The sequence below is a fragment of the Pipistrellus kuhlii genome, unplaced genomic scaffold, assembly GCF_014108245.1.
Source record: "Pipistrellus kuhlii isolate mPipKuh1 unplaced genomic scaffold, mPipKuh1.p scaffold_m20_p_30, whole genome shotgun sequence".
NCBI classification, from domain to species: domain Eukaryota; kingdom Metazoa; phylum Chordata; class Mammalia; order Chiroptera; family Vespertilionidae; genus Pipistrellus; species Pipistrellus kuhlii.
The window spans coordinates 3,758,865-3,830,953 of record NW_023425530.1 but is presented as its reverse complement, the minus strand read 5'-3'; the positions used below and the strand labels follow the sequence as shown (position 1 = coordinate 3,830,953).

General features: G+C 39.9%; 3 protein-coding genes, 1 long non-coding RNA gene and 1 other non-coding gene across 7 annotated transcripts; 2 read left to right on the top strand and 3 right to left on the bottom strand.

Moving 5' to 3' along the window:
* Positions 1-8,016: 8,016 nt before the first annotated feature.
* LOC118731476 lies at positions 8,017-8,144 on the bottom strand. The gene has a single exon (XR_004991886.1). It is a non-coding gene; the product is annotated as a small Cajal body-specific RNA 24 (non-coding RNA).
* A 561-nt stretch (positions 8,145-8,705) lies between these two features.
* ZNF317 (zinc finger protein 317) lies at positions 8,706-24,117 on the bottom strand. 3 transcript variants are annotated; one of them, XM_045589180.1, is made up of 8 exons: positions 23,907-24,117; positions 15,313-15,389; positions 14,319-14,439; positions 13,661-13,800; positions 13,060-13,186; positions 12,557-12,652; positions 12,251-12,333; positions 8,706-11,763 (listed from the first exon to the last, which is right to left on the bottom strand). In XM_045589180.1, exons 3-8 carry the CDS (start codon positions 14,347-14,349, stop codon positions 10,444-10,446), a joined length of 1,797 nt encoding a protein of 598 aa, XP_045445136.1. In that variant the 5' UTR covers positions 14,350-14,439; positions 15,313-15,389; positions 23,907-24,117; the 3' UTR covers positions 8,706-10,443. The 3 variants fall into 3 exon arrangements, with proteins under 3 accessions (XP_045445136.1, XP_036315533.1, XP_036315534.1); XM_036459640.2 differs by lacking the exon at positions 15,313-15,389; XM_036459641.2 differs by lacking the exons at positions 14,319-14,439; positions 15,313-15,389.
* A 17,890-nt stretch (positions 24,118-42,007) lies between these two features.
* Positions 42,008-55,437, bottom strand: LOC118731407. The gene is made up of 3 exons (XR_004991868.2): positions 55,408-55,437; positions 46,355-46,356; positions 42,008-42,197 (listed from the first exon to the last, which is right to left on the bottom strand). It is a non-coding gene; the product is annotated as an uncharacterized LOC118731407 (long non-coding RNA).
* LOC118731406 (olfactory receptor 7G3) lies at positions 51,649-52,891 on the top strand. Its single transcript, XM_036460006.2, has one exon. The coding sequence runs from the start codon at positions 51,649-51,651 to the stop codon at positions 52,585-52,587; it is 939 nt and encodes a 312-aa protein (XP_036315899.1). The 3' UTR covers positions 52,588-52,891.
* An 11,747-nt stretch (positions 55,438-67,184) lies between the features above and the next one.
* Positions 67,185-68,123, top strand: LOC118731448 (olfactory receptor 24). The gene has a single exon (XM_036460097.1). The coding sequence runs from the start codon at positions 67,185-67,187 to the stop codon at positions 68,121-68,123; it is 939 nt and encodes a 312-aa protein (XP_036315990.1).
* The last annotated feature ends 3,966 nt before the right edge of the window (positions 68,124-72,089 follow it).

Below are 72,089 nucleotides of genomic sequence, written 5' to 3'. Positions count from 1 at the left end.
AAAGAACAAACTATGATACAACCCCAAATGTCTGCTCAATTTCAGCCCCCAAATCCTCCTCTCTGCCTAGTCGCTTAGCAATAACCAGGGCTTAAAGGGGGTAGCCACTTTTTTGTTTCCTGCGCTTGTATTGATTGGCAATGTCCCCTTTCCCCTCCCTTTGGGAAAGTAAAATAAACTTCCCCTCTGCATCTCTTCTTTGAGTTGTGAATTCTTTCACAGCCTGCATCACCGACCAAAACCCTAACGTTCATTATGTGCCCATTTTAACTATATAAAGCTATCCTCTCTCCATTAGACATTTGCCATACAAACACTGGCCTTGTGGTGCCTGCAAAAAAATAGCTGTCATTTATTCACTTTCCTGTGCCTACGCCCCTGCTGGATAACTCCGAATACCTGCCCACTCTGGGGTTATCCATGTGATTGCTCTAAGCATCAGGGTACAAGGCAAGCAGGACACAAGCAGGGACTTGACAAACACGTAAACAGTGGAGCCTGAGCTGTCCTGAACCTTCCAGCAGCATGCATACAGGCCCCACCTCAATGGCTGGAGGCTCAACCTCAGAGAAGAGCAAGTAACTCCCCAGCCAAACTGGCAGCCGAGCACAGGCACATGATTAAGCCCAGCCACGCACAAACCAAATTGTCAGCCAACACCACTGTTAACTAAAGACAGTGTAGTTGCATTAAAGCACTGTGCTTTGGGCAGTTCACTATGCAGCAAATATAAACAGGCCCCTTTATTCCATTCTACTGTGGGGTACAGGCCACCTTTCTCAACTGAAAATCTCATCAAATGTCAATGGATTTCCATCAACTTTAACATTTAAATTGAGTGGTATGTAGTGTTAATGTATGTTTCTCTCTCTCTCTCTCTCTCTCTCTCTCTCTCTCTCTGTGTGTGTGTGTGTGTGTGTGTTATAATCTATCTCACTTTACCCCTTACCTTTATCTCCTAATTCTAAGATTGTCCTTTTCCATGTCAGAGAACGTGATGTGTTTTTGATGTGCCTCATACTCGGGATTGACATACTCATTCAATACGATACATAAGCCATCCACACTTGGCTTTCCCTGACCACTCCACACACAGCACCCTCCTATGGAGACTTCCTGGATGGACTATCTTATTTATTGTTCATGTCTGTCTCACCTTGACCATTATTCCTTACAGGACAATAGTATGTCTTATTGTCTTTCTTCCCAAAGCCTAATTACATGTTAGACACTTAACTGATAAGTTCTCTAGAGAAGGAAAAATCCTGAGAGAATTGGTGTTACCCAAACATTACACAAGGCAGAGCTGCTTACTGCTGAGAGGCCCCAAGAATTAAAAGCCATAATGAGGCAACACTAGGTAAGAGTATAATTAGAAGTCCCCTCCAGAGAGACTGAGCAAAATTATGACATCTGTCCCAAGAACTAGCAGGCAGTGCAATGAGATTCAAGAGCTCTGGGACACTTAGGTGGAGATGGGAACTGAGTTTCCTCCCATACTAATTAATGTGAGAGAGACTGGGCACAGAGGGAGTGATTACATTAAATTCCAAGGCTCCTAATTAAAGAAGTAGCCCTATTTTACTCAATGCTGAGATTAGTGCTCTATTCCCTAGGCCTGACATCTAGGGTATACACATTTACTTTTTCCTAGGCAAGAGCTGGGCAATGATTACTGTTTCTTCACTAATGAGAATGGAAAACTTTTGAACCAAGGCTTATGCAACATTCAGCACCTTCATTCAAGGATGAGAAAGTGTCCCCACCACTCACCCAAAGACCTGCACACACAAGCATCCCAAGGGAAAAGGAAGGTTGCAGATTTCAGAAAGGCAGGTGTAGATACTAATGCTTTAATGTATTCATGTGACCTGTGACCCTGTGCCCCCACATCAGGCACCATCAGCCCAACCGATTTATCAGTTGATACAGACATGAAAGGGAGAGCAGTCAATTAGGGAAGCAGGGTCTGAGCAGAGTAAGCACTCTGACAAAGGGTCCGTTTCTAGCTAATAAGCTGACTCTTCCCACCTGTCTTTTACAGATGAATTGTGGTGTGTGGAAGACTGTAATTAATCTATGTAAAAAAAAAAAAAAAAAAAAATTCAAATCTGACATCTTTTGTGAAGTGGGGAAGGTAGTTTTTAAAAATTATGAAAAATATTATGTCAAAACAATTGTCAAGGGTCTGAGTCTGGAACTTGTCTTTAGGAAGCAGATTTATTTATTCAGATTCCCAAGGAATAATTGGGTGGGCTGGAAAAAAGCTTTTATTCTGAATTCAGAAAAGTAGCAGTGGGCTAGTTAAATACATAACAGAGCTTATGTTGCTTGCACTAAATGGTGATATTTGTCTAAGCTCCTGTATAATGGGAATACAGTTGAAAAAGTTGCTAGTCTTAGCCCCTATTTAAATGAGTCTGTAGAATAACCCAAAGAAAATAGGGGAGACAAAAATAAGGACACTAGAGAAAGCTTTAGTCTCTGGCACAGTAACTACAGCAACCAATAAAAAGACTAACATCTAGCAAGAAAAAACACACTCAAGGCCTGTCTGTCTACTTGCTGTTCCTTTTAACTAACACATCATGTCAAGCTTTCAACAAGGCATGTTAAAAGCAAGAAAAAAATAAGTCTAAAATGAGAAGGCAAGCAAGCATCAGAACCAGACTTGAGTATGGCAGAGATTTTGGAATTTTAAGATGGGGAATTTAAAATAACTACAGTCAATATGCAAAGGTTTCTAATAGAAAAAGTGAACATGCAAAAACAAATGAATAATGTAAGCAAAGAGAAACTCTAACAAAGAATCAAAAGGAAATGTTAGAAATAAAAAATGTCCAAATGAAAATATAAGGAGAGTATACCTGAGAACAGTGGGGAAATTATAAAAGGTGTAACATGTGTCATGGGAATACTAGGAGAATGAGAGAAAGGACCAGAATATTTGAATTAAGAATGAATGAGAAGTTTCCAAAATTAATTACAAACACCAAACCAGGAAGCTAAGAGATCAACAAGCGGAATCAATGCCAAAGAAAATTTACATTGAGGCATATTATATTTAAACCAGTGGCCCGAAGCATGAATGAAGATTCATACAAAAATGGGCCTTCATTCCACTGGTTGCAGGCCCCACCTTCACTCTGGCCCAAAGCTGCCTTTCTGCCTTCCCATGCTGCCCAGAGGCCCAGAGTGGTGCAGAATGCCCATGTCATCACCATGGTGCTGACGCAACCCCCCCACCACTCAGTGCCTGTGATGCAAATTAAGTCACCATCTTTGTTGGGTTAATTTGCATGCTCACTCCTAATTGGCTGGTGGGCATCACAAAAGTATGGCCACTTAGCATGTTACTCTTTTATTAGGTAGACTGCAATAAATCAACATATAAATACACCTAAAATTTATTAACAGAAACAAAAAAGTTCCTCTATCTGGAAATTTAAAAACCTCTTATTAACTCCTAAGCAAAAGTAGAAATACAAACTGAAATTACAGCATTTTAAAGAAATATTTCCAAGACATATGTCCTGAGCATGGGACCATGACTCAGGTGCCCTGCATCATGCAAACATTTGGGACCAGCATCCCTACATGCTGTCCCCTGGCATGATCCATCTCCAAGCCTCTAACATGGCCAGATCCCAGTGAGAGCCACTGCCCCCACAGCAGCTTATGCCAGGTCAGATGCCACCTACCCAGCCTCTTAGAAAAAAACCCACTAAATCACATCTTGCTCCTCACCAACCTGCCAAAGACCAACAAGTTCATGCTGTCCATGTTTTTCAACAGATCTCTATCTTCAAGGTCTGGCTGGTCCAGGGCAGCAGGACATGGCCTTCATGGAGTCTGACAACGGGGTACACGCAGGGGTCCTTTGAGACTTCCTACAGGGGTTCAAGATCACCCAGAACTACCCCGCAAAGATATCCTTTGTCAAGAAGTAGTGACTTTTTTCCATGCCCATCCATACCTCATCGGGGCTCCCCTCTCCCCCTTCATTTAGCCCCCTGGAGGTAAGTTCCCCTCAGGACCCTTCTTAGAGCTGTACGTGTGAGTGGCCACACAGCAGTATACCTCATCTGTCGCCAGACATTGCAACCCGGTGCTGTTAGGCTGGAATTAAGGTATTTTGGGTTTGTTTTTGTTTTTTTATTTGGAAAAACAAAAAAGAAATTAACAGCCGAGACCGGTTTGGCTCAGTGGATAGAGCGTTGGCCTGCGGACTGAAGGGTCCTAGGTTCGATTCCGGTCAAGGGCATGTACCTTGGTTGCGGGCACATCCCCAGTGGGGGGTGTGCAGGAGGCAGCTGATTGGTCTCTCTCTCTCATCGATGTTTCTGACTCTCTATCCCTCTCTCTTCCTCTCTGTAAAAAATCAATAAAATACATTAAAAAAAAAAAAGAAAAAGAAAAAGAAATTAACAGGAAAACAGAAAAGCAATCAATCTAACGAGTCAAAATTCCGTTTTTTTAAAGTAAATAAACCACTCATTTGATTCAGAAAAAAAAAAAAAGGCAAATATACAAAAACAACAACAACAAACAGGTGATGACACAGAGAGTCAGAAAACATTTTTAAAATCGTAAGATGATTTTGCTGACTTCTACACTAGATGAATTAGGCAATTTCCTAGGAAAATACAGATTACTAACATTGACATCATCAAGTTAGAAAGCTTAAAACAGAACAATGTCCATAAAGTTCCTAAGAAAATATCCCACTAGAAAAGCACATGACCAGGATGATTTCACAGTGAGTTCTACCAAATCTTAAAACACCACAGACTACTAATGCTGTATAATCTATTCCAGAGCATTGGAAAAAAAGAAATATTACTATATCTTCTTATGAAGCAAGTATAATACAAATACCTAAACCAGATAAAGACAAAGAAAACTATGGACCAATTATCATTCATGAAAATCAACAAATTCTAAACGAAATACTAACATACTAACAAATCACATTAAGAAAATAATATACCATGACCAAGTGAAAGTCATTCAGAATGTAAGGCTTTTTGAATGCTGAGAAATTTATTAATATCATATACTAGTATTAATAAATCACAAAAACTGACAAAATTCACCACCCATTCATGGTAAACTTCCAAGAATATAATGTACCTTTTAAATATGATAAAATAAATAACTCTAAAACATTATCTTAATCAGTGGAAAATCAAAAGGGACTTTACCCCTAGAACAAGGTAAAAATGCCTACTACTTCTGCTACTACTTATCACTGCAGTAGAGGTATTAACTAATGCAATGAGGCAAACAAAAACAATCAGAGACATAAGAATTGGCAAATAAAAATAAAGCTATCATAATTTACAGATGACACAGTATTATGCCTGGAAAACTCAAAAAAAAGCAGTAAAACTTAAAAAGTAAAAGAATTCAGTCAAATAGCAAGTTACAAAATTAAGATACAAAATCAGTAGCTTTCATATACAGAAACTATGAAATCATAATGGTATAGAGAAATCTCATTTAAATAAAGAATTAAATATTAAGGGAAACAACAAAAAATTTGTTATAAGGAAAACTGTACAAGGAAAATTTTTAAACATCCTGACAAACACTGAAATAGATTTTTTAAAAACATTCCTGACAAACATGAATGGACTTAAATGAAAAGACATCCCCTGATCTTGGTTAAGATGACTTAACAATATAGAGATATTAGTTTTCTCCAAGTGAACTTATAAATTCAAGACAATGCCAATAAAAGTACCAACAGGCTAATTTTATGGAGTCGGACAATAGGAAAGTGCATATAAAAAAGGGCAAGAATACCTAGGGAAACACTGGAAAAGAAAAACTGTGAGGGGGAAACCAGTTCACATAGACATTAAAACGTATTACAAAGCTTCTTATAATTTAAACCCTGTGGCAAAAATATAAAGTTCAGAATTAGGGTAAAAACACATAAAACTCAGAATATGACAAAGGTGGTATCTCAAACCCTTTGGGTAAAGATAAAGTTTTTAAAAAATAAATTATCTGGGTCAATGTGGAAAAGATAAAAATACCCAAAAATCAATTGTAGGTGAACTGTAGATATAAATGTACATATTGAAACAATAGGACTTGTAGAAAAAAATGTAGAATATCTTCTTGCCTTCGAGTTAGGCAAATACTCAGGAATATCAGAGCACTGTCCATAAAGATTAGATGACATTAACATTAATTCATTTCATTAAAAAAATACATAGAAGAGACAAGCCACAAAGTTGGAGAAAATATTTGTAAAATATATCCAACCATAGGGTTCATAATAAGAAAAAGGCAGGTAATTCAATAAAATATCGATAGCTTCTTAGAAAGCAAATTTGTACAACTACTTTGGAAAATTGGCATCATCTATGAAAAGTGAACATATGCACCCCATATGACCAGCAATTTCAGTACAGGGTATACACCCAAGAGAAATACATACACTTGTGCACTGTCAGAAATATTAAAATATGCTCATAGCAGCATTATTCATAGCAGTCCCAAGCTGAAAAGTCAAATGTCTGCCCATCAACACAAACTGCTTAAACAAAATGTGGTATATTCAAAACAATGGAACACAATAAAATGTACTAGCTTGAGATACTCAAAACAATATGCATCAATTTCACAAAAACATTAGGGAAAATTAAGATAGATACAAAAGAACATATACTGTATGGTTCCACTTGTATAGGGGTAAGAAACAAAAACCCCAAGCCATATTGTGAGTCAGGATATTGGTCACCTATGGAGAGTAGGGAAGGGTTTGTCATTTGAAAGAGGCAAGAAGGGGTATCAGGAATGCTGGTAGTACTTTTTCTGGCCTGATCATATGGATGTGTTCGTGTGATAATTTAGCTGTTGTATATGTATGAATTAAGTATTTTTCTGCATTTTAGTAAAACCTGTTTTAAAATGTTACCACACATATACAAAGTATCATTATACACTTTAAAAATGACTTTGGTATCACTCTAATAAACAGAACATGCACAGACCTTATAGTTCAGCAATTTCACACTCCTGGAATAACTCACCAATACTCCAGAAGACATGTGACAAAATGTCTTAAAGCAGCATTGCTCATAACTGAGAAAAGTAAAAACGTCCAGTAACTAACTCTAACTACATCAGCAGAAGAGGTAAATAACTTGTGGTATACTAATAGAAAGAATCACAATCTGAAAATGAAATTAGGGCTACTGTCATTAATGTCACTCTCAAACCACCACTACCGCTACTAATGTGACCACCATTATATGTGACTTGAATTCTGCAATGGCCTGACAGTTTGTACCTTGTCCCTCTATTTAGCCTATCAACCCAGAAGCCACTGTGATCCTTTAAAATTATAATTTGGACACTTTGACACTGTTCAAAGCCCTCCAAATTGAGAATGACGGCCAAGTCCTTCCAGTTAACCCTACAGGATGTCCCCATGATCAGGACCCTGATCTAGCTCTGACCTCATCATCTTTAGCAACTCACAAGTGTGATCCACTCCGGTCACACTGGACTCTTTGTCCCAAGCACAAAATTTCTCATGGTCTCTGAACTGCTGTTAAAGGTGCTCCTCCCCACATTACAATACAGCCCACACTTATAGCTCATTTACATCTCTGTGCAAATGTCACCTTGCACAAAGGCTTTCCTTACACACCCCACAGCTCCACTGAATCCCACATTCTCATCATTACATGCTTAATTTTTCCTCCATGCACTGACCACCATCAGAGAGATATTTACTCATTTACCAGGTGCCTCGACCCCAAGTAAAATGTAAGCAACTGAAGGCAAATATCTTGATTCACTACAGACCTAGGGCATAGAACAAGGCCTGACATAGTAATATAGACTGGAATCCAGCACCAGAGTTTAAATACAAGCATTACTGCCTGCTAACAGGTTGGCCTCAAACAAATCACCTAAACTTCCTTGCCTCAAATTCTCCACGTGCAAAAGGAATTGATGGCACCTGCTTCTCAGCACTTTTTTGGGTTTTTTTAGTATTGTCAGTAGTGGATCAATCCACCCTTTTTACTTGCAAAGTGTGAACAGAAAGCTACTATATTTCTCTAGACATGTACAAAGAGTTTTCTTCACCTTAAGAAGAAACTGAATAAAGTAGATGTCCACTTAGCACTTCTGTGAAAACAAATACAGTTCTTTAATACAAGAAGAAAGGAAAATAGATGTTTAAATAGATCAAAGATATGAAATGCAATTTTAAAACTTGGCTTCAAGAAGTTAAAAGTTCATATCCAACAGTTAAAAGTATAAGCAGACGCTGAAACCGGTTTGGCTCAGTGGTAGAGCGTCGGTCTGTGGACTGAGGGGTCCCGGGTTCGATTCCGATCAAGGGCATGTACATTGGTTGCGGCACATCCCCGCAGGGGATGTGCAGGAGGCAGCTGGTCGATGTTTCTCTCTCATTGACGTTTCTGGCTCTTTATCTCTCTCCCTTCCACTCTGTAAAAAATCAATAAAGTATATTAAAAAAAAAAAAAAAGTATAAGCAGATTATACCCACATGTGTAGCAGTTATAAAAACTCACTTGTGTGCCACACACAGTCTCTGTCACAGGTGAATGGGTTAAACAGCATCAAGCTGGATGACACAGAACCCTCCCTCTGCAAATAAAAAAACTAATAGGAAAAAAAAGAAAAAGAAAAAAAGAAAGAATATCCAAAGCAGCTTAAACCAATAATCAGTTTTATTTTTTCATGTAATAGGTCTGGAAGTAAACTCAGGGCTAGTATAGACCCTAAAGAAGCCCCTTTGTGAATTTTCTGCAGGATCCCTCTTAGCCTGTGCATCCTCATGGTCACAAGATGGATCTTTTAACACTAGGAACTGGATCTCCTTACTAGGCGAGAAGTGGGGGGAAGAACAAAAGTAAAATACAAGTGGAGAAGAATCCAGGTAAGAATGGCCCTTTTTCCAGGAGTCTTTTCAAAGCCCGTAGAGTAACATCTGCTTATCTGATAATAGAAAGGTTGTAGATCATGGACTGGACGAATTGTAAGGAAACTTGTAAGAGATTTTAAAAATTGTACACCTTACTAATCTGACAAAAATGAAGTTTTCTTGACATGGAAGATATTAGGGGAGCAACTAAAAGTTATTTGCCACTGTTGGCTGGAATATCCCAAAGGACTCAACTGATAAAGACATCATTGTCTGATCTCAATGCATTTGATTTAAATAAATAATCAGACATTAAAAATATCAATGGTTCACAGTACATAAGATTCGACAGTCTATTGGTCAAGTAAATCAATCAAAAGGAAGTTAACACATTCTTAAGAATGAAATTATAATTAAAATACTACATAGAAACATATTATGATGTGTGTAAGGGTAATTTAGAGCACAACCTTAAAAATTAAATATTTATGAGCTAGTGTCTATTTTCACAATGAAATACATCAAATGCAATTTCACACTCACTAGAAAATTCCTTTGGGATGTGAATGAATTCTCATAAGCAAAGTGAGGGAGCTATGGCTGAAATTATTTCCACACGGGATTGCCTGCAATGTGGGTTCTTGCATTTCTTGAATTAATTACATTGGTTATATTTTTGAAGCTTTAAATATAAACTCGTCTACCATGAGTACTAGAGTACTCAAGTTTCATAAAAATCGAGGAGCTCTTCTAGGACTAGGTTTCTCAACCTTGGCAATATTAACCTTTTGGGGCATATAAATCTTTGTTCTGGGGGCTCCTCTGCATTGTAATCTATTTAGCAATATCCTTGATGTCTTCCAACTATATGAAGGTAATGCTTTCCCCAGTTTTAACAACCAAAAATGTCTCCAGAGATTGCCGAATGCCTCCTGGGGAGCATATCCACTTCCTGGTAATTACCACGGCTCTGCAACAGGAATTGGCTTTTTTTTTTTTTCTATAAAAAGACAAATAATGAGTATTCTAAACTTTGTGGGCCACACAGGCCCTGTCACATATTTTTCTTCCTTAAAAATGTAATCTATTCTTAGCTTGAGAACCATATATAAATAGACAACTGGCTGTAGTTTCCTGACCCATTACTGACTTTTCCATGTTTCCCTAGAGTGCTTCCTTTTCTTGTAAGCTCAGAAGGTGCCAGGTGGTACAACAGTAATTTCAACATTAAGTATCAGGCTAGGGTTTCTCTTCCTAAGCTGTCACATTTGTTAAGACCTAAATGTACACTGATGGCTTTTCCACAACATAGAGACATATTTTTTCCCCAGCATTAATTCTCAGAGATGAGAAAAAAAAACTCGTCATTTCAGTCATTGCACAAACTGGCTTTCTTCCAGTTACATGTATTCCCTTTTGCTCAGTAAGATGAGTTAATAAAGGCTTTCCTGCCTTCCTGAAACTTCCAAGGTTTCCTTCCAAGGTTTCCTTCCAGTCTGAGCTCTCAGTTTCTTAAAGAAGGTGTGTCATTGGAGCCTCTTCCACACTGATGACACTCTGAGTTTTTCTCCCTGGTGAGTTTTAACATGACTCCGAAGAGATGAATGATCACTGAAGGTTTTCCCACAAGCCAAGCATTCATAGGGCTTCTCCCCAGTGTGTATTCTCCTGTGAACATTAAGGTTTGAGCCTATGCTGAAGGCTTTCCCACAGTGATCACACTCATACGGCTTCTCTCCTGTGTGACTTCTCATGTGTGTCTTAAGAGTTGACTGGTTTCTGAAGGCTTTCCCACACTGTCTACATTCAACATGTTTCTTTACAAGATGAATGCTCATGTGCCTTCTCCGGGATAAATAATCACCAAAGACTTTCCCACAGGCAGCACATTCATAGCGTCTCTCTTGGGTGTGTATTTTCCTGTGTGCTGTTAGGTTTGAGCTGGCGCTGAAGGCTTTCCCACATAGATCACACCCGTATGGTTTCTCTCCAGTGTGAGAATTCATGTGTGTCTTAAGGATGGACTGGTTTCTGAATGTCTTCCCACACTGTCTACATTCAACAGGTTTCTTTACAATATGAATTCGCATGTGTTTTCTCCGTGATAAGAGATCACCAAAGGATTTCCCGCACTCTTTACATTCATATGTTTTCTCTACCATGTGGTTCTTCTTGTGCAAATTAAAGTTAGATTTCCATCGAAAGGCTTTTCCACACTGTGTGCATTCATAGGGTTTCTCTCCGGTGTGATTCCTGACATGTTCTTTGAGATGGGATGGATGCTGGAAAGCTTTCCCACAGTCTTGACATTCATAGGGTCTCTCTCCAGTGTGTGTTCTTTTGTGTGCAATGAGGTGGCAGCTCCTGCCATATGACTTCCCACATTCATCACACTTGTAAGGTCTCTCCCCAGTGTGAACTCTCATGTGTATCTTTAGGGAGGAGAGAGTTCGGAATGCATTTCCACACTGACTGCAATCAAAGGGCTTCTCTGTGAGGTGAGTTCTTGCATGACTCCTAAGGGCTGAGGGATCATTGAATGCCTTCCCACAGTCATTGCATTCATAGGGTTTCTCCCCAGTATGTATTCTCCTGTGCCGTGTAAGAGAAGCACTTGTGGTGAAGACTTTTTGACACTGATGACATTCATGCATTTTTTTCCCATGGTAAATGCTCCCACGTTGTGTTAGATGTGGCCTGTTATTGAAAACTACCCCACAGTCTCGTCGGTGGTAGGGCCTCTTACCAGTGTGTCTTCCCATTTGCTGAGTAAGATGAGCACCCATACTGAAAACTTCAAACAGGTGAGCATATTCAGTGGATCTCTCTCCAAGATGAGTTCTTTCCTGTTGATTTAAAGATGAGTGCTAAGGCATTTCCAATATTCATTTCATTCCTAAGAATTATCCCCACATAAACTGACATAAATTAAAGCTCATCATTATGACTATAGATGTCATCATTATGATTATAGATTTAAAAGTACTACTCCTGCCCCTATGGGTTCTATCAAGTAGAATAGGTGAATGTTTGTATGCCCTAAGGTACCATGTGTGTAGCAATATCAAAGCTTTTTACAAAATAGACTTTAACTATTTAAATCTGAATTGAACTCTAACACTCAATTATCTAAGACATAGCTAAAAAAATATTTACTCATCAGAACTCTTAAGTGGAAAGTTTTGGGTTAGTATTTGGTAATAATAGTGTCTGTAACACTGCTTCCTCTTGGGGAATGCCACCGGCCTAGTTCTTGAGCTCCTTTTCTAACTTAAGCTGCCCCACTCATCTCCTAATATTGAAGATCCAGAATTATCCCCCCAAAATTCTTACCATTGTCACACCACTAGGTGTTTCAGTCCCAAAAATATTTTCCATAAGAATAGACCACTTGGTTTTAGAAGGAATCTCCCAACCTGAAACAAATTGGAAAAAGATAAATTTGCTGATAAAATGTGGACATGTGAAATTTGAAGGTGAAAGGATAGTGAAACCAAAGAATCTGTCAAAGAATAGAGGAGCAGCGAAAAGAATGAGCATATTATATATCCCTGGGTGACATTTCTGAATGGATCTCCCTCCACCCCAATCACTGAGAATAGCCACTACTCAGAAGCACTTATGATTACAGGTCCTTACCGGGACATGTACCTTGGGGAAGTCCCCTCTCCTCTGTTCTCAGCTCCTCTTCTTGCTCCAAGTGGAAGATGAGGCTGGGTTTCCCCACCTGACACCCTACTCACAGGGAAAGATACATGTTGAAGAAGGATTGTGCTGAGGACACGTGTTCTGAAGTCAGAGTTCTGAAGATGGACAAGACTGACTTAGGAGCAGTAAAATGATGGTAACAAGATTTCTAAGGGACACAGTTAAAGGCTGTCATAAAAACGAAAACCAAAAATACCCATATGTTTTGCCCTTTAAGAGATTTCTTAATTCAGAAGCCTATGTCCAAGTTCAAACACATTTGACAACCTCCAAAGTCAATACAATAAACAGATTTCAATATCCATGGGAGACACCAAGAGGGTACGCACCAGGTAACAATTGTGTTCCAAATCCCCACACTGCTCCTAGGTTACAGCCAACTACTTAAAACAAAATTATTTGATTAATAAATGAAGAAATGATGCCAGTCTTACCCACTGAGGCAAGGTTGCTATAGTTCTCCAGCATCACATCTTTGTATAGTTTTCTCTGAGAAGAATCCAACAAGGGCCACTCCTTCTCAGTAAAGTCCACTGCGACATCCTGGAAAGTCACTGAGTCCTGAAACACCACATTTGGGGTCAGTGAGAAAACAGCTTGAGTTCAAAGATGGTAGAGACTGAAGACTGAACAATGAAAGACTCAAATCATAGGATTTCCAGTTTGGAGTTCTGGTGTCTCAAAATTTATTCCAGAAGCCAGTCAATAGCTGTTCTGTGTTCCTTATGAAGTGATCTTATCCTGTCTCACTGCTTCAAATGCATCTCTGACATAGGATCAAAATCTCTCTCCACTTTTAGCCTGGCCTGAGCACTTAAACTATATCATCAGAGAAACATTTGGTATGTAAGTCATTTTCCCTAACAACTTTGATACCGTGACAGCCTTAAAACATTATTTGGCTCTTTCTATTGATCACTAATCAGGCATCAACTAACCAGAATAAAAATCTAAAAGAATTTCATTATGTAATAATATTGGGGGTGTCCTAGGAAGTGCCTCTCCCCGTTCAGGGGCCCAGAGATATTCGTGTACCTGGGAAACAACATTAGTTGACATATGAGACTCCAGGCCATTACAGGCAAACAGATCCACATTCTGGTGACAGGAATGGTCTTTTGAAGGAAGAGGAATTTCTGACTCCTGGATATGGGCAGGTTCCTGAATGGATACAGCTGGAGAAGGCACAATCCATGAGAATAAAAGCTTGCTTAACACTCACACACTACTAAACTATAAATGTGTAGGCCACATTCCCAATCAAAATTCACACACACCACCACATTCAGTAAGAATCCAGAGCAGTCCTGCTCTACTCAATGACAGGAAAAAGGGAGGTGGGCCAATATACCTGTAACAAAAACAGTATGTTTTCTCAATTTATGAGAGAAGAAATTAAATCTCTAAGAGACAGAACTTTGTTCAGATTTATCAAAATAATAAATGAGGTAGTTCAGGGTTACTACCCATACTGTTTTTCTTTTCACACCAATTATACGCACTCCCTCTCTCACCCAAACTCACGAAGATCCTGCCTAAATCAGACAGTCACCTCATGGGCTCTCCCAAGACTTTGCTCCCACTACTTTCCAGGTGATTCGTCCTCTCCTGGCAACCCTCCCTCTGTCCTTGGGAAGTGGCAGAGGCCACTTAAGCTTGAATTCTGAGAGCATTCTTCACCCCTAGAACTTACCACATGTGGGAGAGAGATCAAGAGCTGCCATCCTGTGAGAATGATAATAAATTTGCCTGAACAACAGGGCACTAGTATCAGAAAGCTATTCTCTTGTTCTTATGGGACTCTGAGCAGGCATCTGTAGTAAATGAGAAAAAGATTACTAGAAGTTCACAGGACAATCTGACTTCTGATTTCCAGTATTTCTCCATTTGAGCAGCAAATTCTGTCTTATCCTAAGCCTTTCCCTTGCTTAGACAAAACCTCCAGGCAATGCGGTGGACAACCCTGACCCCCAAGTATGTGTCAGCAAGTACAACTCTGTTAAACTCCCTCGCTCATTGAATATTTGTGCCCCAGACTTCTGTTCTTCAACTTTGATACATGCCATGGTTTAGGATCATTCAAGTACCCATGAGTTGGTCTATCTAGGACTACATGCTCCAATCTCCAATGCTATTTGGCCCCCTCACTACACATCTACATAACTGTAGGCCAACGCACAGGTCTTGTCATCTTTAGTTGCCAACTTTATCTCACGGTGATTCAGAAATTTGCACTTCTGCACAACAATCTTCTTGCATGAACTCTTTCACTTTATAGAGGATTCCAAACCACTCATGCTTCTACAATCTTGCTCCCTCACAGCAAATTCCTATTCTCACTGCTCCACCTATCAAGCCAAGATTCATCACAATCCATCACTTCTACAATCTGTCTAATTCTTCGTCCTGTTATAACCCTGAATGACCAAAAGACCAGCCCTGGATGATTCCACCCATCTATCTCCTCTAGTTGGGAAGATTAGTCCACACACAGCTGGTCACCTCCAAAACTAAGTCGTTAACTCTAAAGGAGCATCTACATTAAAGGAAAGCACACCAGGCAATCCAACCTTCCATATCCCCATAACCAGGTAAAAATCTCAACAGTTTTTCTGAAAAAAAAAAAAAAAAAAAAAAAAAAGAAAAGAAAAGAAAAAAAGAAAAAAAGAAAAAAAGAACTGTCTTACCATTATCATCTTTCAGCAAATAATCTTATGTTCCTTTCATAGTAATCACAACCAGGAAAAATGGATCTCAGCAAGGTCTAGAAAATGAAACAAAACAACAATTCCATATATAATAGCAGAAAGCAAAATTATCTAGTAATAAATCAAAAGCTGTGTATGGCCTTTACAATAAAAAACTGAAATACTGATGAAAGAAGTTAAAGACCTAAATAAGTGGGAAAGAATATCACTTTCATGGACTACAAGAGCCATTATTAGAGTATTCATACTATCCTAATTCATCTGCAGACAGAACACAGTTACTAGCAAAACCCCCTACAGGCTTTTTTCTAGAAATTGACAAGCCAAATCTAAAATGTGTATTAAAATGCAAAGGACCTAGAAGAGCCAGAACAATATTAAGAAAAACAAACTTGAGGAGAATCCAAGATGGCTGCTCGGGTAGGCAACTAGCAGCAGCCGCACACAGCAATTTCAACAAAATACAATTAAAATATAAAATGGACATTACCCAGAACTACAGGAAAGTCGACTGACTGGAAATTCTACAACAAGAAGCAAGGAGAAAACCAGAAGGAAGCGCAGAGGAGCTGTAAAAGCCCAAGGTACGGAGACACGCGGCGCGCACGGAGAGGACAGAGCCGGAGAGGAGGGAGGCCGAGTGCCTGGCTGGCGGTCCCAAGCAGGAAGGAGAGAAAAGCTCCAACTGTGCTGGGCCCAGCTCCAACTGCTCTGAATCCCAATTCTAGGCCAGACCCCAGGGACCCAGGCTCATCCATAGGGAGCCGGGCTGTAAGGCGGGACTCCGGGGAAGCGGCGAAAGGAGGTCCCGGAGGCACGCACACTGCGCGCAGAGAAGGGCCGGCCGGCTGTGCCCCGGGATTGCCCTGACGGGAAGGAGACAGGGGCTCCAGACTGCTCTGAACGCCACCTCCAATCCCACTACCAACTGAACTGAACCCCAATACCGGACTCATTGGGGGAGAGCATAGACAGTTTGGCAGCAGGCGAAAATCGAGGGCACCTTTCTCTCAGAGGCGCTCCCAACAAGTACTGAAGGACCCTGAGTCTCAGGAGTCACATAGGGCGGGGCTGACGGAAGCCAAGGCTGTAAACCCCGCCCCATCAGGAAAGCTGTCTGCGAAAATGCCTAAACCAAATAGATCACAAACGAAAGAAATGGAGGACAAAAAGCGACTGGATATAGAGTTCAAAACCACACTTATAAGGTTGTTCAAGAATCTCCTAGAAAAGGCTGATAAAATAAACAAGACCTATGAGGATATGAAAAGGGATCAACTAGAAATAATAAGAGATCAACAAGAAATAAAGAATACATTGTCTGAAATAAAAAATATTTTATGGAGTCCTAAAAACAGAATGGAAGATCGCAAGAATCAAGTCAAAGATTTGGAACATAAAGAGCCAGAAGACACTCCTCCGCAGACGCAAGAAGGCCAGAGAATCCAGAAAGTTGAAGATAATGTAAGAAACCTCTGGGACAACTTCAAGCGAACCAACATCAGAATTATGGGGGTCCCAGAAGATGAGAGAGAGCAAGATATCGAAAACATACTGAAAGAAATAGTGACAGAAAACTTTCCCCACCTGGTGAAAGAATTAGACTTACAAGTCCAGGAAGCGCACAGAACTCCAAACAAAAGGAATCCAAAGAGGACCACACCAAGACAAATCATAATTAAGATTCCAAGAACAAAAGACAAAGAGAGAATATTAAAAGAAGCAAGAGCAAAGAAGGTAGTTACCTATAAAGGAGCACCTATTTGATTGTCAGCTGATTTCTCAACAGAAACCATGCAGGCCAGACAGGAATGGCAAGAAATATTCAAGGTGATGAATAGCAAGAACCTACAGCCAAAAATAATCTACCCAGCAAAGCTATCACTCAGAATCAAAGGCCAAATAAAGAGCTTCACTAATAAAAAAAAGCTAAAGGAGTTCATCACCACCAAACCAGAATTATATGAATTGCTGAAGGGGGTTCTTTCAGAAGAGAAAGTAAATAAAGATAAAAATTATGAACAACCAATACGTAACTATCAACAAGTGAATCTAAAAACCAAGGAAACTAAAAAAAAAAAAAAATCTGAGGAACAATATTAACTGTTGAATATAATAGAATCAGAGGTATGAAAGGGGAGTGAACTGTTTATTCTTGGGGAAAAGGGGAGAGGGGGATGTGGGAAGAGACTGAACATAAACTGTGCACCTATGGATGAGGACAATGGGGGGTGGGGAAAGGGCAGAGGGTGGGGTGAGAAGGGGGGGGAAAGGAACATTTGTAATAATATGAACAATAAAAATTTATTTAAAAAAAAAAGAAAAAAAAGAAAAACAAACTTGAATGGTTCATACTATGAACTTCACCACAGTAATGAAGAGTTATTGAGATAAGTATAGATAAATAGGTCTATGGGACAGAATAGTTAGAAATAGAAATACAAATGCAGAGTCAATTTTCGATAAAGAACAAAGCAATTTGATAAGAGCAGTTTTTAAAAATATATATATATATATGTTTTTATTGATTTCAGAGTAAGGAAGGGAGAGGGAGAGAGAGAAACATCAGTGAAAAGAGAGAGAATCATGGATCAGTTGACTCCTGCACACCCGCTATGGGGATTGAACCAGCAACCCAGCATGTGCCTTGACCAACCAGGAATTGAACCAAGTCCTCCGGGGTTAATAAGTCAATACTCAACCACTGAGCCACACCAGTTGGGTAGGAAAGCTGCTGTTGTTGTTTTTTTAATATATTTTTATTGGTTTTTTTACACAGAGGAAGAGAGAGGGATAGAGAGTTAGAAACATCGATGAGAGAGAAACATCCATCAGCTGCTTCTTGCACACCCCCTACTGGAGATGTGCCCACAACCAAGGTACAGGCCCTTGACCGGAATCGAACCTGGGATCTTGAGTCCGCAGGCCGACAGTCTATCCACTGAGCCAAACCAGTTTTGGCGAAAGCGGTTGTTTTAAAATAATCATTTTAAAATTATACTTGACACTAGAGGGCCAGTGCACAAAATTTGTTCGGAGGGGAGGGAGGGGTGTTTCTCATGTCCCTCAGCCCAGCCTGCGCTCTCTCCAATCTGGGACCCCTCAAGGGATGTCTGACTTACCCAGGATTGGGCCTAAATGGGTAAATGGGCAGTCAGACATCCCTCTCACAATCCAACCGCTCGCCTGTCTGCCTGCCTGATTGCTCTTAACTGCTTTTGCCTGACAGCCTGATCATCTCCTAACCCCTCCCCTGACAGCCTGATCGACCCTAACTGCTCCGCTGCCTGTCTGATTTCCCCTAACTGCCCTCTCCTGCTGGCTGGGATGCCCCCAACTGCCCTGCCCTGCCCTGCTGGCCATCTTGTGGTAGTCATCTTGTGGCTGCCATCTTATGTCCACATGGGGACGGCCATCTTTGACCAAATTAGCGCAGCCATGGTGTGTGTTGGAGTGATGGTCAATTTGCACAATACCTCTTTATTATATAAATATTATATTATTATATAGTATTCAATAATATAATATTTAATAACATTATATTGTTATATGGTACTTAATAACATAATACTTAATACAGTAATATCATATTAGTTTCAGGGCACAACATTGTGATTAAACATTTATGTAACTTATGAAGTAATCGCCATTGTAAGTCTAGTACCCATCTAACACCATACATTGTTATTACAACACTAGAGACTCAGTGCGTGACATTCATGCACTGGCAGGGGGGCACACTCAGCCCAGCCTGCAACCTTTACCAGTCCAGGAGTCCTCAGGGGATGTCCAACTGACAGCTTAGGCTGGCAGCGGGCCTAAGCTGCAGTTGGACATACTTAGCACTGCCATAGAGGCAGAAAAGGCTCCTGCCACCACCACTGTGCTCGCCAGCCATCAACCTGGCTTGTGGTTGAGTGGTGCTTCCCCTATGGGAGCACACTGACCACCAGGGGACAGCCCCTGTGTTGAGCATCTGCCCCATAGTGATTGGTGCATGTCATAGCAACCGGTCATTCCACTGTTTGGTAGATTTCCATATTACCTACTAGTATATAGGATTATTGACTTACCAGAGCAAAATGGGACAGCTATCTTTTTAATAAATGGTGTTGAAAGACTCAATGGAAAAAAGAAACTTTTGACTTATCATATCACTACATACACAAAAATTTGAATTAAAAAAAATCTGTTTAAGAATAATTAAGCACCAGAAAATAAAATCCAGAGCCTATTTTAATAACCCTTGAGTTACTAACAATATTTTAGTCTAGACACAAAATAGAACTAGATTTAAAGAAAGCAATAAGCTAAACTATACCGAATTTAAAAAATTTTAATCATCAAATAACATTATTTTAAAAATGAATAAGCTGGCATAAAAACAGACACATAGATCAATGAAACAAAATTGAGAGCCCTGAAATAAATCCACATATACATGCCCAACTACTTTTAAGACAAAGTAGCCAAGAATATACCATGGGAAAGGAGAGTCAGAAAATGCTGCTGGGAAAACTGGGCAGCCAAGTGCTAAAGAATGGAACTGGACCATTATGTTACACTGTACACAAAAATCAACTCAAAACAGACTAAACACTCGAATGTAAGACCGGAAACCGTAAAAGTCCCAGAAGAAAACAGGCAGTAAGCTCCTTGGCAAAAGTCTTGGCCTGCAGATGGAAGGGTCCAGGGTTTGATTCCAGTCAAGGGTAATGACCAGGTTGTGGGCTCAATCTCCAGTAGGAGGCATACAGGAGACAGCCAATCAATGATTCACTCTAACTGATGTTTCTTTATCTCTCTCTAATTCTTATATAATGATGGTGGATATGTGCAATGGTTCAAACATTTTGGAAAACAATTTGCCAGTTTCTTAAATAGTAGACTTATTTGACCAAGTAATTCCACATCTAGATATTTACCCAAGAAACATTCTGATTCATAAAAGCCAAAAAGTATTAATATCTATCAACAAGAGAAAACAAAACTGTGACATGTACAATGAAATACTCCTCAGCAATAAAAAGAAACTACCAAGATACACAACATATGTTGACAAACAGAAGATAGATACAAGAAATTTTCTTTTTTTTTTCTTTTTAAATATATTTTTATTGATTTTGTACAGAGAGGAAGAGAGAGAGATAGAAAGCTAGAAACATCGATGAGAGAGAGTCATCAATCAGCTGCCTCTTGCACACCTCCTACCGAGGATATGCCTGCAACTAAGGTACATGCCCTTGACCGGAATAGAACCCGGGACCTCTCAGTCCCCAAGCCGACGCTCTATCCATTGAGCCAAACCGGTTTCGGCAGATACAGGAAATTTTCTGATCCCAATCACATGATGTTCGTGAATAGGCAAAACTTATTTAAGTCAATGAAAAAACTTGTTTAAGTCCATAGTAAAAAAGTGGTTGCCTTGATGGAGAACATGAGATGGTATTGAATAGACTGAGGAAAAACTATATGCATTTTTTTTTTTAGTTAGTGGATACACAATGTACACAACTGTCAAAAAAAAATTAATCAAACTGATTACCTAAGATCTGTGCATTTTCCTGAATTCTATACTTAAAAGTTAAAAGAAATTTTTCTTACTCTTTGGTCTCTAGTTATACAAAAATTCCTCCCACAACTAATCTGTTATCTTCTACTCTCCCTTCTAAGGTCAATGTCTTCAGAGTAAATATATATGTATAATAAATTCAAAATGTTCAAAGAAAAAAGTAGAATAAAAAAATACTCAAATCAAAGGAAGCAAGAAAAAATAAATGGAAAAAGATAAGGCAAATTCAACAACCAAATATATTAACACATAAAATGTTAATGGACTAAATGCTTCAGCCCAGAGGGTGCAGCTCAGTGATTCCCATGAACAGAGAGGTGATGGTTTGATTTCTGCTCAAGGCACTTGTCCAGGTTGCAGGCTCCTTCCCCAATAGGGGGCGTGCAGGAGGCAGCCGATCAATTATTTTCCTTTATCATTGATGTTTCTATTATATCTCCCTCTCCCTGGCCTGGATAGGGTGAAATCAATAAAAAATATATTAAAAAGCTAAAAAAGAAATATATTAAAAAACTTCAACTAAAGCAGATATTCTCAAAATGGATTAAAAATAATTCAGTTATATGCTGTTTCTAAGAGATATCTAACACATAGGGATATAACAAGAATGAAAATTTAAAAATATGTAAGGCACACACTTTTTTTAAGCTGGTTTAAAAATATTAACACAAGACAAAATGGATTAAGGCAATAAAGCTCACAGAGAAAACCAAGATATTACAGTGAAAAGTATAACTGAAGAAAATGCTGTGTATACTGCATATGTTATGACACAGCCTCAAAAGTATGAAAAAAATTAAAAAGCACCACCAGAACTCTCACTAATACAGTTCAGGTAGATAATTCAATAACTATACATAGTCTGATTAAGATGAAACAGTATTTCCTAACTATAAAATCCAACCACACAAGCACAATGTAAATGGCATCAGTCTGACCAGTGCAATGAAGTTAAGCAAACTATGATTAAAGACGACGACAACAACAAAGTCATAGAAATGAAAGTTTCAAAATTAAAAGAGATGCCGAAACCGGTTTGGCTCAGTGGATAGAGCTTCGGCCTGGGGACTGAATGGTCCAGGGTTCAATTCTGATCAAGGGCATGTACCTGGGTTGTGGGCACATCCCCTAGTAGGGGGTGTGCAAAAGGCAGCTGATCAATGATTCTCTCTCATAGATGTTTCTAACTATATCTCTCTCTTCCTCTCTATAAGATATATATATTTAAAAAAAAGAAAAGAAAATTAAAAGAGAAAATTCTAAGTGATTCACAGGTCAAGGAAGTCATAATATTTAGAACTGAAATCTAAAATCTAATACTACATTACTGCACTTCTATGGGATGTTACAGATAACCAATGTAAGAAATTAGAAACATCCCAAATAAAGTAAAAAGAAGAAAACTATAAAGAATAGAAAGTTATGAAATTTAAAAAAAAAAAATACATATTACAAAGTGCTTCAATCAAGTCAAAAGTTCTTTGAGAAAACAAAATTAACCAAATTCTAAAATATAATAAATATGTGTGTGAAAAACATTACAGATGTAGCAAGCATTTAAAAATATGGGCACATTATTAACAACTTTGACTATGCAATTTAAACCTTACATGAAAAGAAATTTTATTTACCATAATAAAATAGAGAATTTAGATGCCCTAGGACCCTTAAAGGAACTGAAACAACAGCTTCTGTTTGTTTTTTGACCAGTCATTAGCGCCCAAAGAAAACTTCAGACCTAAATGGTTTTTCTTGGTACAGGGTTCGATTCCAGTCAAGGGCATGTACCGTGTTTGCGGGCACATCCCCAGTAGGGAATGTGCAAGAGGCAGCTAATTGATGATTCTCTCTCATCGATGTTTCTAACTCTAACTCTCTATCTCTCTCTGTAAAAAATCAATAAAATATATTTTTTTAAAAAGAAAAAAGAAACAACCAATGAATGCATAAAAACAAGTCGATGTTTCTCTCAAAATCAATAAAAACTTTCTGAAAAAAATAAAATTTAAGCCACAAGGTACCTAAAAAACAATGGGTATGTGTACAAGCTCAACCTACAAGATATTTAGAAATCTCTAAATTAGAATGTATAGTGGCATCAGTATGGGGAAAAGGATGTGTATGAAAATACTTTAGCGTGTGAGTACATTAAAAAAAATTACTAAAATTAGGAAATGTATTTGGGGGGAAATGCCTATAAACAGTAGAATCCATAAAGAAAATCTTGGAGAAGAGGATGCAATTCAGGAGCACACAGGTTTCTGAGGTTTCATAATATTTTCTTGGCCTGATTTGTGGATTTGCTTTATTGCTGTCCTTTTAACTGTGTGTGTACCAGTATGCGTTTTCATACATTTTTTTTAGCACATATGTCCTATAGAAAGACAAATAAAAGGAACCAAATGACATGGTAAAAAAATCAATGCAAAGTGTTAGTAATCACAATAACTATTAATGGAATAACTCTCAAGTTAAGTAGCAATGCCCAAACGAATTTTTAAATCTAGTTATAGGCTATTTACAAACGCGACCACTAAAGTTAATAAAATAAAAATAGACAAGGACACCAAAAGTTCGAGTATAAAAAGCTTTAGAGACAAACGCTGCCAGAAACAATGTGCCTGTGTTGATATTAAGACAACACTAACCACAAAGAAAACTGACCACAAAAGCAAAAGAAAGGTAATTCATCCTCAAGGTCCCGAGTTCCCATAATATCCTGAACTCACTGGGCCAGACTTTTCGGTCTCCACCCCAAGGTGTGTCAGTTATTTGGTTTCTGTTTGTTTTTTGATCAGTCATCAGCGCCCAAATATGTCCCTAAATATGGTTCTAAATTTCAGTCCTCGCGCCTCCACACGGACTAAAACACCCTCCTGGCCCGGCTACCTGGCTTCCCAGGCCCAGGCCCACGTTATCCCCCATAACTCCTTGCCCTGTAGTCCTCTGGGTGCTCAGAGACGCCGAGAGTAAAGGGTTAAATGAGGAAAGCCGGGCTTACCCTACTGAGGGTAAAATCGGGGGGAGCAGAGGTCACGGAAGCTGCCGCCGAAGGGCCGAGAAATGCAAACGGATGGTCCAGTCGGCCGCAGGGAGGCGGAAGGTCACCACGGACTGGAGAAAATCGCAGAGGAGCTCTTTACAAGCCTATGTGTCCAGCGGCTAACGCCTCCCGAGAATAATGGCTTCCGTTTCACTTCCGCCTTTTTAAGTCACGCGTGACTCATTGGCTAATTAACCCGGAAGCACAGAGCCTTCTGGGAAATGTAGTTCTGCGCTTAGGCGGGCATGCTGGTTAGTATGCCCAGGTGGATGGATACTGATGGTTGAGCACCTGTTCCCAACTGTTAACTGTTTGAGAGCCTTGGGACTCACTTTTCAAGCTTCTGATCATTGTTCTCTCTATACTCGCAACCAGTCTCGCCGCTTTAGATACAATATATACACTTAAGACTCAAATGTCCACCTGCAGCCCTACACCTCTAACCTGAATTCCAAACGGAATGAGACATTCTCCACTGGGATATTTTATAAACACTTTAAACTGTCACAAATCAGGGGACCCTTTCCCCCTCCCCACGTGGGAGTCTATGCTGTGAGATTCTTTCCTCCTCCCCATGAGGGAGTCTGTACTTGTTCTTCAATAAATCTCCACCTTTGCAAAAAAAAAAAAAAAAAAAAAAAAAAAAAAAAAAAGGCACAAATCAAACTCCAGTCTCCACCTTCTCAAACTCGAATAACAGGAATCTTATCTTTCCACTTGTAAACCTTAGCAACACCTTAGATCCCTTTGTTTGTCCCATTGATTCTATTGGGAATGGTTAGTTTTACCTTGACTGGTAGCCCAGAACCTGATCACTTTGCCATAAATGTTTTCCATGCCCCTGTGTCAACTCAAGGGAGATCATAGCGGGACTCAGAAAAGTAGCATTTCATGGTCCTCTTTTCTAATACCTGAGCCAGAAATTTAGGAGGCACAGCTTCCAGGTAAAGATGTTTATCTAGGTGGTGTGAGCATTTATGGAGCACAAAGAGAAATCCACCTCCTAATAAAAGTTCTAATCCCAACTCTACCAAGAAAGAGATTGACATCTCCAGTAAATTGCCTACTACCTGTTTCTCCTTTTTTATAAAAGGGCCCCACACCCTAAAGTTGTTGCAAAACTCAAATGAGAAATGCAAATAACTGATTACTTCTCATCAGGGATAAGAAGTTGGCAGCATAAGCCCAACTTGAGAAGTGAGCAAAAACTCTGGGGCAGGAGTGTCAGAGACAGCAGGAGTACTGCTCAGCACTGCTGGTCTGACGGCTTTGAGTCCATGTATATTCTTCTAAATTCTCCCATTCCACTATGCCAGATTCTTTCTTGAATCCTGCCTACTGTTGGGAACTTAGTCCAAGTTCCTCCATTACCAAGTATCAGAGACACAGATCAATTCTTGGTGGCGGGGCAGAAAGAGAAGCCATGAGAGGTTGTGGGTAAATAAGAATGAAGCCACATAGCCACCAGACAAGAACAGTCCTCACGGCAAAGTCCATAAAGGCAGGCAGCTGGACACTGGCTGATAAATATATATCTTTCCCATAAAGCAGCATCAGTCTTTGTACCCAGTTGTTATCTGAGCAGCCTTATGCTGCTTCTAGACTTACACGGTAGTGGCACCTGAGCTCTCTAGCTCAGCAGCTTCTCCTGTCTCCTCTGCCCACCTCACTGGCTGGTTAACATGGTAGCTATAGCTGAGCTCTCTGTGAGCTCTTAGCTTTACATAGTAGCAGTACCAGCTCTTGGCTCCAACTGAGCTATCTAGATAGGCATAGAAAATGTAGCTATATAGCACACATAGGAGCTACGTTCTCTATGCCTATCACCTCTGCTTCTCTGAGCTCTCTCTAGCTCTGCTCTGCCCAGCTGTTCTCTCTAGCAGATGTCTTCACACACTCCAGGCTACTAGCTGGTCAGTAACCTCCTTTTACACTATTTAGACAAAGTAGGCTTCATGCCAATAGTTACAACAATCATATTGGCTACTGAAGGGCACAGTGTACCATGTGTCCTTGCACCCGCTCGTGGTATCATGGCCTGATTAGGATTTCCATGCTCAGAGTCCTTGGACAACCCAATTAGGCTCATGCTCATTCTGGTATATCGATAACAAAGCCTCTGTATTCCCATTGGCCTTGACTATCCGGGGTCCTGGAGTGATTCCCACAAGGTGCTTCAGTGTTAGGTTGGGAAAACTCCAGGAGAGGTAAGATACCGAAAACATACTGGAAGAAATAGTGACAGAAAACTTCCCCCACCTGATGAAAGAATTAGACTTACAAGTCCAGGAAGCACACAGAACCCCAAACAAAAAGAATCCAAAGAGGACCACACCTAGACACATCATAATTAAAATTCCAAGAGCAAAAGACAAAGAGAGAATATTAAAAGCAGCAAAGCAAGGAGTTACCTATAAAAGAGCACCCATACCATAGTCAGCTGATTTCTCAACAGAAACCATGCAGGCCAGACGGGAATGGCAAGAAATATTCAAGGTGATGAATAGCAAGAACCTACAGCCAAAAATACTCTACCCAGCAATGCTATCACTCAGAATCAAAGGCCAGATAAAGAGCTTCACAAATAAAAAAAAAAGCTAAAGGAGTTCATCACCGGCAAACCAGAATTATATGAATTGCTGAAGGGGGTTCTCTAGAAAGAGGAAGAAAATAAAGATAAAAATTATGAACAACAAATACATAAATATCAACAAGTGAATCTAAAAAACAAAGGAATTAAAAAAATCTGATGAACAATATTGACTGGTGAATATAATAGAATCAGAGGTATGGAAGGGGAGTGGACTGAAAATTCTCATGGAAAAGGGGAGTGGGGGGTGCGACAAGAGACTGAACATAAACTGTGCACCTATGGATGAGGACAATGGGGGTGGAGAAAGGACAGCGGGTGGGGTGGGAATCTGGTGAAAGGGAGCAATGGAGGGGGGGGAAATGAGGAACATTTGTAAAAATATGAACAATAAAGATTTATTAAAAAAAATAAATGTGAAAGGTAAAACATAAAAATTAAGAGACACAAACATGACTTCATGGTTTTGGAGTAGGTAGAGATTTCTTTAATAGGAGGTAAAAGGGAAGCATGATTTGATAAACTGCAAAGTATTAAAATTAAGAACTGTTTATCATAAGACATCATTGATAGGGTAAAAAGCAACCAAAGTGAGGAAAAACACATATATCTGAAAAAAATAATTTATATTTGATAGATCCTCCCTTCATCCAACTGATGGACAGAGTATGATGAAAACTCCACCTGCAGCCTGACATTTCTGAGCACTGAACCAACAATTAGCACCTGCCAAATACCCTAAGCCCCCGATTCCTAAGTCCCTAGGTCCCTAATCATATGCCTTAGTACATGAAACCACCAATCAGGTTGTGCTGAGTGCCCTAAGCCCTGTCCCCTTTCCTCCCCTTAAAGGGCGCCTATACCCCAGTCCTCTCTCTCTTTCCTCTCTTTCTCCTCTGGAAGCAGCCAGCAGTGGTACTCTTCTCTCCAATAAAGCCTGTGTCCTGATCCCAGTCTCCGGCCCCCGCTCTGTTTCATCTTTCAATATTCAGAATATGTAAAGAACTTTCACTAATCAATAAAAAAAAGAACAACTCAGCTTAAAAATAGGCAGAAAACAAAGTTTGAACACATCACAAAACATGATATCCAAATGGTCAGTAAATATATTGAAAAGGTTTTCAACTTAAAGGGAGAAGTTCTAATTAAGTGCTCATTTAAACCACAATGAGGGAGCACTATTCACCCAAAAGATTGACTGCAATGAAAAAAGGCTGAGAATGCCAAGTGTTAGTGAGGCCATGAAGGAAGCAGAACTCTCAGGTTGTTGATAATTTGTTAGTCACATTGGAAAAATGGCAGAATCTACCAGTGCTGCACATATGTATTTCCCATAACCCATAAATCCCAGTCCTTAACCAAAGACAGGTGCAAAGATCTTCACAGCAGCACTATGATTAGTAGCCAAAATATGGAAACTATCCAAGTGCCCATTGACCAAAGAATGGATAAATAAATTGCAGCATATTCACACACTGAGAATGAACAAGCTGACACGATATGTACATTCTGAGTGGATATTGGAAACTGTTCATGTAAGACACATTCAAACCTGTGAAGAATTTTTGTGAGTTTATTTGAACCAAACATCAACAATTGCCGGTGTAAGGTTTGAGGCACAGGAAACTGGCCAGCAAAATATTTTAAAGTAAAGTTTATTCCCCAGTAATAAGTGGGACTCATTACGGAGTTAGAGAAATCAGAATTGAAGGGGGAATGGACCTTGCCAAGCTGCCTCCTGGACATGGAGGATCAGCAGCAATGGCTCGTCTGGAGGTCCTTTTAAGGGGAGGAACAGGAGGGGGTTGGACCCAGGGCAGAACAGGAAGGGGTGGGCTCCAGGACACTTTGGCACTCACTGATTGGTGGCTCAATGTCTTGGAGATGTCTCTGTGATAGATACCAGTAATGTCATAACTCCACCCACCAGTTGGGAGGAGGGAGAACCTTATAGCCAAAATCTCAAGATATTGAGATAGTACTCATTAGAATGGCTGTGTGTTTTTTTGTTTGTTTTCTTTTTTTTATTTATTTTTATTTATTTTTATTTTTTTAAATAAATTTTTATTGTTCATATTATTACAAATGTTCCTTTCACCCCCTTCTCACCCCACTCTCTGCCCTTTCCCCACCCCCCATTGTCCTCATCCATAGGTGCACAGTTTATGTTCAGTCTCTTCCCACATCCCCCTCTCCCCTTTTCCCCAAGAATAAACAGTTCACTCCCCTTCCATACCTCTGATTCTATTATATTCAACAGTTAATATTGTTCCTCAGATTTTTTTTTTTTAGTTTCCTTGGTTTTTAGATTCACTTGTTGATAGTTACGTATTTGTTGTTCATAATTTTTATCTTTATTTACTTTCTCTTCTGAAAGAACCCCCTTCAGCAATTCATATAATTCTGTTTTGGTGGTGATGAACTCCTTTAGCTTTTATTTATTAGTGAAGCTCTTTATCTGACCTTCGAATCTGAGTGATAGCTTTGCTGGATAGATTATCTTTGGCTGTAGGTTCTTGCTATTCATCACCTTGAATATTTCTTGCCATTCCCGTCTGGCCTGCATGGTTTGTGTTGAGAAATCAGCTGACAATCGAATAGGTGCTCCTTTATAGGTAACTACCTTCTTTGCTCTTGCTTCTTTTAATATTCTCTCTTTGTCTTTTGCTCTTGGAATCTTAATTATGATTTGTCTTGGTGTGGTCCTCTTTGGATTCCTTTTGTTTGGAGTTCTGTGCTCTTCCTGGACTTGTAAGTCTAATTCTTTCACCAGGTGGGGAAAGTTTTCTGTCACTATTTCTTTCAGTATGTTTTCGATATCTTGCTCTCTCTCATCTTCTGGGACCCCCATAATTCTGATGTTGGTTCGCTTGAAGTTGTCCCAGAGGTTTCTTACATTATCTTCAACTTTCTGGATTCTCTGGCCTTCTTGCGTCTGCGGAGGAGTGTCTTCTGGCTCTTTATGTTCCAAATCTTTGACTTGATTCTTGCGATCTTCCATTCTGTTTTTAGGACTCCATAAAATATTTTTTATTTCAGACAATGTATTCTTTATTTCTTGTTGATCCCTTATTATTTCTAGCTGATCCCTTTTCATATCCTCATAGGTCTTGTTTATTTTATCAGCCTTTTCTAGGAGATTCTTGAACAACCTTATAAGTGTGGTTTTGAACTCTATATCCAGTCGCTTTTTGTCCTCCATTTCTTTCGTTTGTGATCTATTTGGTTTAGGCATTTTCGCAGACAGCTTTCCTGATGGGGCGGGGTTTCAGGGTGGAGCCTACAGCCTTGGCTTCCGTCAGCCCCGCCCTATGTGACTCCTGAGACTCAGGGTCCTTCAGTACTTGTTGGGAGCGCCTCTGAGAGAAAGGTGCCCTCGATTTTCGCCTGCTGCCAAACTGTCTATGCTCTCCCCCAATGAGTCCGGTATTGGGGTTCAGTTCAGTTGGTAGTGGGATTGGAGGTGGCATTCAGAGCAGTCTGGAGCCCCTGTCTCCTTCCCGTCAGGGCAATCCCGCGGCACAGCCAGCCGGCCCTTCTCTGCGCGCAGTGTGCGTGCCTCCGGGACCTCCTTTTGCCGCTTCCCCGGAGTCCCGCCTTACAGCCCGGCTCCCTATGGATGAGCCTGGGTCCCCGGGATCTGGCCTAGAATTGGGGTTCAGAGCAGTTGGAGCTGGGCCCAGCACAGTCGGAGCTTTTCTCTCCTTCCTACTTGGGACCGCCAGCTAGGCACTCGGCCTCCCTCCTCTCTGGCTCTGTCCTCTCCACGCGCACCGCGTGTCTCCGTACCTTGGGCTTTTACAGCTCCTCCGCGCTTCCTTCTGGTTTTCTCCTTGCTTCTTGTTGTAGAATTTCCAGTCGACTTTCCTGTAGTTCTGGGTAATGTCCATTTTACATTTTAGTTGTATTTTGTTGAAATTGTTGTGTGCGGCTGTGGCTAGTTGCCTACCCGAGCAGCCATCTTGGATTCTCTCTTTTTTTCTTTTTTACCTTGTTTTATACATTACTACAATAAAGGAGGAGATGTAAGTAAGGGGGCTACTTGAAATCCATTGATGATAGGTTTGGGGGCAGGGAGAGAAAACTTCTGGGATTGGATAAAAAGTAAAATGATAGGCACATCCTCCTTTTACTAAGGTGGATACAGGATAGTTAACAGTCAACAATTCAAATGATAACAATAACAATGAAGGAATTTGTGGTCTCTGTCCCAGCTTTCAAGCGCATTTGGTTGTGCCCTCAGGGGTCCAGAAAAAGGGAAGTCACAAGTAATCCTGACATTTCAAGGGTTTGTTATCTTAGATGCAAAAAGACAATAGGCTCAGTAAAGATTGAAGTTGATATTTGTTTTGGAAGAGACTGGCCTAAGACACTATTACCCCCTATAAAATGCTTTTTAATCATAGGGTTTTAATATCAGATCATCCTTTGTGGTTACTTTAGGCCCATGGTTGGCAAACTACGGCTTGCAAGCCATTGGCCCCTCAAGTGTGGCTCTTCCACAAAATACCACGGTCTGGGCGAGTCTATTTTGAAGAAGTGGCGTTAGAAGAAGTTTAAGTTTAAAATTGTTGTGGGGTCGAACCCTGGGTTCAGAATAAGACCACCAGAGGCTGATGATTGATTAAAAAGCAGGCAAAGATTTATTGAAATATCTGGCCAGGACAGCCACAAGAGCACCACACGCAGGTGGACTCCACATGATTGCCCCATTTCAGGGGTAGGCAGTTCCTTTTAAAGGTTCAAACCCCAGGAATTTTCCTTTGTTCTAAATTCTAAATCCTAAAGACTACATTCTAAAGACTGGGGTCAGCCTGCAGGGTCGTAGCTAGTCACAAACTGCTGGATATTGGAATGTGGCCCAACACAGAAGCTGAGCTCAGAGGTTATCTATAGTTTCTATCTCTGAAGGTTACTGAGTCAGTGGGAATTAATCGCCTGTGGTCCTCGTCCCAGGCAAGGGAAAATTGCCTTAGCCTCCAAGTCTCCACCTGAAAGCTAAGGTAAATAGCACCCCCCCCCCCTCCCTGTTTAATCAGGTGCAAGAGCCAAACTAGAAGGGTTAAAATTCAAACAGCAGTTTTTACCAAAGTATGGTTGCCACTATATTTCAAAAATATTTGGCTCTCCAAAGAAATTTCAATCATTGTACATTTGGCTCTGCTGACTAATGAGTTTGTCAACCACTGCTTTAGGCCTGTGAGTTTGCAAGGGCACCATGCAGGCCTTTCCTGAGTTAGTCAGGCTAGCATGTGGCCCCTTTTCATCCACAAAACATCATGAGTTGAGTAAAAACCTCAGAAACTGTGTATGATTTCATTGATAGACAAAGTACAAAACAGGCCAAATAATCTGTTAGAAATTAGGATGGTCATTACTTGGGGGCAGGGAGATATAGACTGCAAGGGAAACAGAGGGCTTCCTGGGTGCTGAGAGAGTTCAACTTCTTGATCTGGATGGATGCCGATAACATAAGTATGATTGTAAAAACTCTTCAACCTATATGTGTCCTCTTCTGAATGTGTATTATATTTCAAGAAAAAAAAATAATAATTCTATCCCCACCCGCTAACCTCTACACTCTCCCCATCTCAGAAAATGGCAACTGCTATCAGTTCAAATGAAAAAGTTGTCATTCTTTGTATGCTCTCCCTCCTGGGAGTATGGATGTCCACGCCTTTCTTCCCTCACAGGCATGCATCTGCTAAGTTCTAGTGTCCCGAGGGACTTGCAACCAATGATAGCTATAGGCTAAACCCCTGAACCTGTCTCCAAGGCCCCTTTTCTCTCAATTCTCAGTGAGCCAAAGCAGCCCCACCCAGGCTCTCTCCACTGGCTTCTCACTGATTGGAGGAAAAGGCCTCTGTGGTCCATCTCCAACAGAGTCAACTTTTTAATGGAAATGATTACTGAATTACCCAGGGCAAACCAAAGGTTGGGAGGAGGGAAGAGGATGTAAGAACAAAGAACTGTGGATGTGAGCCAGCATCCTGGTGCCCCATCCCCCACCTGCCTCAACTAGTCAGGGGGAGGGGGAGACTACTAGTAAAGGCCTCAGCCCAATTTGCCCATTTTTTAAAAAATGGTGCAATGGGAGACAATAAGACCTAGGTGATATATGAGGGAATAGGTGATCCCATATCATTCAGCCAGTGAGGAACCAGAGAAGGGACTAGATAAATGCATCTAGTCCCTTCTCTGGTTCCTCACTGGGACTAGATGCATTTATCTAGTCCCTTCTCTGGTTCCTCACTGGGACTAGATGCATTTATCTAGTCCCTTCTCTGGTTCCTCACTGGGACTAGATGCATTTATCTAGTCCCTTCTCTGGTTCCTCACTGGGACTAGATGCATTTATCTAGTCCCTTCTCTGGTTCCTCACTGGCTGAATGATATAGGATCACCTATTCCCTCATATGTCACCTAGGTCTTATTGTCTCCCATTGCACCATTTTTTAAAAAATGGGCAAATTGGGCTGAGGCCTTTACTAGTAGTCTCCCCCTCCCCCTGACTAGTTGAGGCAGGTGGGGGATGGGGCACCAGGATGCTGGCTCACATCCACAGTTCTTTGTTCTTACATCCTCTTCCCTCCTCCCAACCTTTGGTTTGCCCTGGGTAATTCAGTAATCATTTCCATTAAAAGTTGACTCTGTTGGAGATGGACCACAGAGGCCTTTTCCTCCAATCAGTGAGAAGCCAGTGGAGAGAGCCTGGGTGGGGCTGCTTTGGCTCACTGAGAATTGAGAGAAAAGGGGCCTTGGAGACAGGTTCAGGGGTTTAACCCTGGGTGAGCTCCCACTGCCTATCACTATCATTGGTTGCGAGCCCCTCGGGACACTAGAACTTAGCAGATGCATGCCTGTGAGAGAAGAAAGGCGTGGACATCTTGTTCTGGAGAACTATTAAAAGTCTTGTTTTCACCATACTTCTGTCTCTGAGTCCATTATTTTAATTCAGACTGATGAGCATTTCTCACACTGATGTTGGACATTTTCTGTTTGCCACTAGCTCATATTCTACCCTGCCCTGTTGCCCTGGAAGGCTAATCTTATAGTCTACATCAAGAGATTTCTTTGCCCTCTGGCTTCCTGTTGGGTTGTGTCAATGGGGTAGGATTAACAAGAGGGAAGAAGGGTGAAATTTAGATATTTATTCCCTTGTGTCCCTCCCTGCAGGTCCCTGAGGGTTGGCTGCATTCATCAGACCAAATTCTCTACTGTAATGCAAATTTCTCTTAATAGCCATAAATTGCTGCACTACACCTCGTGATTCCCTAAACCCTGCCTATTCTTTTGTAAATAATGGCTTTATTAAACTCTTTTCAAGTTATTCTAAATTCAGTGTGTCATCTGAATCCTCTTGGGACTTGATGGATATAGTAAAGGGTAGCAGGATTGGCACCAGAAAAGAAACTTTCAAAATAGGAGTGTAGGGCTGGGTTGAATATACTTTGAAAAGTTTAGAAATAACCTCTTTGTGAGGGGAAAAGGGGGCATGGATAACACATGGCAGAAAGTGGCATCACAAATTCCAGCTGCAACTAACATAATAGCCTTACACCATAGTTCACTCTAAACTTCCCTGATAACAGGATGCAGTTACATACTCCACAAGGGGCCAGGACCCTGTAAATGACATGATGACTTTACCTAAGAAAAACTACTTTGTTTAAAGTGTTTTACAATTGCTTGCTCTTCAAAAACAGGAGGTAGTGTATGGGTTTAAATAGTCGGACACAAAGGTTCGGGGCTGCGTGAGGAGAGCAGTCAGCCGGCTGGTTATTGAAAGGCTCCCTGCATTTGAATTTGGTCTGGACGCCAGTGGTTGTTTACTCACGCTTGCTCCACAACAAAACTGAGCAAGTAAGATTGATTTTAAAGGCTAATGCAATAGGGGAAACTACCCACATTTGAAAATCAGAGCGTCTCCTGTTAACAAAAAAAACAACAACATTGAAACCTGTAAAGAATTTTTTTATGAGCTTATTTGAGCCAAAACTATGCCTGGAAGCAAAACCTCAACGGATTGAGATAATGCTCCGAAGAATGGCAGGTTACATTTCTCTATACACTGAAATCAAAGGAGGGACATAGGTGGGTTACATGAAATTCATTGGTGATGGAGTAGGGAGGCGGGAGAAAGCAAAGCGGAGGGAAACTCCTGGGATTGGATAAAAAGTAAAATGATGGACGTGTACTCAGGTGAGTGCAGGAACAATTAACATGATAGAGAAGGAATTTGAGGCATCCGTCCAGGCGCCCACCATATTTGGTTGTTCCCCAGGGGCTCCAGAAAAAGGGAAGTTACAAGTTACCCAGACATCTCACAGATATGTTATCTTAGAGGCAAAAAGGCAAATGGGCTCAGTAAAAAGATCAAAGTTGATCTTTGTCTGGGAAAATATCTGGGAAATGACTACCTACTATAACCTGTTAGATATTTAATTTTCAAACCATCTTTTGTGGTTATCTTAGGTCTCTGGGTTTGTAAGACTGCCACGCAGGCCCTCCCTGAGCTTGTCAGGTTAGCATGTGGCTTTTTTCTTTCACACTCCGAAGGGTGGTTTTGTTTTAAACTTTTATAGGAAAAAATAGGCGAGTTATAGGTGAAAGGATTGCACATTTGGGATTATTACTGTAATCAGGGGAGTCTGTTAGCTGAACAAGAAATGTTTACCACTGTGTCTAGATTAGTAGTGGGCAAACTCATTAGTCAACAGAGCCAAATATCAACAGTACAACGATTGAAATTTCTTTTGAGAGACAAATTTTTTCAACTTAAACTATATAGGTAGGAACATTGTTATTAACTTAATTAGGGTACTGCTAAACTGGCCTTTGCTAAAAACTCAAGGGGCTAAAGAGCCGCAGTTTGCCGACCACTGGGGGAAAAACATTTCACCTACTCGTTTATGAGAAAAAAGAGTGGGAATTTGGAAGGGGCATGTCTGGCCTTGTTATAGCTAAACAAGCTGGTCATCAGCGAGTCTTATCCATGTCACCTGGGAAAGGGAGGGTCTTTGTAATAGTAAGTCATTCCTTAAACGTGGTTTTCCAACAGCACAGGTAAAGTTCAATATTGTTCCTTTGCTTTATTTGAAACACAGATACAAATGCCTACTTTACTTTAAGACACCTTACCTGTCTTCAATGAAAACATTTTATTTAATTTTTGACCAGTGGTTCTCAACTAAGAACATTTTGTAGTGCTGGAGATTATTTTGTGGTGTCACAACTGGGTTTTGGTAAGGTGCTGCTGGCATCTAATGGTGGAATCTGGAACTGCATCTAAACATCTCAGGTGCAGGAGAATCTCCCGCAGAATAAAATGGTCATAAATCCGTACCTATCAATAATCACTTTAATGTTTCAATCAAAATACATAGGGTAGCACTGGCCAGCATGGATAAGTGGTTAGAACATTAGCCTGTGCACTGGAGGGTTGCAGGTTTGATTTCAGTCAATGGCATGTACCTTAGTTATAGCCTTTATCTTTAGCCTTGGTTGGGGTGTGTGTGTGAGGCAACAAATTGATCTGCCTCTCTCACATCAATGTTTCTCTCTCTAAAAAAAAAAAAAAAAAAAAATCGATGAAAAATATTCTTGGGTAAGGATTAACAAAAGAAAAAAAGGAAGGAAGGGAGGAAGGAAGACCTATATATATGCTCTCTACAAGAGACCCACTTTAGAATGAAAGATACACACAGACTGAAAAGTAAAGGAATGAAAAAAGATATATTATGCAAATAGAAAAAAAGCTGGGGTAGCAATATTTATATCTGACAAAATAGACTAAAACAAAGGCTATAGTAAGAGACAAAGGACACTACTTACTGATACTAAAACGAACAATCCAACAAGAAGATATGACTTTGGTAAACTTTTAGGTACCTAACATAGGAGCACGTAAATATATAAAGCAAATCTTGATGGATATAAACGTAATACAGTCACAGTAGGGGATTTTAACATTCCATTGACATCACTGGATAGATCTTCTAGACAGAAAATCAATAAGAAAATAGTGGCTTTAAATGACACACTAAATCAAATCAATTCAATTGATATTTTCAGAGTATTGAACACAAAAGCAGCAGAATGAAGATTCTTTTCTAGTGCACATGGAACATTTTCAAGGACACACCACATATTAGGACACGATACTGTAGAGGCCAAAAGAATATAGAAAAATCCCCTTGCTAGCCCAGACCTCCCTTGGGAATGTGACTTTTAGAACTGCCCCAGGAAATACAGGATATGAGCCACACAGCACCAGACCACCAGACTCAGCCCCTAGAGCACACATGTCAAACACAAGGCCCGTGGGCCAAATCCGGCCCGCCAGGCCTTGCAATGTGGCCCGCACCGCGCTGTCATCACTGCACTCCGCTGCGTTCCATCACAATGACGCGTGGTGACATTGGAGGCTTGTGATCTCACCGGCCCCCTCGCTGTACTTGCTATCTATTACGCATGCGCATAGATAACAAGTCACGCGAGATTCAGGAGGCGTGACCTATAGTCCGGCATCCGATGTGGTTGTGCGGGTGGCAGAGCAGAGGAGAGAGTGAGTGTGCGCACATAAAAAATACACAGCAGCCGGGACCGGTTTAGCTCAATGGATAGAGCATCGGCTTGGGACTGAAGGGACCCGGGTTCGATTCCAGTCAAGGGCATGTACCTTGGTTGCGGGCATATCCCCAGTAGGGGGTGTGCAAGAGGCAACTGATCGATGACTCTCTCTCATCGATGTTTCTAACTCTCTATCTCTATCCCTTCCTCTCTGTACAAAATCAATAAAATATATTTAAAAAAAAAAAAAAAGATCCTACAAATAAGAGTACACACTATGGTTCCATTAATATAAAAAAAAAAAAAAAATACACAGCAGAAGCTGCCAGTTCCTGGCATAAAGTGCAGGCATAAAAATCGCAACAGAATCTGCTATCTGTACCCAGCCAGGCATTTATTGACTGACTTTTTTTTTCTCCACTCCATCTGCCAAATCAAGCTATCCCTGTGCAGTTTTCAGCTTTTTCCTTCTAACGCAGATTTCCAATAAACTACATCTTTTACTGCCAATATTGATCCCAAAATGTCCAGGAAAAGAAAAGGTGACGGTGAAGGCAGACAATTTAATGACAAATGGGAAAATGAATACATGTTTGTGCTTAGAGAGGGCAAACCAGTGTGTATATTGTGTTATGATACAGTGTCGGTGATGAAAGAGTACAATATACGTCGTCATTTTGACACCAAACATAATGTTAAGTATGGCAAATATACTTTGGAAGAAAAGCATAAAATTGTTAAAGAACTAAAAGGCAAACTACAATCACAGCAGCAAACGTTTACAAAGGCTACAGCGAAAAATGATGCTGCAGTAAAAGCAAGCTTTATAGTGGCTGAAGAAATTGCCCGTACTTCAAGGTGTTTTTCAGAGGGTGCCTTTTTGAAGCAATGCATGCTAAAAGTGTGTGAGCAAGTATGCCCAGACCAGATACAGAGTTTTCAAAATGTCAGTTTGTCAAGAAACACCATTGCAGATAGAGTTCAAGAACTCTCAGGAAATCTATCATCACAGCTGGCCGAACAGGCATGCAGTTATCTCACTTTTTCACTTGCTATCGATGAAAGCACAGACAACACTGATACAGCACAGCTGTCCATCTTTATACGTGCTACAAAGACCGATCTCTCTGTCACTGAGGAACTTTTGGATGTAGCTGCCATGCATGGGACGACGACTGGTAGAGATATATTTGAGGCTGTGGAGAAATCTATAAATAATTTTAAATTACCCTGGGAAAAGTTGGTGGGGCTAACTACCGATGGCGCACCTTCAATGTGCGGAGAAAAGAAAGGCTTGGTTGGACTAATGAAGGAAAGAATGCAAAAAAGTCACTGCCACACACCCTTGATTACTTATCATTGCATTATCCACCAAGAGGCTATGTGTGGAAAAGTTCTGGACATGAATGACATAATGACCACAGTCATTAAAACTATTAACTTTATACGGGCACGTGGCCTGAATCATCGCCAGTTCCAGCAGTTTTTACAGGAGGTGGGTGCAGAGCATGGAGATGTGCCATACCACACAGAAGTAAGATGGCTGAGCAAGAGCGCAGTCCTCAAAAGATTTTTTGAGCTCAGAGAACAAATTGCTCTTTTCATGGAAAGTAAAGGAAAGCCCTTGCCTGAACTGTCGGATCCCGCCTGGCTATGTGATTTTGCTATGATGTGTGACATATGTGAGCATCTCACCCAACTGAATCTGAAGCTGCAGGGACGCAAACAAGTCATCACGAAGATGTCTGACATGATCACAGCATTCCAGCGTAAACTTCAACTATGGAAGTCCCAACTGGAACAGGACAATCTTGCCCACTTTCCCGTTTGTTTGAGTATCTCAACCACTATTTCTGGTACTTTTCCTTGCAGTCGGCTGGCTACCAAAGTTAGCCATTTACTAAGTGAATTTGAGTGGCGCTTCTCTGACTTTAGAACACAGCACTCAGGCTTTGACATCTTTGCCAATCCTTTTACAGTTGATGTCAACAATGTGCCCCATCACCTTCAGATGGAGATAATCGAGCTTCAGTCTGACAGTGGCCTGAAATCAAGGTTTCAGGATGTTGAAATTTAGGACTTCTACCCTCTACTGCCCCCTGACTCAATGCCAGAGCTCCAACTTCATGCTGCCCGTATTCTATCCATGTTCGGGAGCACCTATCTTTGTGAACAGATGTTTTCAATAATGAATCTGAACAAAAACAAGCACAGATCACGCATTACCGATGACAACCTCCATGCTGTTTTGCGGGTTGCTACAGCCCAAGAAATAAAACCAAACATTGACTCATTGATCCGGGGAAAACGGTGTCAGACATCTAGCCAGAAAACAAAACAATGAGCATTTTAGGTACATTCCAATATTACTGTTTTGCTTGATACCAATATTACTGTTTTGCTTGATAGCATGTGAGTTGGTTAACAGCACTGTTAAGGAAAAGATTGTTCCACTCATTTTAAATTCACATTTTTGGTTAACATTGTCAGTTTATGACTGTTCAGTAAACCATTCGGCCTGCGATTTAGGCTGGATTTTAGATTTTGGCCCCTTCTCTATATTACTAAACAATGAGTTCGACACCCCTGCCCTAGAGGTAGTAAACTGGATGTATTGTATTATCAATGTCCTGAGGAGGTTCCACCCTGTTCCTTGTGATAATGTCTATCCTCCCCTCAAGGAATTCCTGTCCCTCTTTCTGGAAGACCCCCTCCCCTTGTCCTTTGTTCTAACTTTGCAGTTTTTGCCTTTATAAGCCTGTAAGAAGTTCTGCTCAGGACTTGACTTGGCTGCTCCTGCGTGAGTAACAGGTCAGGTCCCAGCACGCTGGAATAAATCCTCTTGCTATTTGCATCAAGTGCCGTCTCTTGCGTTTGACTGGGTCGTCGCTGATCCTGGGTCAGGGCAGGGGTCTCCTTTGGGGGGTCCAACAATACAAGTCTCAATAAGTTTAAGAAGATTGAAATCATATCAAGCATCTTCTCTGACTATAATGCTCTTAAACTAGAAATCAACCACAAGAAATAAAAACTGAAACAAACACACAGAAACATGGAGGCTGAGTACTATATTACTAAACAATGAATGGGTTAATAATGAGATCCAGGAATAAACCAAAAGGTACCTTGAATCAAATGAAAATGAGAACACAACAACCCAAAATCTATGGGACACAGTGAAAGCAGTCATAAGAGGGAAATTCTTAGCATTACAGGCCTACTTCGGGAAACAGGGAAAAACTCAAACATTCTAACTTTACACTTAAAGAAACTTGAAAACAATAACAAAATAAAGCCTGAAGTGAGTAGAAGAAAGGAAATAAAGATCAGAGCAGAAATAAACCAAATCGAGTCCCAAAAGCAATATAAAAGATCAATGAAACCGAGTGGGTTCTTTGAAAAGATAAGCAAGATTGGCAAACCTTTAACCAGACTCATCAGAAAAAAATAAGATTAGAAACAAAGAGGAGATGTATACCAACAAAGTGGAAAATCTGTAAAAAATGGATTAATTCCTAGAAAGATACAATCTTCCAAAATTGAGTCAGGAAATTGGATTATACAGATTACAACTAGTGAAATTGAAGCAGTAATTAAAAACTCCAACAAACAAAAATCCTTGACCAGATGAATTCACCGGTGAATTTTACAAAACATTCAAAGAACTATAATACCTATCTGTCTCAAACTATTCCAAAAAAACTCAAGAGGAGGAAAAATTCCCGAGCTCATTTTATGAAGCCAGAATTATCCTAGTTTTAAAATCAAATAAAGACACTACAAAGAAAGAAAATTATAGGCCAATATTTCTGATAAACATAGATGCTAATATCTTTTTAAAAAATATATATATTTTATTTATTTTTTACAGAGAGGAAGAGAGAGGGATAGAGAGTTAAAAACATCGATGAGAGAGAATCATTGACCAGCTGGCTCCTGCACACTCTCTACTGGGGATGTGCCCGCAACCAAGGCACATGCCCTTGACCAGAACCTAACCTGGGACCCTTCAGTCTGCAGGCCGATGCTCTATCCACTGAGCCAAACCGGTTTTGGCAGATGCTAATATCTTTAACAAAATTTTAGCAAGTTGGATCCAGCAATATATAAAAAAAGATCATATGCCACGATCAAGTGAGGTATATTACAGGGATACAAAATTGGTACAATATCCACAAATCAATAAACATGATATACCACATAAACAAAATGAAGGATAAAATCCACATAATCCTATCAATTGATGCAGAAAATGCATATAATAAAATCCAGAACCTATTTATGGTAATAACTAAGCAAAGTGGGAATAAGGAGAACATACCTCAATATAATAAAGCTATAAATAATAAACACGCAGCCAACATCATATTTAGCAGGTAAAACTAAACATGTTTCCCTTAAGATCAGGCACAACACAGGGATGTCTGTTTTAACCATGCATATTCCACCATGGGGTTTTTCAGAATAAGATGGGTGTGTTGCTTCCAATTCAGAATGTCACTTGTGGTAAAGGGCTGATAATTATAGACCAGCCTTCCTTCCTATAAAGTTCCATCTTTGCCAAGCACTTGGGCACCCCAATCTTCCTGAGAGGCATCTGACATGCTGGTTGTTGTTTGGGCCCTTGATCAGCTGAATGCAAACTGGCCCAACCAGCTCTGAAGAGCCTGGTTGAGGAGAGACTGGGGGGCGGGGAGGGGGGTGTTTCCAGACTTTCCGGACCTTCCAGGCTAGCAGGGGAGCACTTGCTGCTGCTGTGGCTCATATGGAGGTGGTAAAACTGGTGGGACTTCCTGAGGGGGGGAAGGAGGGGAGAAGAGAGGGTCTGTAGAATAGGGGTTGAACTTCCTTCTGAGGGTCTTGCTTTTCTTCTCCTACCTGCCTCTCCTTAGCCTGCTCCTGCCCTGCCTGCCTCTCCCTGGCCTGCCTCTCCTTAGCCTGCTCCTGCCCTGCCTGCCTCTCCCTTGCCTGCCTCTCCTTAGCCCGCTCCTGCCCTGCCTGTCTCTTCACTCCTGCTACTAAAACCTTACTCTGTCCCTTCTTACACTTGCAGAACCAGACCCAAGGGGGCAAGGTTTGAGCAATTTCTAACCAGCTGTCTGTCTATGTAGGGAAACTGACCTGGGTTTCCGGGGTCTCCTGTGACTACTTTCCAGACTGCCCTGACCAATCCTTCATTAAAGAGCCTTCCAAGGGCCAGCCAACCCTGAAGGCTGGCCATTCCACTTCACAGAATTTCCTCAGTGTTTCAGAATTCATTTTAATTCCATAATCCCCGTTGAATCCCTTTTTTTAAAAAAATTTAATATATAATTAAGAACAGTGGGTTTGCTCTGTCTAGACCCCATGATGATCGGTGGTGAGACAGACAAGGGAGGGGTGACCTGTTTTCACAGATCCTCACTCAGATGCCCTCCTGGCCATATCCCTTGGGAGCTTAGATTCATCTTAGCTAAGGTGCACCCGTATAAACCCCGGGCCTGGTCACCTCTGAGTGGGGGTGAGTCACCATTATGCCATATGACGAATAGAGGAACCACAGGTTGGGGTCAATTCGGACTCGTAACCGAAGTTGTGGAGCCACTCAAAGGAGAGAGGGCAGGCCCTTTCCTTCCACACTGACACACTTTCACCAGTCATTCACTCAGAGTTTAAACAATCCACCCAATTCCTGACTCATTGCCTAAGGAAGCTCTAAGGCTTCTGGGGAGGTGATCAAGCTCCTCCTTCCACTCACTTGGAGTGGGCCTGACTGACTGGGTCCCCTACCTTACTGATTCTGTAGACAAGTCCCGAAGTGTCCATCCACTCTCTCCAGATGCTGGCCAGGTCCTCGGCTGAGGTCCAGGAGCACCCATAGTCCTCTGGTTTAATTCTGCTAAGATCACAGAGCTCGAGCCTCCTGGAGGCCTGTCCAGTGCCCCTGGGCCTCAAACCCAGTCCACTCGCCAGAGGCCAAAAGGCCAAGCATTGGTTGGTTTTCCTGGAGTCTCAGGGAACCAATAATATTACAGAGAACCAGAATAAATCAAGCAATGCTCAGAGAGTTTGGAGTCACACGTCATTCATCATGGTGGGCTTAGAGAAAATGAATTCAAATCCTAAGCCAAGCTACAAGCAGAACTTCCCTTTTTATTAAAAAGCCAGCCTATGGGTGCTTAGTGGTTATCTCATTCCTGGCCTTGAAAACAACATAGTTCTATCTAATTAAAAAAAATGCACCTGACATGGCATTGAGAGTATGAGCAGATCTAGTCTCTGGCCTACAAGGTCAGACAGCTAAGTTTATCTTCCTTGTTATTCAAGCCGGCGAAAGCAAGCTAGAAAGAAAAGTTATTTTATTTATTTATTTATTTATTTATTTATTTTTGAATAAGAAGCCATCTAAAAAATAGCAGAAAATTCCAAACAGTAGTTTTACAAAATAGGGGTTAGCCTTCTCAGCATGACTGCATGTAGCAGAGCTAGCTACATGATGAAGATGGAACACAGAAAAAGAATGAAAGGGGAGGCCTTCCTGGCGAGTCTTACAAACTCAGAGACCTAAAGTAACCACATAGGATGGTCTGGAATTAAAACTTCCTAACTAGCCCTAGCTGGCTTGGCTCAGTGGATAGAGGGTCCATCTGCAGACTGAAGGGTCCTGGATTCAATTCCTGTCAAGGGCACAAGCCTGTTTTTCAGGCTCGATCTCAAGTAGGGGTGTGCTGGAGGCAGCTGATCAATGATTCTCTTTCATCATTGATGTTTCTATCTCTCTCTCTCTCCCTCTCCCTTCCTCTTTGAAATCTATAAAAATATATTAACAAACAACAAAAACACTTCCTACCTAAAAGAATCTATGGCAGGTATCTTCTTCAACAAAGGTCAATCTTTATCTTAGCTTAGTCTATCTATTGTGTTTTTGCATCTACCTGACTTTTTGCATCAATTGATAACATACCATTGGAATTGTCAGGGTAATTTCCTTTTCCAGACCCCAGTGGGCACAATCTCCCACCAGAGCAGGAGACCACAGACCCCCTCATGTTAATTGTTAACTGTTAACTATTCTGTACCCACCTCTATAAAAGAAGTATGCATTTATTCCTTTTACTTTTTACTCAATCCCAGAGATTTCCCCACTTTGCTTTCTCCCACCTCCCTCATCTATCATCAATGGATTTCATGTACTGTAATCCACTTAGATCTTCTCTTTTGATTCTAATGTATAAAATAAGGTGCAAAAAATAATATTTTCTGAAGCATTTTCTTATTCTGTTGAGATTTTTGCTTTCCAGCACTCATCACCAGTTTGGCTCAAATAAACTAAAAAATTCTTACAGGTTTAGGTGTTTCTTACATTGACATACCCTGAGGGGTTCAGAAATAGGGGATTACTCTGACATTCTAAGGGCACCTTATCTTAAATGCAAAAAGCCAATGGCAAGTTTACTTAAGTAAAGAGTGACCTTTGTCAAAAGTTACAGGCCCAGGCCACGACCCACCATCATTGTTATTGGTGGGGTGCCCTTTGTGTGCTACCTGTTGCCTGTGGAAGTGGAATTTTTTTTAAAAAAATATATTTTATTGATTTTTCACAGAGAGGAAGAGAGAGGGATAGAGAGCTAGAAACGTTGATGAGAGAGAAACATTGACCAGCTGCCTCTTGCACACCCCCTACTGGGGATGTGCCCGCAACCAATGTACATGCCCTTAACCGGAATCGAACCCGGGACTTTTCAGTCCGCAGACCGACTCTTTACCACTGAGCCAAACTGGTTTTGGCTGGAAGTGGAATTTTTATGATGCCACAAGAAAAGGAATTTCCTGAGACTCACATGGGAAGATGAATGCTATTTATTTCTGTGGAATTAAACCCTTAGGTTTCGAAGGTCCAATTTCCTTCCATCTGGCCATAAAAGTCCATCTGTTTTCAGCAGAGCTAGGATTAAAGTCACTGCCCAGGGTCTCTGCTCCCTATTAAAGCACAGTTGAGCCCAACATTTGCTAGGCTAGTTTCAGTTCACTGCATGTGGGGTCTGCATGGCCACATGGCTACGGAAGGGCACAGGTAGGGGTAGGTCACAGAGCAAGAGAGAAACAGGAGCACAAGAGCAACCAGGCAATAGAGAATTCTTTGTCTGGGATTGTAACTGGGAGCTTAACCAATGAACCCTTCAGGATTCCTCCACCCCTCTAGCCACTTACCTTTTTCCTAGGTTAGACTGACAGACAAGCACTTTCCTACATCATCCCTGACTTCACTGCCCATGTGTCCATTTTCCCCCTTTGCTTTCTATTATTAGTATTAATAACTAGCTAATAACTAGACAATAATACCATGACTTGCTTTTAATTAGAGATTTTTATGTTTAGACCATCAATGTGGTTAATTTCAGTCTCTGAGTTTATAAATCCTACCATGCTGGCCTCTTCTGAGATTATCAGGTTAAGTATGTGACCCCATTTTTGTCCACGGGGTTTAGGAAGATTCTTGATGGTTGCAATGTAGAACCAAGGGATGATTTGGGGGCCAGGTGGAAGGCAGAATTGATCATTTGGTGACCCATTAATTTCTTCACTCAGAATATTAGACACTTACCATATGGCTAGTGATGTACTGGTGATTGAATATAGGATTTTAAAGCGAAAAGATCATGGTCTTATACTTTTGGAGATTGCAATCTAGAGGAAGAGAAAGAAAATAAATAAACAAAGAACTAAATATGTAATTACATATCATGACAAGGGCTAGATAGGAAGAATAGAGAGCTCTCAGGCAGTGAAATAAGAGAAGACTGGCTTTATATTGGATGTGGGGCTCACAATGAATGTAATTTTGATGAAATGACATTTGAATGGACAGAAAACACACAAAAAGAAATATTTATCCATGTGTGCAGGGGATGGGGGAAAGTTCAGTAGTTGGGGAGATTTTCTCTGGAGAAAACATCCTGGAAAGATTGATTAGATTTTGAGAGAAAGAGAGAGAGAGGGAGAGAGAGAGAGAGAGTGTCTGTGTGTGTGTGTGTGTGTGTGTGTGTGTGTGTGTGTGTGAGAGAGAGAGAGAGAGAGAGAGAGAGAGAGAGAGAGAGAGAGAGAGAAACATAAATTTATTTTTCTACTTCTTTCTTATATATATCCTGACCAGGAATCAAAACCGTGGTATATCAGAACACTCTAATCAACTGAGCTACCTGGTCAGGGCTAGGACTACCACTTTGGTTTTAATTTTTTTGACTTTTTAAAACTTTGATTGAACTACTCTTATACACACAGAAAACTTGAATTAATAATACAGAGAGTTCATTTATATTATTCAAAGTTTACCAATGTCAATGCAGTCATTTTATCAATTGCTTCCTTTATAGATAGTGCTTTTTTGTGATCTCAACCAAGGTACATGCCCTTGACCGGAATCGAACCCGGGACCTTTCAGTCCGCAGGCCGACACTCTATCCACTGAGCCAAACCGGTTTCGGCTAGTATCTATTTTTCAAGCAACATCTAAAAACCTGGACAAGTAACTAGTAAATTGGTTTCTTTGTTCCCCCTTTTCTGCAATAGTGCCAACCTCATTTATGAAGGGACTTTAATTAAGAAAAGAGAAAATTTTCTTAGAGTTGGCTTTGTGGAGATGGTCCCATGATACCTTGTCTGCATCTCTGAGTCTCTGTGTCCCTGTGGAGACATACACTCTGGTTCTCTAGTCCTTTAATTTTACTCAGATAAAGCTGGGAATTGGTCTAAGGAGAAGCCCACAAGTTCTCTCAAGCATGAGATTCCCTGGAGGTAAGAGGAAATATGTAGGAAGAGAATGATGTATATACCTGTCTTCTCAGGGTCAGCAATCAGTCACCCAGGAGTTCTTTACTATGAGCTGTGCTCCTTAGGATATGAACTGCCTGGGGAGGGGGGGGGGGGGGGATGACAGTACACATTTGGATAATGAGGAGTTTTGGGAACTGAGCCCCCAAGACCACAAATAGTCTACCTGTGACCCTTCTACTCAACAGCCCATCCCAGGTCAAAACCCAGCACATCTGAGTCTCCTGAGATGATCCTTCTTTCCCAGAAGCCCAACTACCATCATTGGTCCACCTGCCCTTCCTGGGGTCAGATTTCCCATTTCCACACTTGAATTTCCAGAGGAAAGATGAGTTACTCATTGATGGTTCCTAGGTAATCTTAAGTACCCCAGTAAATGCTATGAGATATTGGCCAGTTTTGTGTTTGTTTTTTCCCTCCCAACCAGACTATCTGGAGGACATCCAAGAGGTAAGAGAAAGTTCAGTAGGATCAACTTATAAGTAAAATTTGAAACTAATTTCATATATTTACTTTCTCTCTTTCATCTAATTTGCAATTGGCTTTCATAATTTCTGGCTCTTATTGTGTCTTCTAAATTCTAGGGACTCTTTCCCTACCTGAGCATAATTTAACTTCTTTAAAAACCAGACATATTCTACAATTCTTTGGTTTCCCTCATTTATTTGGTCTTTAGTGGGGCAAGGGTGGGGTAAATTTGGCTTCTCATTTTTTCAGATTCCATTCTTTTTTATTTTGTTTTTTGAGAGAGAATAGATCTTTAAAAAAAAAAAGTTTAAAGTATTACATATATTAGTACATATATTTCTTTTTTCCCCCTATTGGCCTTCCCCCAGCCTCCCCTATCCTCTTTTCTATACCCTCATCCCACCCCACCAGTATCTTGTGTCCATTAGTTGTGCTTATATGCACAACCAACACTCCCCAATACTCCCCAGCCTTCTCGCTGTAATTTGACAGTCTGTTCAGTGCTTTACTATCTCTGTATCTATCTTTTTGTTCATCAGGTTATAATTTTTTTTTTAATTTTCCATAAATGAGTAAGATCACATGGTATTTTTCTTTCATTGCCTGGCTTATTTCACTTAAAATAATACTCTCCAGGTCCATCCAAGCTGCTGCAAATGGTAAGAATTCCATATATATATATATATATATATATATATATATATATATATATATATATATATTGCAGTGTAGTATCCCATTGTGTATATGTGCCATAGTTTTCTAATCCACTCATCTACTGATGGGCATTTAGGCTGTTTCCAAATCTTAGCTATGTTGAATTGTGCTGCTATGAACATAGGGGTGCATATATCCTTTCTGATTGGTGTTTCTAGTTTCTCAGGATATATTTCTAGAAGTGGGATTACTGAGTCAAATGAGAGTTCCATTTTTAGTTTTTTGAGGAAACTCCATTCTGTTTTCCACAGTGGCTGCACTAGTCTGCATTCTCACCAGCAGTGTATGAGGGTTCCTTCTTCTTCACATCCTCACCAACACTTGTCATCTTTTGATTTGTTGATGATAGCTATTCTGACAGGTGTGAGATGGTACTGCATTATTGTTTCAATTTGCATCTCTCTGATAATTAGTGACTTTGAGCATGTTTTTATATGTCTCTTGGCCTTCCTTCTGTCTTCTTTTGAAAATATTCTATTTAGGTCCATTGCCCATTTTTTGATTGGATCATTTATCTTCCTTCTATTAAGTTGTATAGGCTGTCTGTAGAGGTTGGAGGTTAAACCTTTATCAGTGATAACATTTGCAAATATGTTTTCCCACACAGTGGACTTTCTTGTTGTTTTGTTGATGGTTTCTTTTGTGGTAAAAAAGCCTTTTATTTTGATGTAGTCCCATTTGTTTATTTTCTTTTTAGCTTCCATTGCCCTAGGAGTGGTATCGGTGAAGAAATTGCTTTGGCATATGTCTGATATTTCTCTGCCTGTGGATTCCTCTAGTATGTTTATGGTTTCCTATCTTATGTTTAAGTCCTTTATCCCTTTTGAGTTTATTTTTGTGTATAGTGTAAGTTGGTGGTCTAGTTTCATTTTTTTGCACATAGCTGTCCAATTTTCCCAATACCATTTATAAAAGAGACTGTCTTGGCTCCATTGTATGTTCATGCCTCCTCTGTCAAATATTAATTGAGTATAGTAGTTTGGGTCAATATCTGGGTTCTCTGTTCTATTCTATTGGTCTATGTGTCTTGTTTTTGTGCCAATACCAGGCTCTTTTGAGAACAGTGGCTTTGCAATACAGCTTGAAATCTGGTATTAAGATCCCTCTTACTTTGTTCTTCTTTCTCAGGATTGCTGAAGCTATACAGGGTCTTTTTTTTTTTAAATTTCAGATGAATTTTTGGAGAGTTCTTTCTAGATCTGGGAAATATGCTATTGGTATTTTAATGGGGAGTGCATTGAATCTATAGATTGCTTTGGGTAGTATGGACATTTTAATGATGTGGATTCTACCAATCCATGAACATGGTATGTTCTTCCATCTCTTTACATCTTCCTCTATCTCTTTTTTCAGTGCCCTATAGTTTTCTGTGTATAGTCTTTTACCTCCTTAGTTAAGTTCATTCCTAGGTATCTTAATTATTTTTTTGTGCGATGATAAATGGGATTGCTTTTTTAGTCTCTGTAAGTTCACTATTGATGTATAGAAATGCCGTAGATTTCTTGGCATTAATTTTGTATCCTGCTAAATTGCTGAATTCATTTATTAAGTCGAATAGTTTTTTGATGGAGTCTTTCAGGTTTATTATGTACAATATCATGTCATCTGCAAATAAGGACAGCTTTACTTCTTCTTTTGGATGCCTTTTATTTCTTCTTCTTGTCTAATCCCAATGGCTAATAATTCTAGTACTATGTCGGACAGGAGTGGTGAGAGTGGACATCCCTGTCTTGTTCCTGTTCTTAGGGAAAAAATGGCTTTAGTTTTTGCCCATTGAGTATGATGTTGGCTGTGGGTTTGTCATATATGGCTTTTATTATGTTGAAGTATGATCCTCAGATTTCATTCTTAGAGGAGAATCAAGTCTCATCCTTATATCTTTACTGTGTGGATTCTGGGATTGGCAAGTCACTCTTCTACATTTTTAGTCTTTCTTTGAAAAACAAAAACAAAACAAAACCCTACACAAAACATTATTTTAAATAAAAATAAATATTTTAAACCACCAGAACAAGTGAGCAGTAAATAAACAATATGCAACCACTTTCCAGAATTAATGTTGAAATTTTGGCCTATATGCCTCGGGTACTTTCTTATCTAATAAAGAGGGAATATGCAAGTTGACCATCACACCATAACTGTTCAGATGGCTGCACCCACAGCAGAGACGGATTCTGTAACACAAGATGGCTGAAGGAGCAATCAGCAGGGACCTGAGGCTGCATGGTACTGGACCCACCACCCAGTGGGGCTTGACAGGGTACCTCAGGTTGCAAACCACCCTGCCCCTTGGTGCCAGGCCAGGAGACCTCAAGCTGCACCCCCTGCCCCAGCATCAGGCCAGGGGACCTTAGGCCATGCCCCACTGCCCAGTAGGGCTTGATAGGGGACCTTAGTGCCAAGCTGGGGGACCTGAGACTGTGCCCCTTGCCAGACAGGGCTTGACAAGGGGGGGGGGGGGGGCGCCAGGTCTGAATCTTGCCCATTGGGAGTGGTGCTGTCTGGGTTTAGGTCTTATGTAATTTTGAGGCACTGTGGGTGGGAGGGAACTTGACTCTGGGTCCCACGGTGCACCCCATATTCTGACAGGAGGATTTTCATATACATTATACTAATTTTCTTTCATCTCTGACACTTCTATATAGAGAAAGGGCAAATAGCAATATTAAAATATTTTCTCTAATTAATCCCCTTTTAATGGGCATGAATTTCATGCACCAGGTCACTAGTTTTAAAACAATAAAGTATTACACATTACATAAAGTCTCCTTTACTTTATTTTATTTTTAACTGAGTTTCAGACATCCAACATCTACACAGAAAGGCCTTTCTTTGCCTTCATACAGGGATACCTTATGTCATCCTGTAAAAGTTCCCTTCATTATTGTTTATTTCCCTCTTTCCCTCTCAGATGTTACCACTCTGTGAAATTTGGTGGGTATTTGCCATACTTATTCTAACGCTATTATTACATGTGAATGTGTCTCTATAAATACTTCTCCATTAATGTTAAAATTAATGAACCTGACCTCCTTATATCAATCTTGATAGATATAGGAACCACAATGTTAAGCCAAAAACAAAGTTGCTGGTCCTAGCTGGTTTGGCTCATTGGATAGAGCGTCAGCCTGTGGACTGAGGTCCTGGGTTCAATTCTAGTCAAAGGCACATTCCCTGCGTTCAGGCTCGATCTCCAGTAGGGGGCATGCAGGAGGCAACTGATCAATGATTCTCTCGTCATTGATGTTTCTCTCTCTTTCTCCCTCTCCCTTCCTCTCTGAAATCAATAAAAAATATATTTTAAAAAGTTGCCAAATTAAATACACAAAGAATAGGTGGAAAATAAAACCTTGGGACAGCGGCTAGTATGAGGTAGGTTGTATGGGAATATAAAACAAGGAAAGAAGAAGAGGGAGTAAGAGAAGAAAGCAGGAGAGGACATCTGTAACTGATTAGGTCTAAAAATATAGACAAGTTTAAGGAAGTTTCCTTAAGTGGTGTTTTCTCATCACCTCCATCTTTTCTATCAGGATCATCTACAACATGAAATCAGGAAACCTCTCTGATACTGCAGAATTTCTCCTCCTGGGACTGTCAGAGGACCCAGGACTGCAACTTATCCTCTTCTGCCTGTTCCTGTCCATGTACCTGGTCACTGTGCTTGGCAACCTGCTCATCATCATGGCCATTATCTATGACTCTCACCTCCACACGCCCATGTACTTCTTCCTCTCCAACCTGTCCTTTGTTGACATCTGTTTCACCACCACCACGATCCCAAAGATGCTGGTGAACATTCAGACACAGAGCAAAGCCATCAGCTACACGGGCTGCCTCACCCAAATCTGCTTTGTCCTGACTTTTGCTGGATTGGAAAATGGAATTCTGATAATGATGGCCTATGATCGATTTGTAGCCATCTGCCACCCACTGAGGTACAATGTCATCATGAGTCCCAGACTCTGTGGGTTGCTGGTTCTGCTGTCCTTTCTTATTAGTGTTCTGGATGCTCTACTCCACACTTTGATGGCACTACGGCTGTCCTTCTGCACAGACCTGAAAATCTCCCACTTTTTCTGTGAATTAGCTCATATTCTCAAACTCGCCTGTTCTGATATCTTCCTTAATAACATCTTTGTGTATTTAGTGACCAGCTTGTTGGGTGTTGTTCCTCTCTCTGGGATAATTTTCTCTTATAGTCGAATTGTGTCCTCCATTATGAAAATCCCATCAGCTGGTGGAAAGTATAAGGCATTTTCCACCTGTGGGTCTCACTTAATAGTTGTTTCCTTGTTCTATGGGACGGGTTTTGGTGTATATCTCAGTTCTGAGGCTACACACTTTTCCAGGAAAAGTGCAATAGTATCAGTGATATATACAGTGGTCACCCCTATGATGAATCCATTTATCTATAGTCTGAGGAACAAGGACATGATAGGGGCTTTGAGTAAGCTCATCTCTAGAATATCATCTTTTCATTGATACATCAGCTGCTTTGGGCTTACATTGCTGGAATATGACAGAGAGAAAGAAATAATGAGAGATCCAGGAAACCTAAGCAACCTCTGAATTTCCCATACCAGAGATCAATTGGTTAAGGGTGATAATTTTGGAATCAGATCCTCTGAGTCTGAATCCTCCCTCTGTTAAACCATCGTTCTGGGTCTTTGGCAATTTATTTTAACTCTCTAAGCTCAGTTTTCTCATCTATGAAATTGGCATAATTACAGTAGTTTACACGTTGAGAAGATTTGAGATACTTCATTTATATCAATGATGATTTGTGTCTTCAACCCCAAAAGCGTCAAATGATAAAAACAAGTAACTTCCCCAACAAAAACTTCCAAGATCAGGTAGGTCCAGGCACAAAACCACAGGGCTGCACTTCACTCTGCCACATGTTGGCTTCTTCCTCGATGCACAAAACAATGGATAGGGCCTGCTTAAGCTGAAGATAAGCTTTGTATAGGCCTGAATCGTGAATACCCATCATGACTTGCTAAGTGAGGAATCTATGATCAGGTCACCCCATGTGGTTAGTTTCAACTGCATTTATTACAGAGTCTATTTCCTCCTTCACCATGAGTTTATTTACACCTGGAGAAGTTCCTTCCTTAGCCTATTAGCACCCATAGAAATTACTTCCTTCTTTCCATGTAACTATTCCCCTTTCATTTCTCATAAATATCCTATACCTTTACTTCCTAGTGGGAACAATATTTGGGTTTCTGCCTAGATAACTGCTTCCTGAATAGCTACTGTTTTGTATCTCAAGTAATAAATCTTAGGCACCTCTCTTACCCTTCTTAATCCAGAATGATATATATATATATATATATATATATATATATATATATATATATATATATATATATAATTTTGCCTTACTGTCTTGGAAATATTCATGCTAATATGAATTCTTCTTGCTTACATATTAAAAGATGATATTCTCCTGTTAATTTGCCTAATGTCATTTTAAGTATTCAACCAATGGAAGAAGTAAGAGGGAAAAGGGAAAGTTCCTGCAACCTCAATATTATTATAACACCATAATTAATCTTGCTATTTTATAAAGTAATTACTCCTCTTTGCTCTTCTTTGCCATCTAGTCAAATATTTTTCTCCATTGCTCTTTCATATAAAAATATAAATATCTTATCTAATAAAAGAGTAATATGCAAATTGACCATCGCTCCAACACACAAGATCACTGGCCCCATGTGGTCAAAGTTGGCTGCCCCCATATGGACACAAGATGGCCACCACAAGGTGACCAGCAGGGAAGGGTAGTTGGGAGGAACCAGGCCTGCAAGGGAGGGCAGTTGTGGGTGACCAGGCCTGCAAGGGAGGGCAGTTAAGGGCAATCAGGCTGGCAGGGGAGCAGTTAGACATTGATCAGGCTGGCAGGGGAGTGGTTAGGGGATGATCAGGCTGGCAGGCAGAATCGATCAGGGGCAATTAGGAAGGCAGGAAGGTGAGCAGTTGGGAGCCAGCAGTCCTGGATTGTGAGAGGGATCCCAAATTGGAGAGGGTGCAGGCTGGACTGAGGGACACAGCCCCGTGTACAAATTTTGTGCACTTGCTGCATCTCCAATTAGCTACCCAGGAAAGATCTAGGGAGTAGTCATAAGATCAAGCTTAATTATGCTACGAGGGCTGTGCCCTCTAAGCTGGAACCTGTTTATGGCTTTGCCAGCAGATCAGTCTAAGGCTTAACTCTATAATTGCTCTCTACATTTGACAATCCTTAAGGGTTTGAATTTAAAACAAAAAACAACATAAAACTTTCTCTTGATCTAGAATTGGCTTTAGATCTTCCCAATAGGCTCTGAAATGCCTCAAATGTTTGTGGGGTTTTTTTTTTCTCTCATGAAAGAAAATTGTATACTGAAGGTACCCAGATACCTTTGTCAAATACAGTTATAACTAATGGTTATTAATTATAATATAGCCAAAATCTGTTTGGCTCAGTGGATAGAGCATCGGCCTGTGGACCTAAGGGTCCCGGGTTTGATTCTGGTCAAGGGCATGTATCTTGGTTGCGGGCACATCCCCAGTAGGGGGTGTGCAAGAGGCAGCTGGTTGATGATTCTCACTCATCAATATTTCTAACTCTCTATCCCTCTCTCTTCCTCTCTGTAAAAAATCAATAAAATACATTAAAAAGGTAGAAATTAAAAAAATATATATATATAAAATTATAATATAGAATGTTGGGTTTTACAGAATTTATGTTTTAATATTTTTATTGAGATACTAGATGCCCAGTGCACAAAATTTTTGCATGGGTAGGTCCATAAGCCAGGCCTGCGATCAGGCCTGATCGGGGCCTTTCGGCTGCCAGCCAGGGCCTTCCTTCTCCAGCTGCCAACTGTCTACCGAGGACTTCCTTCATTCTGCATCACCCCCTGTGGTCAGCACATGTCACAGTGAGTGATCAAACTCCCAGTCTCCTGGTCAAACTCCTGAGGGGACACTTTGCATTTTAGCCTTTTGTGGGGGCCTGAAGCTGCAGGGATCTCTATTTTCCATGTCCTGCATGGAAAGAGAGATGAATGAACCGGTTCTAAGTGGAGGTGCCCAGGGATTGAGAAATATTAGGAATAAAGAGGAAAGACAGGCTGAAACCAGTTTGGCTCAATGGATAGAGCGTTGGTTTGGGGTCCCGGGTTTGATTCCGGTCAAGGGCATGTGCCTTGGTTGCAGGCATATCCCCAGTAGGGGATGTGCAGGAGGCAGCTGATCGATGACTCTCTCTCATCGATGTTTCAACTCTCTATCTCTCTCCCTTCCTCTCTGTACAAAATCAATAAAATATATTTTAAAACACTCTTTGTTTATAAAAAAAAAAAAAAAAAAAAAAAAAAAAAAAAAAAAAAAGAAGAGGAAAGACATGGAAATAGATTTCAAGCTGGGAGCTGGGAGGGCCACTGACCTCCTCTGCTGGAAAGACAGACTGAGGACCTCCTGAGCTACACAGCCCATCTATTTATTCTCCAATCCAATGAGGGGTTTCACAGGAAAACAAGGAGCCTGGGAGAGCCCAGGTTCCACCCACTCCTTCCTCCTGAACAAACACATTAGTCAGGAACTAAGATCTCCGCACTCCCAGGGCGGGAGTGCAACTGACATGATTCTGTCAATATCCTGGGCCCAGTCAACAACAATCTATAGAATGTCCAGGTGTCTTCCCATTTGGCCCTCTACAGCCTTTTATATATATATATATATATATATATAGTTTACACACATGAAATGCACCTATTGATGTGGTAAGTTCAATTATCTTAATAAATTTCTAGTGTTAGGTATTTGTTAACAAAATCCATTTTTACAAAATTTTTATCACTTCAAAAATACTTTTTTGTCCACTTACAGTTAATTACCACTTCCACTTTAGCATAGGAACCCCCTGATCACTTTCTGTCCTTATATTGTACATTGGTTTTTTTTTTCTACAAATTTTATATAAATTGAATCATAAAATGGGTGGCCATTTGTATCTTGCTTCTTCTATTTGGTGTATTTTTTAAAAGGTTATTCATGTAGATTCTAAGGTTATTCATGTAGAATCCAGGGTGTGCCCCTCATACATTGTAGAAGTATGTATCAATATTTTATTCCTTTTAATTGCAGAATAGGATTCTATTCAATGTTTATACCACAGTTTGCTTATCCATTTACTGCTTATGAACAGTTAGCTATTTCCAGTTTGAAGATGTTAATAATGCTGATGTGATCATTTGTGCACATTTCTTTGTCCTGATACACATTTTCATTTGTTTTGGGTAGATACCTTGGGCTGCAATTAGTAGGTCAAATTGCTGTCTAAATTTTTAAAGAAATTTCCAAAGTTCTTTTTAAAGTAGTTATAGCAGTTTTACATTCCCACGATGAATTTATGAAGGTTTCATATTTTCCACATCTTTACCAATACTTAGTATTCATGAAAAATTGCTGATAGGAGAATATGCTTCAGTATTAAATTAAAAAATGAGAAGAAATTTAACTGGCAAATATGTTAGGTAACAATCAAGAGACATTCAAGAGTATGTCAATAAGGAAGCTATATGGAACTATGGCTGAGTTACTAGAAATCAGTTAGATACATAGATTGACATCAGATCATTGTGGTCATTATAACTTTTTCATTTGTTTACACAGCAAAGGACATTATTGCTTCTATTCCAGCACTAAGGCCTTCTTCTCCATGCAAAGATTCTCTTGATTAGTGGTTGCTAATTTAGGTTCATTTGGTCTGAACCTGAGGAAATCCAGGGTGTGCCCCTCACTCCATTTTTATCTGCATTTTTTTTTTGAATCTTCTGAGTCATGGTAGCATTATCTGTCCTTTTGTGACTGTCTTATTTCACTTATTATAATGTCTTCAACATTTGTCCATGTTGTAACACGCATCAAAATTTATTTTCTTTTAAGGCTGAATGATGTCCCATTATTTATTTATTTATTTACTTATTTATTTATGCCTGGTCAGCCTGTTTATTGTTGTCTCATTCTGAAAAATTTCCATAGAAAATTATGCTTTGGATTGTTAGCTCTCAGCAGCTCATTCCTTCTTTTGAGATACCTGATATTTCTTCTGGGAAAGAGACATTTGTGGATGGTTTCAGTCTTCTGTTTAACTTCTTTTTCATAGTCTGAATTCTCTTGTATAGCAACATGAGCTTTCTTATATATCTCCTCCATTATGTCTGGAGTTACATGGTATTTTATGCATTGAGAGAATTGTTTCTTGTAAGCATCTTCATTTCCTCCTATTAGATATATTTCTTTCACATCAATATTTCTCTCTGTACCTTTCTCTTCCTCCCTTCTTCTTTTTCTAAAAAAATCAATAAAAATATTATTTTTTCAGGTGAGGATTTTTTTTAAAAAAGGATATAGAAACCATAAAAAAGAACCAATTAGAAATTAAAAAGACAATAACTGAAATGAAGAATACGCTAGATTAGATGGAGCAGAAGACTGAGTGATTTGAAAACAAGATACCAGAAAACATTTAATCAGATCAGCAAAAAGCAAAAAGAATTAAAAAATGAAAATAGTTGAAAAGATCTTTAGGACAATATCAAGTGTAACAACATTAGAATCATAAGGGAACTAGAAAAAGAGGAGAAAGAGCAAGGGATTGAGAAAGAATTTGAAGAAATAATGACTGAAAACTTCCCTGAGGTTGGTAAAAAAAAATAAAAAATAAAAAAAATAGACATATAAGTCCAAGAAATACACAGAGCCCCAAAAAAGATAAACTCAAAGAGGCCCACACCAAGGTACAACATAATTAAAACTCCAAAGGTTAAAGACAAACAGAGAATATTAAAAGCAGCAAGAGAAAGGCAGTTAGTTATCTATAAGGAAGTTCCCATAAGACTTTCTGCTGATTTTTCAAAAGAAGCTTTGCAGGCCAGAATGGATTGGCAAAAAATTTCCAGTGAAAGCAAGGACCTACAACTAAGACTACTCTACCCAGCAAAGTGATAATTTATGATTGAAGGCTAGACAAAGAGCTTCTCAGATAAGAAAAGTTAAAGGAGTTCATTACCATCAAACCAGTAGTACAATAAATGCTAACGGGACTTCTTTAAAAAGAAGAAAGAATAAAAAGAACATAAACCTGAATAATTAAATGACAATAACTACATACTTCTCTGATGATTAGTGATGCTGAACATTTTTTCCTAAGTTTATTGGCCATTTGTATGTCCTCTTTGGAGAAGTATCTGTTCAGGCTTATTGCCCATTTTTTAGTTGGATTGTTCATTTTCCTGGTGTTGAGTTGTATAAGTTTTTTATATATTTTGAAAATTAATGCTTTATCAGATGTATCATTGGCAAATATGTTCTTCCATAAAGGGGGTTACCTTTTCATTTTGTTGATGGTTTATTTTGCTGAAAAAGCTTTTTAGATTGATGTGGTCACATTTATTTATTTTTTTCTTTGTTTCCCTTGCCCTAGAGCAGTGGTTGGCAAACTCATTAGTCAATAGAGCCAAATATCAATGGTACAACGATTGAAATTTCTTTTGAGAGCCAAATTTTTTAAACTTAAGCTTCTTTTAATGCCACTTCTTCAAAATAGACTCGCGTAGGCCATGATATTTTGTGGAAGAGCCACACTTAAGGGGCCAAAGAGCTGCATGTGGCTCAAGAGCCACAGCTTGCCGACCAAGGCCCTAGAGGCTACTAGTATGTCAGCAAAAATATTGCTATGAGAGATGTTTGAGATTTTACTGTCAGAGGAGCTAAGAGAGGGGATGGGGTGGACTGAATGAAAGGAAGTGAAAGGATTAGCCAAAGAACATATATGCATAACCTATAGACACAAACAATAGTGTGATGATGATCCCAGGGAAGGGGTGGTGAAAGTTGGGTGGAGGTGGGCAAGCGGTGTGTGTGTGTGTGTGTGTGTGTGTGTGTGTGTTGGGGGCGGAGGGGGGGTTAATGGGGACATCTATACTAGTGTAAACAATAAAAATAAAGTTAAAAAAAGAAAACCAATTAATAAATGGAAAAAATGGAAAATTTCAAGCATTTTTGCTGACTTGCCTTTACAAACAGTACCTTCAACTAACCAGAGACTTACTGAGGGGAAGTTTTCTTTTGTAGAAGTATTCCAACTGATAGAATATATTCATTTTGCAATCCTTCATGAAATAATGTGTCTAAGCAATGGAGCTCAATGGCTTCAAATATCACAAAAAGAGAGATAATTCAAAATATATGCTTCCTCCAGCATTACACTGTTATGGGAATATAAACTGGTACAGCCACTATGTAAAACAGTGCAAAGCTTTTTCAAGAAATTAAAAAAAAAAAATGGAACTATCATCCAGCAATCCCACTTCTGGGTATATACCAAAGGAAATGAAATTAATTTGAGGAACTCTCTACACTCCAAATGTTCATTGCAGCATTAGTCACAGTAATTAAAGTATGGAATCATTGACAGATGAATGGATAAAGAAAACGTGGTGTGTATATGTGCAAGGGAATATTATTCAGCCTCTAAAAGAAGAAAATTCTACCATTTGCAATAACATGAATGAAACTGGAGGGCATTATACTAAGTGAAATGAGCCAGGCAGAGAAAGACAAATGCTACATGGTATCACTGTATGTGGAATTGGTGGTGGTGGTGGGGGGAAGAATTCCTAAAAACAGAGAGTCGAATGGTGATTTCAAGGGGTTCAGTATGAGGAGAATGGGGAGAAGCTGGTAAAAGTTGGTAAAAGGGTACAAACTTTCAGTTATAAGATGAATAAGGCCTTAGGATATAATGTATAACATGGTGACTATAGCTGACAATACTGTATTGTACAACTGAAATTTGCTAAGAGCGAAGAATTTAGGAGTTGTAAAAAAAAAAAAAGTAAATATGTGAGGTAGTGGACATGTTAGTTAAGTTGCTTGTAGAAATGCTTTAACAATGTATGTGTATATCAAATCATTACTTTATATATTTTAATTATGTTACAATCATATGTGTTGATTATACTTCATTGAGCTGAAAAAAGAGAGAGAGAGAGAATATATGCGTCCTGAGGAACATTTGCACCACCACCTTTGGAATATCATTCCATCCCCAAATCAACCCTGATCCTGATTAAGTATCTAGATCTAAACATCAATTTATAATGATAATATATGGGAGGCCTTTTTGAAACAATAGCATACAAATGCAATCAGCAAAACTCAGACAATTTCTTCAACAAATTGCAAGAGGGATTTAAAAAAAGAAAAAATACTATATGGTTAAAAGGACTTTAGACAACGATTAGCCAATTGAAATATATGGACATTCTTTGGAATCAAAATTGAAAAAAAAAAGATGAAAAATTATGAGGCAATTGGAGTAATTTGAATAATAACTGTATATTTGATGATGTATAATTATTATTAATGTTTTAAAGTAAAATAATGGTTTTGTGTTTATCCTTTTATGAAAAATTTTACTTTAGATACATATTGAAACGATGTAATATATGGAATTTCCTAGTTAAGAGGTCAAAGAAAGTAAAACACAGATGAAAAAAACAAAAAAAAAAGACCCTGAATAATAGTAGTTGAAACTGGGCGATGAATACATGAGGTTTTATTACACTAAGCTGTGGAATGTGAAAAATTGCCAGTTATGCTGGTCAAAAATGAAGAAACATTGGCAATTTCATATGGCACAGCCTAGTACCATTTTCTGTACTTTAGTCCATGGTTAGGTGTTTCCATATCTGAACATTTCTAAAGACCAGAACTTAACGTATCAATCAGTCCCGTGGGTGTTTGTTGAGTGGACACATGACCCGATAATCTGGCAGTGACCTCACAAAAATGAATTGCTAAAAATGCAAAGGCAGAGACTCTAACTGCTGCCACCCTAGGGTCAATACTCAGAATGAAGATCTGGCTGCACATACATTCAGCCAGCCTCTCTGTGTGTATGCCCAGCAGGTCAGGTTCTATTTGCTTCATTAGCAGAATTGGAAGGAAACTCTGATGCCTAAACAGAGAGTTGCCCTCTTGAGGTTAAGCGGTGTTGGAAACAGCTTTGTTTCTTGGTGGAACATCACTGGGTGAATGCAGGGAATTGTTTCTTGGTTACTAAAGTGATGAACAACACTGTTTCAAACAAGTTCTCTATGAGAAGCTCTGGACCTTGGGAAGATAGAGATTAGGAGAAGGAGAGCTTGTTCCCTAGGAAGAGGGTGCAGAGAAAGTTGGGAGACATACAGCTTTCCCCAAATTGCCTCCTGAAGATCCAAAATTATCACTATCGGCCTCTTACCCAGCTCCCATAGGAACCCGAACTATTCAGGGAATGGGGTGAAATTGGACAATTTGTCTAACAAGGAGCCTTGGGAATTGACTTCTTATTGGCCCAGATATTACAAATATTCCCTCAGTTCCTACAATTTATCTTCCACCCCAGCTTTTCTTCTTTGGGCCAGGAGGATATCTACCTGTGCCTGTATGAGGCATCCTTGTGTCTCCAAGATCTAACTTATCTAACTTCATCACTAAGGAGTAAACTGAGACAAAGCTTGACTAATGTATCAATGATTATGTCACGAAGAGAAAAAAATGGCCCAGTAAGTGGACTTGGAGGACAAAGATGGAGGGAGGGAGGAAATTAGGGAGGGAGGGCACACCTGGAGAAAATGCAATGCAAGGTGGCAGGAAGAGAGAGAGTTTCCAGCCCTGAATCCAATCACCTCACTTATCTACCTAGCTGGATGTAGTCCAGCTGTGATGCTAGCCAGCAATTTCCAAAGCCCGAGATTTGTAGCTCAGTCATAAATTTCTGAACCTGCTTTTCCAAGCCTACAAAGAAGAGCTCTCCTTTCTCCACCAAACTTCTGTAGGTATAAGTTTGAGTTATTTCCATTATCCAATCTCTGAGTCCCTGGAGATTCCTGATATTTCCAGCTGGGATACCCCGACACCAACTTCTAGGGTTTTACGTGGGAGAAGAGTAGTGCTTCTCTGAGTAAAGCCTCATCAGGCTGAAGTCAACATATGAGTCTCCCGGTTCCTGAAACATGAACATTTCTCAAAAGCTGTGGAAGGACGAGTGATAGCTTAGATGTGCAGAACAGGGGCATGTGAGATGAGCTCATTGATTCAGTAATTTAATCAGTTGGGTATTCACTAACGCTTCTTTGGATAAAAAAAAAAAAAGTCTGAATCTTTCAGTAAAATTATGAAACTACAAGATAGAATGTTGTCAGTGCCACAGAGTGGCATAAACTCTAATCTGATTTCAAGACCCAGAGTAAGAATCCAACTTGGACATGGGAGCTCTGCAGAGGTAGGATTTTGTGGAGGACGTTAAGAGGGTACAGAACATGTATAATTTGCATGCATAAAAAGCCTGCTTGGATTGGCTAAGTCAGAGAGGCGGTCTATTAAAAAAAGAACTGGTGTTGCCTCTGAAGTGGGGGGGTAGTCTTATACAGCGAATATAGGCCTAAACCTATGTTTTAACTGTAAAATTAGGGGGTCGTCTTATACACCGGAAAATACAGTACCTATTTTTTGTTAGATTGCAAAATATATGTTTTTGGTGTGCTGCAGAATTTTAGTAATTAGTTATGTATGCCATGAGATGTTAAAAGGTTGAAAATCGCTGTTATAAGTTATACACCATTATCCTCATTCCATATATATATATAATTGATTTTTTAAAATATTTATTTATTTTTTTACAGAGAGGAAGATAGAGGGATAGAGAGTTAGAAACATCAATGAGAGAGAATCATCGATCAGCTTCCTCTTGCACATCCCCTACTGGGGATGTGCCCACAACCAAGGTACATGCCCTTGACTGAAATCGAACCTGGGACCTTTTAGTCCGCAGGCCGATGTTCTATCCACTGAGCCAAACCGGTTTCGGCTCATCATTCCCTTTTGACCAAGAAGGTGAGATTTTAGTAGTTTGGCAATTTGCTCAACGTCATCCATCTAGTAAGTGCTGAGCCCATGAATCACATTCAGGTGTTTCTTTTCACAGCTCTTCCTTAAACTCTGAGGTGACACTGCCAAAAGTTGGTTGAGACCATAACCAATCCAGTGATGCTGAGCACTGGATCAGTCACTTTCCATGTGTTACTTTAACTCATCTTAAGAAAACAAGAAGGTGGGTATTATTTCTCCCAGAAAAGGAAGTTTAGAGATGTTAATAGTCACAAGTAATGGAACCATGACTTGAAACCTGGTTGACCTGAATCCAATTATTTGTGTGCTCTCCCTCATTCCACAAATTATCTAAGGGGAAATACTGAGTTTGCAGGTAGAAATTCAGCTATGGTTGGTAGGAGTCTGGAGTTGTAAGTCTGAGAATCAATTTTGAAAGGAGCCCTTACTTTGGCATTTAGGAAAGTTCATCGAACACCCTGAAAGTAATGCCAAAATGTGTATTTTTTTTTGGTCTCTGTGTGTGTCAGGGAAATGGGCAGAAGCTTCAAAGAATAATGGGACAAAAAATTCTAAAGAAAAAACAGCTAACATGCTTAATATCTACTCTCTTAGCAAATTTCAAGTATATAATACAGTATTATTAAATATAGTCACCATGCTATACATGAGCAAATCTTATTCATCATATAACTGAAAACTTATACACTTTGACCAGCATCTCCTCATTTTCCCCAGCCCCTGATAACCACCATTTCACTGTTTCTATTAGTTTGACTTAAACATTTTTTTTAATTCCACATAGAATGAGGTGATATAATATTTCTCTTTCTCTGCCTGACATATTTCACTAATATAATCTCCTCTAGGTTCATCCAGTTTGTCACAAATGACAAGATTTTCTTCTTTCTCATGACTGAATAACATTCTATGTACGTATGTAATATTCTGAGAATACATACATACACATGTATGTATGTATGTATGTATATCCATCTATCTATTATCTATCTATCTAACTGACAGCTTTTCTATCCATTCCTCATTGATAAGTATCTGGGCTATTGTGAATTATTCTGCAATAAAGTTGGGAGAACAGATATTCATTTGGTTTCCTTCAGACATATACCCAGAAGTGGGGTTGCTGGGTATATAGTAGTTCTATTTTAATTTTTCTGAGGACCTTGCATATTGTATTCCACAGTAGCCATATCAGTTTACACTAGAGGACCAGTGCATGAAATTCGTGCACTCAGGGGAGAGGGAATCCCTTAGCCCATCCTGTGCCCTCTCGAAATCTGGGAGCCCTCAAGGGATGTCTGACTAATGGCTTAGGTCCAGGGGAGCGGGCCCTTTATGTATTTCTCTTGCTTAAATGCTCTGGCTAGGACTTTTAAGACCTATGCTGAATAGCAGTGTGAAAGTGAGCATCCTTGTCTTATTCCTGATCATAGAGAAAAAGCTTTCAGTTTTCACTATTGAGTATGCTGTAAGCTGGGGGTTTGTCATCAATAGCCTTTAGTATATTGAGATATTTTCTTTCTATATCCATTTTATAAGTGTTTTAATCATAAATGGACATTATATCTTGTCCAATGCTTTTCTTGCATTGATTAATGCAATCACTGTATCACATAGATCAATTTGCATATGTTAAACCTTCTTTGTGCCTCTTTCTTTGGGAAATGCACCTCACTTGGTCGTGAGGTATTATCTTTTTAATGTATTATTGTAGTTGAGTTGCTAGTATTTGTTTAGGATTTTTGCATTTATATTCCTCAGAGATATTGGTTTATAATTTTTACTTTTCGGTGCCAAGTTTTGGTAACAGGGAAATGTTGGCCTCATAAAATTAGTTAAAATTATTGTCTCTACTTTAATTTTTTGGGAAGAGTTTGATAGCATAGGTTTTAGATCTTCTTTTATTGTTTGGTAGAATTCACTAGTGAAGTATCTAGTGTTTGATTTTTACTTTTTGGGAGGATTTTGATATCTGTTTCAATTTCCTTACTGTTGATCGATCTATTTAGATTTTCCAGTTCTTCATGATTCAGTCTAGAAAGGTAATATATTCTTAACAACTTCTCCATTTCTTCTAGGTTATTGAATTTGGTGGCATGTAGTCTCTCATAGTATCTTTTATAGTCCTTGGTATCTCTGTGATGTCTACTGTAACCTCTCCTCTTTCACATCTGATTTTGTTTGCCTTTTCTCTTTTTTCTTTCATTAGTTTAGCTAGAGTTTGTTAATGTCATCAATATTTTTTTAAAGGATAATTTATTGAGTTTTAGAAAGAGAAGAAGGGAGAGGGAGAAACATTTGGTGTGAAAGCATAATATTGATTGGCTGCCCCCTGCTCGAGATCAAGCCTGCCACCCAGACATGTGCCCTGAGTGGGAATTGAACCAGCAACCCTGAAAGATGCCTAATCAATAGAGCCACACTGGACAGGGCAGTCTCATCAATATTTTAAAGAACCGGTGTTTGGGGTTTTTTGTTTTTTGTTTGCATTACTTTTTTTCTGTTTGCCTCTTACGGTAGTTCCCTATTTTTTATATAATTCTTTAATTTTTATTATTCTCATTTTCAGCTTTATTTTATTTTATTTTATTTTATTTTATTTCTAGTTCTTTAAGGTGAAATATTTCGTTGTTAACTTGAGATAGGCCTCTATTGATATAAACTTCCCTTTTATTACTGTTTTTGTTGTATTTCCCTACTTTTATATGTTATATTGTCATTCTTATTTGTTTCTATATATCTTTTTATCTCTTTGACGCAGTCACTGTTTTGTAGTATGTTGGTTAAATTCCACATATTTGTATTTTTTCCCCTTTTTATATTTTTACATTTATTTTTTCCATCTAATCCTCAGGATATTTTGAAAGAGAGAGAAAAAGGTTTGAGAGAAACATCAATTGGCTGCCTCCTGTACTTGCCCCACCTGGGGATGAAACCCGCAACCCAGGTATGTGCCCCGACCAGAAATCAAACCTGCAACCTTTTGGTGTACGGGATGACCTTATATTTCTGTTAGTTTGTTTTTCTTTTTGTAGCATAAGTCTATGTAAAATGCATATTTAGTAGCTCTTCCCCCCCCCCCTTTTAAATGAATTTTCCTTTGTTATTACATAATGATTTCCTTTTCCCTTTTAATGCCTTTTGCCTTAACTGTTTTTTTACCTGATGTGAATAAGATATCCAGCTTCCCTTTGGTTAGCTTTCTTGGTATAGCTTTACCATTCTTTTATGTCATTATAGTTTAGGTGTATCTCTAGCATGTGTGGGATGTTAGGATTTGTGTGTTTTTTTGTCCAGGCTGAGAGTCTCTGTTTTTAATGACTTAAAACATTTAGACAATTATTGTAGTTACTTACTCCTATAATTTGTGATTTTTCTATTCTTCTTATATCTTCTTTTCTGAAAGTAGTTTGATTAAAATCTCTTTATTTCTGTTGTGCCTCTACTACAATTTAGAAGTCATATGTTTTGTACTCATTATTTTCTCCCTCTTTATATTTTTACATTTATTTTTAAATGCAACATGTAAGCTTTAACCTGTATACTTCATATAGAAAGTGCAAAATATTCAATATTTCTATTATTTTGCAACTCAATACAAGAATCTTACAACTTTTATTCTATTCCCCTTCTCTTCTTAATATAATTTCTGCCTCATATTTCTATATATCTTGTTTACATGCACAGTTTCACTATGATTATTATTAACTATTTTGAAATTCAATGGTTTGCATATATATATATATATATATATATATATATATATATATATATATATTAGTTTCTTGACTGCTCATTGCTTCTTGGATATCACTTTTGTCTGGACTTAATTGGTTTTATCCTAAAGTAAGTCTTTACTAGTTTTTATCTTCAGCAAGTTTTCTTACATGATACACTCTCTCAATCTTTGTCTGAAACAGGAATATTAAGGTAAGCATCTTGGAACCAAGCTTTGACATATGAGTTGCTTTAAACACTTCATCGATAGTCTACGATTCAACAAATCGTATGGTTGATATCATAATTAACCAAGATGGGCAATTGGGTGTAATCTCATTTAGTTTTCCAAAATCATTTCTATAGCATTCACCTAACTTCCCCCTTTCAATACTTCCAGAGGAATTAGACCCATGGAACCAAGGAACCAAACCAGTATATCCGAATTCATCCTCCTAGGACTTTCAGAAAAAAGAGAAATGGAGCCCCTCCTCTTTGCTCTGTTCCTTTGCATGTATGTGATCACGGTCCTGGGGAACGTGTTGATCATCCTGACCATCAGCTCAGACTCCCACCTCCACACTCCCATGTACTTCTTCTTAGCCAACCTGTCCTTGGTTGATTTTGGCCTGGCCACCAACACTGTCCCCAAGATGCTGGTGAACATTCAAACCAAGAGCAAATCTATCTCCTATCCTTGCTGCCTGACCCAGATGTACTTTTTCCATTTTTTTGGCATCGTTGACAGTGTCTTAATTGCAGTGATGGCTTATGACAGGTTTGTCGCTATCTGTCACCCTTTACACTACACCACCATCATGAGCCCGCGCCTTTGTGGCCTGCTGGCTGGTGGCCCATGGGTGTTTTCCTATTTTATCTCTCTCACACACATCCTCCTGATGGTGCACCTGGTTTTCTGTGGCAACAAGATTCCTCACTACTTCTGTGACCTCAACCCCCTTCTCAGACTTTCTTGCATGGACACCTCCGTGAACAAGATCTTTGTGCTTGTCGTGGCTGGGATGGTGATAGCCACACCTTTCATCTGCATCCTGGCTTCCTACACTCGCATCCTTGTGGCCATCGTGCAGGTTCCCTCGGCAGGTGGCAGGAAGAAAGCCTTTTCCACCTGCAGCTCCCACCTGTCTGTGGTCGCCCTCTTTTATGGGACTACCATAGGGGTCTATTTGTGTCCTTCGTCAGTCCACACAGCCGTCAAGGAGAAAGCGTCTGCTGTAATGTACACTGCAGTCACCCCCATGCTGAACCCCTTTATCTACAGCCTGAGAAACAGAGACATAAATGGGGCTCTGAGGAAGCTCATCAATAGAAAAATTACCTCATATCCCTAACCACCAGGACACCTGGAAGTTCCTGGGTAATAAGATGCAGACCTCTGGGTTCTTGGGTAAAAATCTGGGATTTTAAATATATATATATATATATATATATATATATATATATATATATATATAATTGATTTTTCACAGAGAGGAAGGGAGAAGGATAGAGAGTCAGAAACATCGATGAGAGAGAAACATCGATCAGATGCCTCCTGCACACTTCCTACTGGGGATGTGCCCACAACTAAGGTACATGCACTTGACCAGAATCGAACCCGGGACCTTTCAGTCCATAGGCTGACGCTTTATCCACTGAGCCAAACGGGCTTCTGCAAAATCTGGAATTTTTGAGTTGGGAGAGTAACCACTTGGAATTTTAAATTGCAGAAGACTAAAAGGAAACCTCAAATGACCCTGTCACTAATTTCCCAATTAGTGAGACCTAAAAGAGTCCTTTGTGTGTATGTCTTAAGCAATATTTCCAGAAGAATCAGTCTAGTTCTACCAGATTGGATTTACAATGGTTCAGAATCCATTTAACACTCAGCAAATGCTATTGAGTATCTATTAAGAGCTTGATGTAGGTGTTGGCCATCATGTGATGAGCAGGAGAGACACGTGACCTATAGCTGGGAAGATCCCAATAATTGAGTGTGGAAGAAGACATTAGATGTAAGACTATATAATAAAAGGCTAATATGCAAATTGGCTGAAAGGCAAAAATACCAGTAGCTATGATGCACACTGACTACCAGGGGGCAGACGCTCAATGCAGGAGCTGCCCCCTGATGGTCAGTGTGCTCCCACAGGGGGAGCACAGCTCAGCCAGAAGCTGGGCTCATGGCTGGCCAGTGCAGCAGCTATGGCAGTAGCCTCTCTCGCCTCTGCTCCGAGGCAGACAAACATCCCCTCGAGAGGGCGCAGGCCAGGCTGAGGGGCCCAGTGCCCCCCAGGGCACAAATGTCATGCGCTGGTCCTCTAGTTATAATAGAATGGAATATATACATAAAGGGAAGAATAGAATACAGCAGGAACCTTGAGAGAATCTAAAAGGTGGGGTCTCATCTCAAAGGACAAGATGGTGTTATTGAGGCAAATACAAGGAGTAAGAGTCTCAGATAAAGAAACAGTATGTGAAATGTGAAAGAGCAAGAGAAAGAGAGAAGAATGCATTCATGAAATGGAAAATCCGGTTATGGTGACTGACGGGAATTGCCACATCAAGAAGAGCTTTAGGGTCAACCCAAGAGTTCTCTTCCAAATAACAACCAGGCCATTAATTTGACTTCCAGAAACAAAAGTCAGGAAGGATGTGAATGAGATGTATGTTCCCCCTCCCCTTCATTCCTATCCTGTCTTCTGGGGAGGTGAGATGGAGTGTACTGGGGAAAAGTTGTGGAAGGCACAGGGAGAAAGACATTCAGACCACACTCGAAAAAACTGAGGAACCACCACCTGATGGCACATAACTTCATGGCCAAGGATATGAAGGGTGATACCAACCTACTGAGTCATGACTCTCTAAATCAGAAGGCAGCTGAGGCATGTCTCAATCACTACATATTTGTGTGGGATGCATTTAAATAGTAGCACTGCTTAGGACAGAAATGAGAGCTATTCATTTTGAGTGCGTCTTGTGCCACACACCATATTATGTGTCTTTGCACTATCTCATTTCCTTATTCTAAAGTCCCCATCAAGGCAATAAATTATATGTATGTCTATTGTGAAATAATCCTCATACTCATAAGGATATTTACAACTAAAATGGAAAGTGCAGTGACTTTTAATGGGGTCAGAAATTTTCAAATGGTGCTAAGGAGGTGACATCATTTTAAGCAGAAAGACTTTGAATAATCATACATTTAATTTACTTATGCTGCTTTCCTTCCAGGGAGGATTAAATTAGACCTTTTCAGTTAAACAAGGAGAACTCCAGGCCTGGCCCTGTTGTAGGTTAAAAAACAACAACAAAAAACCCACAAAGCGCCAAAATTGGTTTGGCTCAGTGGATAGAGTGTCGGCCTGCAGACTGAAAGATCCCGGGTTCGATTCTGGTCAAGGGCATGGCATGTACCTTGGTTGCGGGCACATCCCCAGTCGGAGGTGTGCAAGAGGCAGCTGATCGATAATTCTCTCTCATCGATGTTTCTAACTCTATCTCTCTCTTTAAAAAATCAATAAAACATATTTAAAACCAAACAAAACAAAACCCACGAAGCTTTCTGGTGGATATCCTGGTGAATAAAACCCAGAATCTAAGAGTATTGGTGTTTTCCCTGGGTACCTACCCCTGATTATGGTAAGAGATTTTTATTGGGTGAAAACTGACCAAGTAAGTTCCCCGGTCTCCTGACTGATGCCTGCAAGAAGTGAAGGTGCTGACAGGAGAGGGTTGCAATGGCCAGAGGCCTGGAAAATTGTTAGAATTTGAGGGCTCACAGAATTTTGGGAAAACCTTTCTCTCTTATCCAATCATTTAGCTCCCTTCCTCCTCTGTGCAATGAGAGATGCCTCGTGCTAATACGATCTCTTAAGATTCTGTCAGCCAAACTACTTCTGTCTGGTTTAGTGTTAAGAAGTTAAGACCACAACTCCTGAAGAGGTTGTCCTGGTAGCTTTTATAATATCAACTTCCAATATTTGTTGACATCAACAAATATTTGATTCACTCACTCATCCAATCATTCATTCAACAAATATTTGCCAGTGTCTATTCTATGCTTATTGTTCTAAGCACTGGCAATAGAGCAGTAAGCAAAAGAATAAAAGTAGTTATTTTCCGTGACTACAAAGTTTTAGTACAAGGGAGTTTTTTTTGTTTTGTTTTGTTTGTTTGTTTGTTTCTTTGTTTGTTTTTGAGAGGGATGGGGTGGGTAGAACTACTCTGTATCCTGATATCAGACCAATGACTTTGAAGGCGCCAAAAAATTTAAGTAGTGTTCTACCTCCCCACAACCTATCGGGTCTAGTAATAATTAATGTCGTTTTAAAACATCTGTTTAAAATCTTGCTTGGCGTTGACTTGTATTGACATAACCTTCAAACACGTGGTATCTACAGAACGTGTGAAGTGCAATTAACAAGTTTTGCTTGAAAAAGTTTGTGTTTGGTTTGGTTTTTGTTGCAAAACTAGGGCTAAGAAGATGGCGGATGAAGAGCATATTCGGCACTGCATGCTTTACGAGTTCCAATTAGGAAGAAAAGCAAGTGAGGCTGCAAAAAACATCTGTAGTGCTCTTGGTCAAGATGCAGTTAGCGCCAGAAAATGCCAGCGTTGGTTTGAGAAATTTCACGAGGGAAATTTTTCGTTAGATGACAAGAGTGGTCGAGGCCGTGTGTCCAATTTTGATCAAGAAGCTCTTCAAGCTCTTTTGGTGCAAAATCCTCAAATTACCCAACAAGAGCTTGCGACAACTTTAAATTGTTCACAAAAAACAATTTCCAATCAATTGCGTGCACTTGGCAAAGTCCAAAAGTTTGGAAAATGGGTTCCTCATGAGTTGACCGACAACAACCGTAATCAGAGTCACAATTTGCAGTTCGCTCCTCTCTCGTCAAAACCGTTTGCCATTTTTAGAGCAAATTGTTACCGGAGATGAAAAATGGGTGCTGTATGTTAACTTGAAAAGGCGGCCTCAATGGTTGGACAAAAATGAGGCTCCGCAGCCCATGCCAAAACCTAACTTGCATGCGAAAAAAGTGATGTTGTGTGTTTGGTGGAATTTTAAAGGAATTCTTCATTATGAACTTTTACCATCTAACCAAACCATTACAAGTGCAGTGTATAGTGCCCAATTGGAAAGGTTAGCCCAAGCTTTAAGAGAAAAAGAACCCGCGCTGATTAATCGGAAGGGCGTAATTCTTCACCACGATAACGCACGACCGCATACTGCAAGAATCACTGCTGAAAAACTGCGCCAGTTGGAATGGGAAGTTCTCCCTCAACCTGCATATTCTCCTGATATTGCCCCT

What these genes read in the sequence shown, in the direction of transcription:
- ZNF317 (XM_045589180.1), bottom strand. Translation starts at nt 14,349, where the DNA reads ATGGCAGCTCTTGATCTCTCTCCCACATGTG. An exon ending in CAACTAATGTTGTTTCCCAG is followed by an intron (nt 13,187 to 13,660) that starts GTACACGAATAT and finishes GTGGTGTTTCAG; the next exon opens with GACTCAGTGACTTTCCAGGA. An exon ending in TCCCCAAGGTACATGTCCCG is followed by an intron (nt 12,334 to 12,556) that starts GTAAGGACCTGT and finishes AATTTGTTTCAG; the next exon opens with GTTGGGAGATTCCTTCTAAA.
- LOC118731448 (XM_036460097.1), top strand. Translation starts at nt 67,185, where the DNA reads ATGGAACCAAGGAACCAAACCAGTATATCCGAATTCATCCTCCTAGGA.
- LOC118731406 (XM_036460006.2), top strand. Translation starts at nt 51,649, where the DNA reads ATGAAATCAGGAAACCTCTCTGATACTGCAGAATTTCTCCTCCTGGGA.